Source organism: Spea bombifrons, chromosome 12 (genome assembly GCF_027358695.1).
Source record: "Spea bombifrons isolate aSpeBom1 chromosome 12, aSpeBom1.2.pri, whole genome shotgun sequence".
In the NCBI taxonomy this organism is placed as follows: Eukaryota; Metazoa; Chordata; class Amphibia; order Anura; family Pelobatidae; genus Spea; species Spea bombifrons.
Genome location: NC_071098.1, coordinates 20,402,972 through 20,475,060, shown reverse-complemented (window position 1 = coordinate 20,475,060; position 72,089 = coordinate 20,402,972). Strand labels below are relative to the sequence as shown.

General features: G+C 43.7%; 1 protein-coding gene across 2 annotated transcripts; it reads right to left on the bottom strand.

Moving 5' to 3' along the window:
* Positions 1-18,507: 18,507 nt before the first annotated feature.
* ZNF865 (zinc finger protein 865) lies at positions 18,508-49,905 on the bottom strand. 2 transcript variants are annotated; one of them, XM_053451463.1, is made up of 4 exons: positions 49,828-49,905; positions 49,583-49,646; positions 18,951-23,205; positions 18,508-18,914 (listed from the first exon to the last, which is right to left on the bottom strand). In XM_053451463.1, exon 3 carries the CDS (start codon positions 23,193-23,195, stop codon positions 20,397-20,399), a length of 2,799 nt encoding a protein of 932 aa, XP_053307438.1. In that variant the 5' UTR covers positions 23,196-23,205; positions 49,583-49,646; positions 49,828-49,905; the 3' UTR covers positions 18,508-18,914; positions 18,951-20,396. The 2 variants fall into 2 exon arrangements, with proteins under 2 accessions (XP_053307438.1, XP_053307439.1); XM_053451464.1 differs by lacking the exon at positions 49,583-49,646.
* Between the last annotated feature and the right edge of the window lie 22,184 nt (positions 49,906-72,089).

Genomic DNA, 72,089 nt, shown 5'->3' with positions numbered 1-72,089 from the left:
CATTTACACACAGCACACTAAGGTCTGGGAGATAATCTAATCAAGACAATGTGTATTCCTTATTTTAGTGGTGTCTGTGTCCTTTTGTATTGTTAATCCCTTTACTGTCCCTGTTGTCTCTGGGATACAGATTGTATCCCAGTGTCTTGTTTTATGTTAATGTGTGTTTTGCTGGATATATCCAGCCTCTTGTTGTACCTAAAGACTAGTCTTGCCTGGTTATTTGGGTACTGGATAGCGATATCCCTTTACTTTGCATGGGGATATTGCCTACAGATTGCGGTGGTCTGTCGTCCTAGCAGGAGAAGTCGCTCTTGGCGGAGAGGGACAACTTGAGGTCCCTGGGCAGTCCGTCACAGTGCCACTGTTTGATCCGAGTGGCAGCGGAGCTCAGCTAGTGTGCGGCCATTACCGAGCACTCCATATAGTGCATATATATATATATATATTCTGGCTGTTCTCACATTAGTACAGATATCATATATATATATTTGATTGATCTTTTGCCAGGTCAAAGCCAGAGTGCTGAGATTTGTACTTTTAGATTTGTTGCTTGACACAAACCTATATCTAAACCATCTTGGAAGAATTCTGGAATCAGAGAAGTAGAGCTTGGTGCCTTGAGACCAACAATAGAGGTGGAGAAATATAGCTCAGCTTGAACGACTAGGTTTGGGCAAAAGCTTTTAGAGCCACCGGATAGTCTTTTGGGTTCAGGGAGAAGAAAAATTCTACCTTGGCTCTGGTGGCCATTAGAGCAACTTCTGCAGATTCCCGAGGTCCATGATGGCTAAAAAGACTTCTCGTTGAAAGAGCCATTCTTCAGGAAGTACAATCTGTCTGCTCGGAAAATCTGCTTGTTTCTTGTCTGTGCCATGAATGTGAACAGCCAGAAGGCAGTTTCCCTGTCTGTTTAAATGAACTGCAATGGCTTTGCTGTGAGATTGATCAGATGTGGATCTGCTTTCCTCTTAGCCAGGGAATATTGTGGTAAAAATACTTTCCCCAGGTTGCAATCCAAGATCAAACCGAGGAGGACAGTTCTTCTGAATGGTTGCTAATGGAATTTGTTCCAGTTTATGAGCCAATGTTGATGTTTTGGATGTATTGGCACATGAAAAAAGGCATCTTGTAAGTCTATGGTTCCCATGTAAATCTCCATCTTGAAACCTGACATTTAAAAGAAATGATTGAGGAAGAGCAAGTTGATAACCACCTGTAGTCTTTGGCAAAAGAAAAACTGGGGAATATACATCGGACCCTTGTTCCTCTTTGGGTACTGGAATTATAGCTTTCTTGTGCTTGAGATGGATAAGGTTTGTAGAAGAATGTTTTTCATCTTGCGAGGCAATATTGAGACCAGCAAACGTTGCGTAAGTTTGTTTTTTTAAAAAAACTTTTTATTGAGTTTTCCGTGTTTCGTTTACAACAAAATAAAAATCAACAAATGCAACAAAAACGTGACCCCACAAGTACGTCCCTCTGAGAATACCAAACTACAACATTGCAACAAATCAGGTAGAGACCAGTAAATACAATGGGTGAAGTCACAAAATTATCCCCCCCAACTCCCCCCCCCTGCTTCCACCCACCTGGTCAGCCCAGCAAGACAAATAACCGGAGTGTGAAACAACAAAATACCCCTGACATCAAACCGGCCAAGGTCAAGTATTACGAACAAGGATAATTACCCCGTAGCAGCTGTGCACCAAACAAGGATGTGTCACAGAAAGTCGCTTTGATTTGGCATTTAACAGAGTTCTCCAGAGTACCAATAAAACCGTCCCATTTTTTAAAAAAATGTATGAGTGTCCCTTTCTTTGTGTATCGTCGCATCTAACCAATCCATTCTGGGCAGGTGGAACAATTTATTATGAAATAAAGACAATGAAGGAGGTTCAGCATGTATCCACTGTTGCAAAATGGTTTTCCTGGCCACAGCCAGAACTGTACAAATCAAGGCCTTAGCATGCAGTCCTCGATTATCTAGATGGCCAAAAAGGGCAGCCTCCGGACCTACCTGGAAGTCCCGGATATTTAGGCTCACTAGGAAACTCACGTATTGCCGCTGACTTATTATGGAATAAGTCAGCGGCAATCATACCACATTTGGGGCACGAATCAGTGGAATCAAAAATTGTCTGTGAGGGGACAAGTAGGCTTGATTAAATATTTTCAGCTGCATCTCTTGATATGAGCTAGCCGGAAGTAGTTTACAAAGCAATAGAGTACTGGTGATAAGGTCCTCACAGTTGCAGTGTAGGGAAATGCATTAACCAAAATGTTGTGTAAGTTTTGAAATGATTCTTCACACCCAAGGGTCTATTTTAGTTCTTTCAAAGCTTTTTGAAAATACATAGTACACCCCCTCCCCCCACATAAGTGGGCCCGTTTTTTGTATTGTATAGTCTTTGGAGAAGTTAAGTGATAAGGTGAGCAAGTCTTCCATGATTTCTATTGAATCTCCACTGATAATGGTCTCTGATGTGTCTGTGGTATTTGGACTCAAGACCTCTGTATTGATTTCTAGAGGTTTGCTGAAAAGGATATGTTTGTTTCTTGATTCTGCTTTGCCTCTGTGGAAGCCAGTGCTCATCTCTTGTGGCATGTTCTAGGACGGTCTCTGGAATTATTCCCTGAATAACTGTTTCCTAGTAAAAGGAAGACTTAAAAGTCTGGCTCTGGAGGCATTATTGGCTGACCATAGGGATCCTCTGGCCATAGTAGCAATCACTAGACTTGTGCCAGCAGAGATTTTGTGTTAGTTTTTTGGGGAAAGTTTTCTTCGTATTTGACTAAATTCGTCCGCCTTCGGATCAGATGAAATTCGTCAAACATCCCATTTGTTTGTCCGTCGCCATGAAAACAAGAAATAAATAGGTAGAAGTTGGATAGGGTCAAGAGGGTGAAAATTAGCTTAGAGTTACAGGGATAAGGTTAAGGATAGTAGTGAACTGGTTAAATAATCTTAATTAAATTAATGAATTTAATTAATGGTCTTAATTAAATTAAAACTTAATTAAAAATTAAAACACTGAGAAAATTGACAAGCTGAGGCTCACCAATTCTCACAGAGAAGAATCTCACTGTGCAAAATGCTCCGATGAACCACAGCAGTGTCACATGAAGCAGTCACAGTGAAATGAACGAGTCCCCTGTCTGCTCTGCTCTTATATAGCCTCTCCTCATTAGTAGTCTGCTTTGTTTTTCTTTGAAAGATGCTGTGCAGCAATTGGACAAGCCCTTGGCATGATGTGACAGAAGTGAGCTGATTTAATGTCCACCCTCCTAGTGTAAGCAAAATGGCGAGTGTATGCAAAATTCATCTACCTCTTTATATACCTCCCCTGAACTGGGCTCAAGCTGCACAAATTAATACTTCAATAATGATTACTTGGGGCAGAAATGCCAAAGGGTGACCCACCATTCAGATTAATTAATCAATTAATTCTGTATACCAATTACATTCACAAGTCTCCAATAACACACACCCCACAGTAGTATTCCTGGAAAGCAATAAAAGGTGCATGAGATCAAGCAGCCATAACAGTATGGATTAGATTTTATTGCTTGCTTATTTACTGGTGGGTGACTGGTCAGCCAAGCGTGTGCCACATGCCCAACCACAATCCTAGAGGTATTTATTCATATAACGTTAAAAAAAATAGAAACTCAATGCTGACGTTACATGTACTTGCCACAGAGAATCTGCAGGTAAGGAGAAGATTGTGACTCCAGGTAAGCTGCATAGGGCAGAAGCACAATATTTGCCGATCGCATAGTAAATTAATGGTCTGGGTCCAGTGAGTGACCTGAAATGGACATGCAAGTCACGATCCTCTCGGGTGTTGTTGTAGGCTCACCAGCAGAGAAAGAGGACAGTTGCTGCAACAGGGAAGTCTCAACTGTAACTGGTAAGCTCAAGCAGCCAATTAGTGGAAGAACTTTCAAATCATGAAGGAAGAAGATTTTTAATATGGCTTTAACGTCTGTTGTAGGTGTTTTATTTTTTATTTGGGAAAAATGCATAATAAAGTGCTCACATGGTACTTTAACCCCTTTATGACCAATGACGGGCCAGGCACGTCATGCAAAAATGGTCAGTTAATGACATGGAATTCCACAGGCTTACAAAGTGATCTAAGATCACTTTCTTTGCTTAAATTCTGTTATCAGTGCCCCCCCCAATTGACACGGAGGAGAGAGAGGGGCACCAAGCAGCTGCTCATTAAGTTTTCAGCAACCACTCGGCGCCCCTCACTCGCCTCTGTGAGACCTCTGTCTTGGTCGCGGTGCCGGCATATCATGCTGAGCAATGAAGCAGCCCACACCATGGCAGAGCAGTGAGACAGAGGCCTCGTGCACACACGGCAGGACTTCTGTAAGGTAAGTGAACTACAAAGGGGGAAAGGGTAGATCGTGAGAAAGGGGGAGGGGGGTATATAGTGGGAAGGGGGAGAGGGGGTAGATAGTGAGTAGAGAGGGAGAGGGGTAGCTAGTGAGAAATGGGGAGAGAGGGGCTAGATAGTGAGAAAAGGAGGAGACGGGATACATAGTGAGAAAAGGGAGGCAGGGTAGATAGTAAGAAAGGAGGGTAGTAAAAATATTGAAATAAAGAGTGAGAATAAGTGAGAGAATTAATGAATTAGTGTGTGGATGCATTGTGTGAAAAAATAAGAGAATGAAAGAATAAATGTGGATGAATTGTGTCAATGAGTGAGAGTATGAATTAATGTATGGATGAATTGTGTGAATGTGTGAGAGTATGAATTGATGTGTGGATGAATTGTGTGAATGAGTGAGGGAATTAATGAATTATTGTGTGGATGATTTGTGTGAAAGAGTGGGAAAATGAATTGTGTGAATGAAAGTGTGACTGTAAAAGTGTTTGTGTGTATCATAGATGTATAATTGATTTGTGGAAAGGCAAAGATGGCACAAGCAGGGTGTTTGAGCCTTGAGGACCAAGATGACACAGGAAGGATGTTTATGGGCCAAAGATGGCATAGGACGGGCTGTTTGGGGAGAAAGTTGACTCCGGCTGGGCTGTTCGGGGACAAAGATGTCATGTCCTATGTGTGTAATTTGGGTGCTGGTCAAGTTCTTTGTTGGCAATGCTGGCCTTTGGGTGTGCAACCTGTGAACTATGCCTGTAAGTCAGGGGGTTTATCTATACTTTTAATGCTGGGTTTTTACGTGAATTCCAATTGATCTATACCTGCAATAGAGAGGACCTCACAATGTCACGGTAGGGTCAGAAAGAGGGAAGACTGCACTGACACAGTCTTCCCCTAATCTGCGGTCAGTGTGGCAGATATTATTTTTGGTGTGGTAGCGGAGGGAGTGATTGCATGCTAGGGAGCATGGAGCTGGGCCAAGGAAATGCTTTCCTGGGGTCCAATTTTTTCAATTTAAAATATATTGCAACAGGGTCTAATATTAACATATATTGGCAGCAGGGGCTAATATTAATATATATTGGTAGCAGGGTGTAATTTTTATATTACCAATATTTATAGTACCAATTGCTTGTCTGCTATTTCTTCATGGATGTCACTACCTGAAACTTAATCTTTCTAAAACTGAACTCATTATCTTCCCTCCTTCCATCTCCACTCCACTACCTGAATTCTCTATCACCATTAACAACATGCCTATCTCTCCTACTAACCAGGCCCGATGCCTTGGGGTCATCCTTGACTCAAACCTCTCTTTTATCCCCCACATTCAGTCTCTTGCCAGATCCTGCCGCCTGCACCTAAGAAACATCTCTCGCATCCGCCCATTCCTCACCCAAGAATCCACAAAACCTCTGGTTCATTCACTTATCATTTCCCGTCTTGACTACTGCAACACTCTTCGGGTTGGCATTCCACTGTCTCGACTCTCTCCTCTGCAGCCTGTCCTAAATGCTGCTGTTAGGCTTATCTTCCTTGCACACCGCTCCTCTTCTGTTTCCCTACTCTGTGAAATCCTCCACTGGCTCCCTATTACCTTTAGAATTAAATTTAAAATCCTGGTACATATAAGGCCCTCCATAACACTGCTTCTCCATACATTTCTGCCCTCATAAGCAAATACTCTCCTACTAGATCCTTACGTTCTTCCCATGGGCTAAGGCTCTCCTCCTCACTTATCATCTCTTCCTTTTCCCGTCCACAAGATTTCAGTCGGGCTGCCCCATATCTCTGGAATCGACTTCCACCGAACCTCAGCTCTCATCCCCATTCTTTTTCTACAAAGCTCTCACTAATGCCACTCCCTTCTATCTATCCTCCCTCATCAGCAAATATACTCCATCCAACAATGACCTGTTCCTTGCATTTTCACTTATCACCTCCTCCCATGCCCGCCTACAGGACTTCTCTTGCGCAGCACCAACCCTCTGGAACTCTCTTCCCTTGCTGTCCGACTCTCACCAACTCTACCCTCCTTTAAACGCTTCCTAAAAACATTTCTCTTCAGAGAAGCCTACCACTGACATAAACATCAAAACTTCTCTCTCAACCACTTACAACCCTTACAGTCCTCACCTCCTGTTTCTCACCCCTTATCCACCTAGAATGTAAGTCCCTGCGGGAACAGGGCCTTTCATTCCTCTTGTATCTGTATGTCAATTGCTGTATTGTACCTGTCGTTATCTGTAAAATTTTCATTTTGTACATTGCTGCGGAATCCGTTGGCGCTTTATAAAGTATAATAAAAATAATACTAGGCATTGATCCACGACAAGTTCTCTGTTAACAGAATTAAATACTGTTGCCAGGAAAACTATTTTACATACTTGGATGAGGCCAGAATCTCCCATAATATCATTGTTGAAGGAAAAATTATTTTATTCATTCAGGATGGATTGGACAAACTCAATAACTGAAGAGTTAAAAGTAACATTTTATTAATACCTTGAATACTGAGGTCCATACCCAGATTATTCGCACATTCCAAAACACAGAATGGTATAAATGACATCCCTAATTGCTTTATTTTTGTTATTGATTATAATTGTGCTCTGTGCAGGAAACGTACTTTAGTGGATGCATGACCTCTTTATTACTACATGCTATCTTTTATAATAATGGGCATTACACATGCCTTCAGTATCATCACACCACGGACATTATATGTCACAGACCATGGGTGTTACAGGTAAGGAAATAGCGATGGCTTGTAGTTCTCCTCCTACACACTGATTATTGTTTTGGAAAAAATATCTTAATGGCTTATTTTGTAATGCCTTGTGTGGCGATGAATACAAATTTTTAAACATAAAAGAGTTTGGGAGGGGGCACTGGTCGATCCCTGGGGAGACTTGTTACCTGCCTGTCCACTCCCCTCTTATGTCTAAGTAACCTTGTGCTCATTGGGGGGCACAGGGTGAACGGGAAACCCTATCTGGTCTGCCCTAACCAGACTCCCATGAACATCAGCAGCAATCAATATCTACGGCCGAGCTACACAGTCCGAGTATGGGTCTCCGTCACAATGAATAAGAGGAATGGAACATCCTTATTACGAAGAAAGGGTAGAGAAGTTACATTTGCAATCAAACCCTAAATAGTCCAGGGAACTCTCACTATTGGAGAAACAGGTAGAATTAGGACCTTCTCCATGATACATTAGTTGGGCAAGCATATGGCCCCTACATTACCTGGAATGATAATCATTATTATCCACCAAATTAAAACGCAACCCGGGAAAACAAGAGAAGTAGATACATGTTGCCTGAAAGGATGACAGAGGTGGTAGTATGATTAAAATAAGGATGACAAAGGCATTCCAAAGTGGTGACGTCTGTGCCTGGTTGTAAAACGGGCTGTGAAAGCACCAACATATTTACTAGGAAACAATGTTATACTTATAGCAGACTAGGCTCCACTGTGATGAAAGATGAACGTGCCACTACTACACAAAGCCATAAGGTGCCACAGTTTTTTTATGTACACAAAAGGCTCTGTTGGATGCTCTGTAGTGTGCAGGGAGGGGAGGCTCTGCTGTATAACGTTGTAATTTTATGTAGGATGGGGGTCCCTGCTCTTGTGAATTTAGTCTGTTGAAGGGAAAGAGAAACAGTAGGAGAGGACTTCTTGGATGAGGATGAGTTGGTTGAGTTTGTTGGTTGTTTAGATGGCAGGGTGCTGGTTGAGAGTGTTATGAGGATGGGTTATATGCTTCTCAAAAGAGGTGGCTTTTCAGAGAGTGTTTGAAATTTTCAAATGAGGGAGAAAGTCTGAAAAATAGGGAAGGAAATTCCAAAGAAAAGGTACAGCACAGGTGAAATCCTGGATGCGGGAGCGGTAAGAGGTAATGATGGTAGAAGAGAGACAAAGGTCCATGAGAGGAAAGTAGAGTGTGGTTAGGGGGGTATTTGGATAGGAGGTTAAAGATATAGGGGGTGCAGAGTTGTTAAAAGCTCTGCAGATCAAGGTTGGGAATTTGAATTTGATTCTGAAGGGTATGGTGACAGAGAAAGATTAATCTAGCAGCAGTGCTGAGTATAGATTGGAGTGGTGAAAAGCCAGGAGGGGGGAGGCCAGTTAGTAAGAGCTGCAGTGATTCAGGCGGGATATTACATGGGAGTGGAGTAGTATTTTGGTTGTTTCTTGTGTAAGGAACAAAGGGCAAGAGAGGGCAAAAAACCAAGGCAAAAAAAATAAAAATAGAAGAGAGACAAGAAATAGAGAAGAAGGCAGACAGACAGAAGTGAGAGCATGAGAAGAGAGAAAAATGAAAGAAAAAAAAAAGGAGAGTGAATGCACTTCGATGACATATATGAACTACTTGGCTCACCTAGTTTACTTATTTTCAAGATGTAAAGACTCAGACCTTAATTAGTCTTGTCTTATTTTAGTTTTTAATTTTAATTAGATGACTTTGATACTTATCTCTTACAGTATATTTAAATCCCCTCACAGTATTAGCCTCTACCACTGTGCAACTGTTCCACTCATCTACTACACTATCAATAAAGTAAAACTATCTTATATTAATAAACTTATAGCACTAGTTTTAGATTGTCTTATTATTCGTTTTCGTATGAATGGGTTTTCATGCTCAAATTTACCGTTTCGTCCGAATAATGAACGAATGCAACGTTGGAGGAAAAAAAAGAAAACAAATGTGCGCATATATGAAAATCATCATTCATTTGTTCATCGCCATTTTAACTACACTAAGAGGAGGAGAATCTCAACATTTTAAAGGACAACTGTAGTGGGAGAAAATATTTCTTTAAATTATTTAAACTCATAACATCAATAGCATCGGCGCTACCAGGCCCGGACTGGGACAAAAAATAGGCCTGGGCATTTAAGCCTGAGCAGCCCATATTTATTTATTTATTTATTGTTGAAGCCCACCCTTCATGTACCATCTTTGCATTTAATCATTCACACAAATCATTAACACATTCATTAATGCAGTCTCACAAATCATTCAAGCAATTCATCCACACATGAATTCATTAATTGTCATACGCATTCACACAATTCATCCACACATTTATTCATTCATTCTCATACGCATTCACACTACCCCCTCTCATCATCTTATCTGCCCCTTCTCACTATGTTCCCCCTTTTCACTATGTAACCCCCTTCCCCACTTATCAATATGTACCGCCTCTATCTATCCCCTCTCCCCCTTTCTCACTACCTAACCCCCCTCTGCCCCTTCTCACTGCAGCCCCCTCCCTCACCCTACTTACCTTGTTGCCAGAGCAAGCAGCAACTGCGACCGCGCCTGTGGTAGGGCAGGATTGACTTAGGGGCTGATGGAGCTGCAGCTCCAGGCTAGTACCTTAAAATATGGCCGCATTAAGGCAGATCCCCTTAAGCCCGCCGCAACTGCAACCGGGTCTGCCACTCTAAGGCAGAGCCGGCCTTAGGTGTTCTGGCGCCCTGTGCGGACTACTCCTCTGGTGCCCCCCCATCCCAAAAAAAGAAAGGAATAAAAACTTTCTCACTATCTATCCCCCTGTATCACTATCTACCACCTCTGCCTCTTCTCACTGTTATCATTATATACTGAGGCAGACATTGACGGTGGTACAGCATAATACTTATCACTATATACTGAGGCAGAAATTGACGGTGGTACAGCATAACACCTACCACTATATACTGAGGCAGACAATGACGGTGGTACAGCATAACACCTATCACTATATACTGAGGCACACATTGACAGTGGTACAGCGTAATCCCTATCACTATACATTGAGCCAGACATTGACAATAGTGCAGCATAACACCAATCACTATATACTACGCCAAACATTGATGTGGTGTAGGCCTACCACTTCATTGTCTGGCTTAGTAGTAGGGATGCACCGAAACGAATTCTGGACTGAAACCGAAAATGCAGCATTTACCTGTCCGAAACCGAATATGACCTCCCCACACCATAAAAAAATCTAACACTTTTATTTAAAGTAAGTAACACACCAAAATAGGACAAAACAATTAAAAAACAATATTATATGTATATATATATGATTGTTAACAGCAATCACATTCCTATCATGCCCAGGCATACCCAGATTCCAGGATGTACTCGCAGACTTGGCATGATAGGAGTATGATTGCCCTATCTACCCCTTCTCACTCCCTTCTGCCCCATCTACCCCTTCTCACTCCCTTCTGCCCCATCTACCCCTTCTCACTCCCTTCTCCCCTATCTACCCCTTCTCACTCCCTTCTCCCTATCTACCCTCTTTCCCCCGTCTCACGCCCTTTTCCCTATCTACCCCCTCCTAACTATCTACCCTCTCCCTCTTTGAAGTTCACTTACCTTTCAGGAGTCCTGCGGTGGGGGTGCAAGGCCTCTGCCTCCCAGCTCTGCCACTGTATGGAACAGTATAGAGTGATGGGAGTTATGATGTACTTTTAGAGCATAATTAGATCATGAAAAAGACATTGGAAATGGTACAGCATAACACCCATCACTCTCACACACTTACCAATCCACACGTATACAAATCCACACACATATACCAATCCACACACATATACCAATCCACACACATATACCAATCCACACGAATGCCAATCCACACGTATGCCAATCCACACGTATGCCAATCCACACACATATATACCAATCCACACATATATACCAATCCCCACATATATACCAATCCACACATACACCAATCCACACATATATACCAATCCACACATATATACCAATCCACACATATATACCAATCCACTCTCACTGAATATTTTCCTACCTTTCCTCTTTTCTCCTTACAGCTCCTTTTCCTCCTCTTCGCTCCTCTTCTTCATTTCTTTTCTTCTCTGTCTTCTTCCGGTTCAGAGGGCAACAGCTGCTGTGCGCCGGGGTTTGTTGTCAGATCCCGGCGCACAGCAGCTGTTGCCGTGCAGATCACAAGGGAGCGGTATCGGAGGTCTTTAACAGACCTCCGGCTCCCTTGAGTGATTTTAAGCCGGGTTGAACCCGGCTTAAAATCACTCAAGGGAACCGGAGGTCTGTTAAAGACCTCCGATACCGCTCCCTTGCGAACCTGCTCCTCCAGCGGCGGACATTACTGTCCGTCTCTGGAGGGGTGCCGGGTGCCGCAAGTTGGCACCCCCTGATGAGCGGCACCCGGTGCGGACCGCCCCCCGCCCCCTAGAGTGTGACGCCCTGTGCGGTCGCATACCCCAAAGGCCGGTCCTGCTCTAAGGGGCCGGGAAGCCCCCACCAGGGCCGGCCTTAGGGGTCTGCGGCCGCATAGGATTTAAATTAAAACATCGGGGTTTTTTTTCAACTTTATTTAACATCCTCCATGTTAAATAAAGTTAAAAAAAACTTTATTTAACATGGAGGATGTTAAATAAAGTAAAAAAAAACCCGATGTTTTAATTTATACCCTGTGCGGCCGCAGACCCGTAAGGCCGGCCTTGGTGGGGACTTCCCGGCCCCTTAGAGTGGCGGACCCGGTAGGTAGGTAGGGTAGGGGCCTGGAGCTGCAGCTCCATCAGCCCCTAAGTCAATGCGGCCCTGCCGTGGCCCGGCCCACCGGGCAAATGCCCGGTGTGCCCGATGGCCAGTCCGGGCGCTACTGTAAAACTCATCTGCTCAACTATTCACATGTAACAAAGTAATTTTGAAAAATTACCATAAAGCTGTAGCCAGAGTATATGTTTGTGTATGTTTAACAGAAAACTATTTCTGTACATATTTATAATATTAAATTATTAAGTCCTTTAGGTAAAATATAGGTGCAGTTGCAATTTGAAAAGTGGGTGCAGTGACAGGTATTTTTTTTTTTTCATTGGGAACAAAATGAAGTCTCTCTATTCGGTTGTTACCGATAGAACAATGCCCTCCCCCCAAATGCTATATTTACCCTTGGGATTTGTATTTCCCAACTAGATTATTTTTCATTTATTAACATTAAACTGCAGCTGACACTCTTGCCATTCTTAAATTATTCCTTATTTAGCTTGTCCGACCAGGGATGTGCTCCCTTATTGCAGACCTTTGCATCATCTTCAAAAAGACATATACTGATCCGCCATAACACTGTGACAACTGACATGTGAAGCGAATAACACTGATAATCTTGTTATAATGGCACTTGTCAGTGGGTGGGATATATTAGGCAGCAAGTGAACATTTCGTCCTCAAAGTTGATGTGTTAGAAGCAGGAAAATGGGCAAGCGTAAGGATCTGAGCTACCTTGTCAAATTGTGATGGCTAGACAGCTGGGTCAGAGCATCTCCAAAACTGCAGCACTTGGGGTATTCCTGGTCTGCAGTGGTCAGTATCAAAAGTGGTTCAAGGAAGTAAAAGCGGTGAACCAGCGACAGGGTCAAGGGCGGCCAAGGCTTACTGATGCACGTGGGGGAAGAAGGCTGGCCCGTGTGGTTAAATCCAACAGACAAGCTACTGTAGCTCAAATAGCTGAAAAACATAGTGCTGGTTCTGATATTCTCACATCACAAATCACTCATCATAGTTTGTTGCGTATATGGGGCTGCGTAGCCGCAGACTAGTCAGGGTGGCCATGCTGACCCCTGTCCGCTGCCAAAAGCGCACGTGAGTATTAGAACTGGACCACAGAGCACTGGAAGAAGGTGGACTGTTCTGATGAATCATGTTTTCTTTTACATCATGTGGATGGCTGGGTGCACGTGCATTGCTTACCTGGAGAACACATGGCACAAGGATGCATCCATGGAGGCCCACCCTGGCAACTTATGGGACTTAAAGGATCTGCTGCTGTCTTGGTTCAGTGGAGTCCATGCCTCGACGGATCAGGGCTGTTTTAGCCCGGTTTAGCCAGGTGTTCATGATGTTTAGGCTGATCGGTGTACATTGCCATTAAGAACTTTTTTCTAATATTGGTAATTAAAATATTAAAAATGATGTGTCCCAATATTGATCCCTGAGGTATACCACTAGTAACAAAGCGGAGTCTTCCCTGCTACCTTTTTCTGTCAAGTGGTGCTACAGCTATCAACTTTCAGTCTTCTGGAATTACCCCTGTCAATAGTGACTGGTTAAATAAGTTGAAAAATAGTTTTGCCGAGCCCCCTAAAGCTCTTTTAATAAATTTGGGTGTGTGCAATGGATTTGTCAATGTTTACTTTGTAAATTCAACTTTTTCCTCTGTAAATAAACATGCTTGTTTCGAATCTACAGTTGGTCTGGCCAGGTGGTCTTCCATACATCCGGACACCTCCCTAACCCCCCACAGTATGTTACAAGCATCCACAAGACGTTTTAAAAACTTACAGGCTTCTTGGTTTCAAGACACTCTCATCAAGCTCCTCCACAGGGCATACATCTCCCCTAAACAACTATCCAAACTGTCTCCCCTTAAATTAGTTCAGTGCTGTAAATGCAATTTAGAGTCCGCCGATCTTGAGCATTGCTTACTCACCTGTCCCAAGATTCAGAATTTTTGGAGGGTGGTGGGCCTAACAATAGGTAGTGTAATAGATCACAGCCCTCTTATTATTACCTTTGAGTCTTTGATGGGAGTATATGATGCACTTCACATTAAGGGAAAATGTAAAATCAATTTACTGGATCACTTAATACTAATAGCAATCAAATCTATTCTGGATCATTGGCTAAATGCTAACATTCCTTCCCTCGCATATTGGAAAAACAAAGTCACAAAAACTCTGCTATTGGAATGGACCTTAGTCTTACAAGATAAGGAGAAACAGGGAGAAAAATTCTTTGACATTTGGGAACCCTACATCAACTCACTTTCCCCTAGACTACACCAACAACCTTGGTCTTTACCCATACGGCGTGGTTTTGCTCTAGGGTATTATCAACTTGAGACTCCTTATATTCAACCATGATACTCCCTCTGGTCACTGTTCTCAATAAGATACTTACCGCTGGACGTATTTCTGTTATTCACTTATTTAGGGTACTAAGGAAGAGTCATTTTAGAGCTGGATGATACATGTCTCTCGAATTACCTTTACCTTGGTCACAGTTTGTTTCTTTATTTTTTTGGGGTTTTGTTCTTTGTTTTGTCAAAAAATAAAAAATGGCAAGAAGATGACGCTCGTATTATCGTAACAGTTGGATGTAATAGCGGGGCTATAGCTCCATATGGCTATCGCTGTCCATAACATATTCGGTCCACATTCTGTTAAATTAGTGTGTATATTGATCCACCGCGAATGTACAATTTCTACTATATGTTTCTCTTTCGATACATCTGTACTTTTTGTATATCTGTACTAACGTACTTTTGTAACATGTTGTACGACAATGTTCTCTTCTACAAAGTGCCTTCTTCTTGAATAAACAGTTTAAAAAAAAAAAACATGCTTGTTTCCCTGTTTCTCCTTTTAACTGAGGTCCCTTTGCTTAAATAGATACCTGTGTAAAGTTTTATATATACTTCCAGTCAAACGTTTGGAGTTACTTAGCAGTTTTAATGTAAAATAAGGAAAATGTGCTTAAATAATTGCAAAAGGGTTTTCTAATAATCAATTAAACCTTTTAACCTAAAACTTGGATTAGGTAACACAAAGTGCCATTGGAACACAGGAGTGCCAGTTGCTGATAGGGCCTCTGTATGTCTATGAAGATATTCCAATAAAAATAGGCTGTTTCCATTTATAACATGAACAATGTCTACACTGTATTTCTGATCCATTTGATGTAATTTTAACAGACAAAATGTTTTCTTTTAATAAGAATGTTTCTAAATGACCTAAAACGGTAGTATTTATCCATAAACGCACGCATGCAAACAAACATTTCAGCATCATAGGATGATATGCAAAGACGCAACTTAAAAAGTATTAGTTTTATATACATATAGCAAACAGAAAGCAGTTAGAGTTTCATGCTACAGAAATTAAAATCTTGATGGATATACATTCACATAATTAAGATATTTATATATTAGGGGGCAAAGATACAAGATTGTGTAGCTTTAAAAAAACACAAGCTTGTCTGATATATGAATTACTCTCACAAACCACAGCTAATCTTAATCTCCATGGAAATAGTGTCCCTAGTTCATAAAACCACAAACTATTTTTTAAATAAAATAAACATTGTTAAAGCATTCCAATCACTTTGTCATAGACTACACAGCATGTTGTGGAAGCAATACAAAAGGCGCCGACCATCTGTTTTGCACCTATTCATGTCTACACTGTATATGGCATAAATGCCTCAATCTTCCAAACAACAAGAGTTGGCATTCATAGACCTATGGTATCTATTTCACAGTTTACTAAACAGATTGTAAAAATGGGCAACATCTATTTATGTAAAGCTCACATTATTGTTTGAGTACAATTTCTATGTTTCTGTGTTTCATGTGCTATTTCGGGTATCTTCAATTCAATATCGGCCAATTCAATTTACCCCATCAAACCACATATTTTTGAAAACTAGACACCCCAAGGTATTTCAAATTCTAGTATTTTAACCCTTTCCATGCATGATTCTACCACCAGCCTTTGCCAAAGTTTATGGTAGTAATTTTTTGTATTTTTGTATTGTTTTCACACAAATTGTACTTTGGGTATAAATTTTTAGCTCCAGGTATATGTCACTATCAAACAACACCCCAATATGTGTTCAGCAACATCTCCTGAGTACAGTGATATCACTCATGCATGGTGTGACAGAATGACCTGTCATACAGGGCCCCAAGGTACTCAGAGATGGCTCCAGCCTGGCTGTCAGACAAAGATAGCACGGATAGGAAATAGGATTGCTGCCAGGGGAATTAAAGGTTGGGTTCAATACATGTATCTGTTAATTTATGTTAATGCAGTTCTGTGGATATATGAGTCTATGTTTTACAACATTAAACTGTTCATAGGATACATCTGGGTGATGTCTGGGAGTTACTACAACTCTCTTGGTGAACCCGTTACACATGGGTTTGTCTGGTGTTTGGGGTTAAAAGGCCATATTTGGGAAGTGCGCTTTTTTCACATTTTGGTCAGTCTGTGCCTATGCCAGATCTTTGAGCCTGGCCACTCCAATTTACCCCATCAAACCATATATTTTTGAAAATTAGACACCCCAAGGTATTTCAAATGGTAGTATTTTAACCCTTTCCATGCATGCAATTCTACCACCAGCCTTTTTTTTTGTAATTTTTTCACACAAATTGTACACAAATAAATTTATAGCTCCAGGTATACATCACTATCAAACAACACACCAATGTGTGTTCGGCAACATCTCCTGAGTACAGTGAGACCACCCATGCATGGGTTCGTCTGGTGTTTGGGGTTAAAAGGCCACATTTGGGAAGTGCGCCCCCCCAATTTTGGTCAGTCTGTGTCTATACTCTATCTTTGAGCTTTCACTTTAACTCTTTCCATGTCAAAATTTTTGGGAAGATACAGCGCTAATTTTAGCACTTGCTCATAATAATAAACTTTATAATTTTATTTTATTCTTTTTGGACTTTTTTTTTTTTTTTTTACATTTTGTTGGAACTGGATGGTTCCTCTGATGCATAATAATTTTTAGATGTTTCCATTTTTTAAGCTTTTTTTTCCCATATTTTTTTTCTTTTTTAAATCACATCACATAGTGATTAGAAAGCTGGGCTCCATTGACTTGCATTGTTGAATGCAGAATTCAACCTGCAAGCGGAGCCAGACCCTCTGGAGAACTTTTTCCAACGGAGGCGCCGGAGCGTTCACAGCGTGTCCTGGTGTCATGATTTACTCATATAATGTAATGGATGCATGAAAGGGTAATCTAGAAGAGGTGGTTAATTCCTTTGAGTTAGTATTCAATGGATTAATCTGATGTTCCTTTAAATGTGTTTATTTGTGCTTGCCCTCTGTATCTGTTCTGGCAAGAGGTGTCCTCTTCCCGGGACCCCTGTGGTGATTCATGGCCTAACAGATAAGGATCCTTAGTTATAGGAATTCCATTCCTATTTTAAGTGGAGGGGTTTTCCATCACCTTTACCTCACCATAATTTATTGGCAGATCAAAGATGGGAACCAATTCTTGGAAAATATGTCATGTAATTGGTCATGTGGTCAGAGGGGTGTTTTCTTGAAAAATAATCTGATTTAGGGGCAATGCAGCGGCCTCAAAGCAGAACTCCAAGATATACTCTGATTGGAACAACATCATAAGAAACCATCTGGACTTAAGGAGTTCCCACAGGCCGCCTTATTGAAGAAACTCGTGAGTGAGGGTCCTGGGTTTAAGTCCCATTGTTTTTAAGAACTGTTTGCCTGTGTTATTTTTCTTTTGTATGGCTTTATGTAATTGTGGCACTGTGTAATCTTTGTCTTTTGGTTATTAAAATATTCATAATCCAAGTCTGTCTTTGGGCTCTAGTATTGATATCCACAAAGAGAGGATACTGTTATTGAGTTCTACAGGAGATATATATATATATATATATATATATATATATATATACACACACGTGTGTGTTGTTTGCCCGGGGTGGATTGATATATATATATATAGATAAATGTTCTAATTTGGATTTCTCACAAATCCGGTATCAAAATCGTGAGTGGTGGCAGACTACCTGGGGGGATACAGGCAGGGTTTGGGGGTGAATTTGGTATAACCGATGCCTTGTTAAGGGGTGACGTTAGTAAATCCAGAGGCCTGGCGCTATTAAACCCTTCATGCCCACACCCTCCACACTGTCACGGCTTGGCAAGTAGTCCTGACCGTGACACCTGGGGTGAGTGTTCGGTGTTGCTGACTGCCTTGTGATCGAGGAATTTCAGAAACACCTTTAAAGTTTAGGAGGTGAACGCTGATCGCCTCCTAAACTTTTAAAACGGGCGTCCACCATACACTGTATGGCGGTTGTTGAAACCCACGGGGAGGGGCCAGACATGGCCCATGATGCCGATCTCGGTGTTGCTGAATGCCTCGACATGGAGGCATGGAGGCATTACAGCAACACCGTTTAAGCGAAGTTTAATGAAATGACGTGTCAGGCACACGTGACCGTTTTTCCGTCAACGGAAGTTAAGGGGTTACTTACTCAACGAAAATCCACTGGGAAAACAGGTTTTAACTGCATTTTTATTGTTTTACCTTGAAACTGAATAAAGCCAGTGTATTACAATTTATAAACTTCTTACAAAAAAAAAATGTATGAAGGTATTAGTATCGTATTCTGATGAAAAGCAATTAACATAGCAAAAAACTGCTAATTTATAGCAGGACTGGAGACATTTCAGGAGCCAGGCTGCCATAGCATTTAGATCTGTCTCCAAACTTTGCATCCCATTGGACTTTACCTAATGTATTTGCTGATTTGAGGACACAGCTATTTGTTTTGTTTTTGTCATTAAGCACGATAAAGTTTTAATGGTACCATTGAGTTTGCTTTTGGGCTATATTATTTGCTATGGGTCACATTACCGTCCTCAACATATTCAAAGGGTATGTAACAACAAACTAAAGTTTATCTTAGGGTTTAAATTTGTGCAATTTGAGAAAAAAACTGAACTTGATGGATTTATATATGTTCTCAACTGCATAATAACCATTAGCCAGGCTCACAAATGTCAAATAGATTGACAAAGATTGTTAGGTAACATAAAAACTCTTATTGCATATTGGAACTATCCTCATCTTTAAAAAAAATAGAATAAAATAGTATATATATATATATATATATATAATGATTAATGTTAAATTTATTAAGGGGCACTCTACAAGCGCCTAACTATTCAATATACATTATAAGACAAACGGCATGTGGATAACTCCTTCTAAAGATTGAGTTTTTGCCACCTCCATAGTCAAACACGGACAGTAGTACGGGTCGCACACTCTGAAGTACGTAAATGTTGAAGTAGGTAAAATGTGCCTGTCCTCTGTCGCCAAACTACCTCTGGAAGCTACATTAGCACAAACATTGTGTGTCCAGCGCGTAATGAAATGAGCTTTCATGGCAGAGCAGCTGCACACAGACACCTCCACCGGATAAATCATGATTCACTACCCGGAGGTCTGATGGATAAATCTGGGTTTGGCGCATACCAGGAGAATGCTACCTACTGGAATGCATAGTGCCTACTGTAAAATTTGGTGGACAAGGTATAATGGTCTGATGCTGTTTTAAGGGTTTGTGCTAAGCTGCTAAGTTTAAGTGATGGGTAATGTTAATGCTACAGCGTACAAAGACATACAAGATAATTGCATGCTTCCAACTTTGTGGCACATATTTAGGGAAAGTTGTTTCCCTGTTTCCTGATCCAGCATGACCATAAATGTATGGTTTGACCAGTTTGGTCTGGATAAACTCGAGTGGTATGCACACAGCTCTAACCTTAATCCCACTGAACACCTTTGGGAACCAGATCTTCTCATGCAACATCAGTACCTGGTATCACAAATGCTTTTTTAGCTGAATGCGCACAAATCTTCACAGACACACTCCAAAATCTTGTGGAAAGCCTTCCCTGAAGAGTAGAAGCTGTTATAAGCCACAAAAGAGGGGGTGCTAACTCCAAACTAATGCCCATGCTTTGGGAACAGGATGTCCAACAACCTTATATAGGTGTGATGGTCAGGTGTCATACTTTTAGCCATTTAGTGTATTTTATTTTCATTTAATAACTGTTAAATGGTATCAATAATATGATCAATTAGAATGCATAATACGGATTTTGTGGATTTTTGCTCTACAACATTTTGGCAATAAAAGTGAAAATGCTGAATTCTAGCTTTAAGCACTTTTTATGTGGAAATTATAGCAGCGAATGGATTAACTTATACCAGTCAATAACAATTCATGTTGTCCTGGTAAATCACAGCTGCAGGTTATAAATATACTTTGGATTTTACAGGAAACTTATGACACTAATTAATACGATCTTCTGATTTATTTTCTTTCCCAAAAGGTTGAAAATTGAGATCAATAGAATCCAGGCAAAAATGATGTGTCATTCAGTAAGGGAAGCTGCATAAAGTTTCTCCATTTTATGTGTATGCCGGTGCTTCTTCAGTGCATAGGTATTGCTGAAAGCCTCACCACAAGCACCACATTTGAACGGACGCCCTCCCTGATGGGTTTGTACGTGTTTGCTGAAATACTTTGGGTCCTTGAACAGTTTGAGACAACAAGAACAGCGCAATTCAGGCTTAGTTTCATGGGATCTTTGATGACGCAGAATTGAAGAAATATAGAAAAAACTTTTACCACACTGGTCACATCGGTAAACCTTTTCACCTAAGTGCACACGCTGGTGCTCTAAGAGATTGGAGCGATAACGAAAAGTCTTGCCACAAGTCACGCATTGCTGAGGACGAGCAACAATGTGTAGTCTCTGGTGCTCTGCTAAGCTGGAGGACTGTGCAAAACGCTTACTGCACAAGGCACACTTGTAAGCTCTCTCACCAGTGTGTACAACTTTGTGTTGCCGAAGGTACCATGAATGTAAAAAGCCTCTTCCACAAACTGTACAACGGTAAGGCCTCTCTTCTGTATGGCAACGTTGATGTCTCATCAGAAGAGCTGCTTCCCAGAAGCGTTTCCCACACACAGAACAAGTAAATTGTCGCTTCTGTAAGTGTTTGCGACGATGAAGTAACAGATCATAGGCCCCAGCAAAGTTCTGTCCACAGACGTTACAAGCCAGAGTGCGCCTTACCAAGTGCACGTATTTATGAGTAACTAATCCCAAGAAGTGCTTAAAACTCTGACCACAAACACTGCAAGAGAATCTTTCACCACTAGGTACCATAGGATGCTTCTCAAAAGCGGAAGAAACTCTGGTAGTGGTTGTAGCAGCTGCTACTAGCGTTTCAGTAACCATATTATTAGGAATATTACTATCCACACTATTTAACTGTCGTTTTTGTTCAGTTTCTTGACGTTGTTCTACAGGAAGTAGGCATTCTGGGGCCGTCTGGTGTATCAGTTTATGCCACATCAGGTTTTCAATAAAACCAAAGCATTTGTCACATGTGTCACACACGTAAGGCTTCTCACTCATGTGCAACTCTTTGTGGTTCATAAGCTGAAAAGAGTCTGGAAACCTCTCACCGCAATCTGTGCATCCAAATGTGGGTCTACCAGACGGGAGGACTCCAACAGGTGTCATACAAGGCAGCTGAAGTCTGTGGATCTGCTTGTGGCGGGTCAAACTCTGAGGGTAACCAAAAACCTTTCCACACAATTCACATTTGTATGGTCTTTCTCGTGTGTGGACTACATGATGCTTAGTGAGGTGAAAAGATTCTCTAAAACGCTTGCCACACACTGAACACTGGTGTGGCTTTTCTCCTGTGTGAATACGCTCATGACGTTTTAGTGTTTCTCTTCTACCAAAACCACGACCACATACAGAACAACAAAAGTTTTTGCTAGAAGTGTTTGGGATAGGTGTTCTTATTGACGACAGACTATAAGCAGCACTCATTTTTCCAAGAGTACTAATAACTGCAGGGGCAGCTTGAGTAACATCTGTGGGTAGAACTGATTGTGCTTGAAAAGTAACTGATGTAGTAGAATCTTTAATTGGCTTGTTAATGGACAGCTGTGGCTGCAGAAGACCTTGTTCATGCACCTGTTTATGCCTTAAAAGACTTTGTGGGGCAGCATAGGACTTGCCACACAAATCACATTTATAATCCGGCCGATCACTTGCATGCCTGGCTTGATGCTTTGCCAGATATGTAGCATCACGAAATGATTTTCCACACACCTCACACTGCTCTTTGAGAGAATCAGAGTGGATTTTCACATGACGCTTTAAGCTTTCACGTCTATTGAAGCTTTTTTGGCACACATTGCAACTGAATGGCTTTTCTCCAGTATGTATAATTTGGTGTTGGTGAAGGTGGCTCTGCTTTTTAAATACTTTACAACACAGATTACAGGTAAATGGTCCATCCTGTTGTAGGGTTATACTTTGCTCTATGCCACCTATAGGTGCTTCAATAGGATCAATAGTTGATGCTGTCATTGCCGCCGCCGCCGCCGCCGCGGCCACAACTGCTGCTTCTGCAGTCTCTCTGTCTGGAGTTGCTACTATATTAGTTTCCTCAAGTCCAGTTTCCTCTTTATGGCAGCGCTTATGACGAATAAGACTTGAGATGTGGTTATATGTGCGTCCACATGTATTACACTCGTAGGGCCTCTCACCAGTGTGCACCAGCATGTGCTGTACTAAATGTGATGATTGCTTAAAGGACTTCTGGCAAATTGTACACGGAAAACGGCTGTCAAGGAGATACTTTAGCCTACAAAAATAATTCTTATTGTCTTTTATTTCATCTTCTGACGGTTGCTGTTGAGCCCCTGATAATGTGCGTTTTAGGTTATTGAAAAGATGTTGGTGACTGGAAAGGTCAACTATCCCCCACTGTGGTGTGTTAAATGTTCCTTCAAATAGAGTATGACTATTTGGCACAGATGGCTGGCTGTTATGTTGAGGTGTGTTGACAATTTCAGACTTTTTAGAAGGGGAGAAAGAAATTGAAGTAGGAACTTCGGCTTTAAATTCCTTTAGCTTTGACGTGCTGGTTGTAGCAAACTGAACATGATTTGTCTGGTTTTGATTGCAATAATCATACTGGGGTGGAAAGCCTTGCAGAGTTGCTACTGTTTTGGAATGGTCATGGTGGTTGACCACATCCATTGGCTCAAAGCGCTGATGATTCAAGAACTCCAGGAAATCAAAGGGATAACTTTGAAAGTGAATGCCCTCATCCCCTGCATTAGCTTCCATCGCACACATCCAAAGGACACTGAAAGATGAGATAAAAAAAAAAACAGTAAAAATGCAGTATTATATTGATAAAAACAATATGTTCATACATTTTACTACTATAAGACAGAATGGTCACATATGTCAGAAACAAGAGTATGCGTTTTAAAACAAGAGCATTCACTAATTAAGTGGTTCATAGAATAAAGGCTCAAATCTAGTTGCTGAGAGACATTCTGAATATACAGCACATATGAATCTTACACTCACGATTAAGCAACTCCCAAGACACCAATTAAAAAAACTGTCTATTACTAAATTAACAAGCTAACAATGTGTATCATCTTAATATGGCACACATTGTTCACACTTGTAAACCACCGTACATCCGCAAAATTTCATTTTAGCTAATACTAGGATGGAATGATACCATCACTGACATTGATTTATTAAAAAAACAAACAAAACAAATTACACCTTTTTTTTTTTCGGCGTGATTGTTCAGCATAAGAGAGTGCCTTGGAGTTAAGACTACGATGGCGTGGGAGTGGCTTGACGTGAGTGATAAGGGTGTGTGGATAAATGAGGGAGACAAATCCAGTACGGGACTTGGGAAGGCAGAGCATGATAGCAAGTAGGAAAGCAGAAGATCAGCCACAGAAGAGGGATGGAGGGAGCAGTGCATACTGAGATGGAAAACAGGTTGAGGAGGAGAGGCGGGTGGATGTGGTCTGCCCCAGTACACAAGGTGAAGATGAATGAGAATGATGGTGATTCTTAACATAATGACGATGACCAGCTGAGAGACCATAATAAACAAGGCTATTTGGTTCTAGTCTGAAATAGGAAATGTGTCTGCATCTGAAAAAAGGAAGGCATGGCAACAGAAAGGCTGGTAGTGTGGCTACCGTTAGAGGAACACAGGAGACCATTAAAAGTAAGTTAAGTTAAACTGGAGAGGGGTAATACATGCCAGGCACTTTCCAAAAAGAAAGACTATGTAGAATTTGGTACAATGAAGGGTAAGGTTTATCCCCTTCAATCCCCTATGGACGTACCGGGACGTCCAAAAAACGCCTCTCAAGAATCCCCTATGGACGTACCGGTACGTCCAGCCCTTCTTGCGGCATCAGGGACACATCCCTGCCGCTGCACGGGAGATCAGGCTGTCGTATGACAGCCTGGACTCCCCAGTGACAGCAGAAGCCGGCATCACCAGCTTTCTGCTGTCCGATCTGATGTAACAGCTTCCGGCATGAAAGCCGGAAAGCTGTTATATTTTAAAATGCCCGATCACGTGATCGGGCATTCCCTTCCTGCAGGGGATATCCTGTCCTCCGATGAGGCACAGACGCTGCGATCTCTATGCACGTCTGTGAGGACCTGCATAGAGATCACAGTGTGATCGGTGCAGGGGGATCGTGGGGAGGGGAGTGAGAGACCATGTCTCTCACCTCCCCTCCCGTCCTGAAACAGAAGAGGGGGGGGGAAAGGTTATTCATTTAAAAAATAATAAAAAAAATTCATTAAAATAATATAAATAATAATAAAAAAAACAATAATGTGAGCTAAGTGATGTCATTGTGACATCACTGGCATGTTCAGGAGGTCCCTAAGAGGACCTCTAACCATTTTTGTTTTAAAAAAAAACATATATAAAAAATACAAAAAAATAAAATAAAAAAATAAAAAATATATAAAAAAGATAATCATAAAACATTTAAAAACCTTACATCCCATTGCCCTAGCATAACATCTACCCAGTATAACCCTCCTGCTCCCGTTCACAACCCCCAAACCTGTTAAGCCATAGGCATAAAAATTATACAAAAAATGTACACCTTATAGTATGTTCCCTGGTGCTGGGAAAGTATGGAAAATCTATATAAATTAGGTATTTTGGAAATCAGGACACCTGAATTGATAAACTTGGAGGGGATTTTCCATCACCTAATTTTGTGAGGATTCAGAGGGAAAATGTAAAAAATTTGTTTTTTTTCTAATTTTCACTAAATTTCTCATTCAAAATTTTCAGCTAATCATCCAACTATGGTATCAAAACAAAGCTATATCTCTCCTTGAAAAACCAATATATAGTTTACATGGGTACACTATTCACAGGAAAAGAGAATAATTGGTGAACCAACATAGCGCAAAAATGGCAAAATTGCTCTGGGACTTGAGGTACCAAAAACCCCTGGGATTGAAAGGGTTAAAATACAGACGTTGATGTTTTGGCATTCATGGGTAAAGAGTGTGTTTTCCCATCCAGACTGCTTGAGCACTGTTGGGCTAAATTGTATCAAAATGAGTGTATATGCATTTAACCCCTTGCCTTTGTGTTATAAAGGTATTTGGAATGTTTGGTTAAGGGTTTATTTTATTATTCATTTTAATGATTGCTATACTGTTACACCTACACCATGTAGTAAGGGTTCTTGGTTCCTGTTAGTTGTTCAATAAGTTGTCCAGTTGCCAGGTGCTGGAGGGTGGTGCGTGAACAGTAGTTAATGCTGTCAGTTTTTCCTTTCCTGTTCAATTGCTGGGACTGAGTAGGTTTCTGTGGTAGAGGGGACACAGACTCGTCTGGGAAACCTTCCTCCTTCCTGGCGAAGCAAATCAAACAAACTAGTTGATCCGTGAAACAGAGCAGTCCTCTTAAAATGAATAAGGACACCTCCTAATGTGCAGAAAGTAAAGCTTAGTCCCTTTTTTCATTCCAAGGTTCAGGACAGAAAGTTGCAGTTGGTTCTTAGGAAAAGGAGATAATCTCTTGAGTATAAATTCTGATGACAGACCAAACATCCATGATTTGCAAAAAGTGAGAAAGGTTAAATAAGGCTTGTAATTTATAGATTCTCTGGATAGAGGCAAGGGCCACCAAAAATATAGCATTTCAAGGCCTACCATGGTTCCCACTCACTGGACTGTAACCTATACAGATGCCAGCCTTCAAGGCTCTGGAGCCACACTAGAAGACAGATTCCTGACCAGGTTCGTGGTCAGCACAGGAACCAAGGTACATATAAAATCACCTAGAACTGCTTGCAGTGTGCAGAGTTTTCAAGAGGTGGGGTAACTCCTAAGACGTGTGGTCTGTCCCTGCAAAAGCTTTTTTTTTTATTGTTGCTATCTGTAATAAATATAAGTCAATTATTAATCTCCAAGGACAACAGCTGGCTCCCAACACAATTGGATTCCTGTTGAGTAAACCAGTTACAAGGAATTATACTAGGGGCAAAACCCAAATGTCCAGGAACTCCCAATACATTAAAGGGTTATCTCTCTACCAGGTGGGAACAATAAACAGGAGATACAATCTACAATCTCCTACAACAAAAGGACTGCAGGAGATAGTATCTGGGTTGGAGACAAGCATGTGTTTCTCCTACAACAAAAAAGGATTGCAGGAGACAATATCAACATTCCAGAGACCCACCCTGAATTTGCCCTGAGGACCATCAACTTCACTGTGGGGGCAACCTAACTTCTTGGACAAGAGCGATCTCTACAGGCAGCTGGTGCAGGTACAAGATTGTGCCTTCCTAAGGATGAGTGGACACAAACTCAGAAGATGATTGGCTGGGACTGTTTGGGCATGGTGGCTATAAAGGTGTTGTGTGAGCAACAAAGAGAGAAGAGAAACAGAAAGAAAGAAAGAAAGAAGGATAACATTAAGGTGACAGGGACACCACATCCTTACATGCACACATAGAGTCACTAGCATAGTGTAGTTAGAGTCATAGAGCCTTGTATTTCAGACGCTTCTCGGTATACTCATATAAATGTATGTGTTATTTTAATAAACCCATTGTTTTAAGCCACTGGTGTAAGTGGAGTTTCATACGACGAGGAATTTGTAGTAGTTAAAGGAAAACCAGACAGGTGAAGGTTATATATCCCGGGATTTAAAGGTGCTTTTCTACACTGTCCAAGGACGCAAATAAAGTTATTCTATTTTGATTTTACCTTGCTTACTCCTGTACTCATTTCCGTTCCTCCTGGATGTGCACCTGCTCGTTTGAATTTGCGGAACTTTCATATATCGGACTTTAAGTGAGTCCTGAAATGTTGTGGCACCTGGAGGATTTGTAACGATTGGATGAGGAGGACCCCGGATGGCGGAGTGAGCCAGGCAAACAGGAACCAGGAGTAGCCAGGAGAGCTGGAACCGAGAATCAGGTCTGGTAACCGGTAAAGCAGGAAGCCGAATCAAATCCAGAAGAGTAGTCAAACAAGCCGAGTCAATACCAACAATCAGAGAACAGGAGCCAAATCAGAAAACAGGGGCAAAGTCAGCAAGCCGGGTCAAACAAAGAAATAGTCACAGCAAGTCGCACAGGAAAACCACAGAATACACCAACCAAGGGTGACCCAGAAGAGGAAGTCCAGGTTTAAACAGGGATAGGTGTGTCCTGCATTAAGGAGGTCACCCGAGGTTATAAGAACACGTTACAGATGTAACGTGTAATATTATGTTTTGCTACCTGTTTGCCACGTGGTTGGCCACGCGGTGAAGACGCCGACCGGGTAGCGGTGGTACTCGCTGCCCGGGAAGCCGGCCGAGGAGGAAGTGTCGCAGGACTGGCCACGGCGCAGGACTGGAGAGGCAGGTAAGTCCTTACAGTACCCCCCCCTCGAGAACCGCCCGAAGGGCGACCAGGGCCCCTGCCAGGCCTCCTGGGGTATTTGGAATGGAAGAGGCGAACCAGCCGAGGCGCACGGACTTCGGAGGCGGGCACCCAAGATCTTTCTTCAGGGCCATAACCCTTCCAGTGAACCAGATATTGCAGAGCACCCCGGAAGATGCGGGAATCGAGGATGGAACGGATCTCGTAGTTCTCCGAGGTGACAGAAACGGGACCAGGGCTGGCCAGAGGACGGGTGAAACGGGAAAACAACACTGGCTTCAGGAGGGAGACGTGAAACGTGCGAGGAATACGAAGGTTACGTGGCAGGTTCATGTGACAGGGTTAATACGGCGGAGGATGGAGTATGGTCCAATATAGCACGGTGCCAGTTTTTGCGAAGGAGAGCGAAGGCGTATGCGACAGGTAGAGAGCCACACCTTGTCTCCAGGCATATAGGAAGGAGCAGGTAACCTTTTACGGTCATAATACCTCTTTTGTGTCTGAGAAGCCGACAGAGGACCAAACAGAAGACAGGTGTTTTAGGTGTGGGTCCAAAGCAGGTACCCCTACTTCTGGGGTGTCGGTAGGCAAAACAACCAGGTGTAAACCGTAGACACAATAAAAATGGGTGTGTTGGGTGGAGCCTTGCACGGAGTTATTGAGGGCGAACTCCGCAAGTGGGAGGAGGTCAGCCCAGTCATTCTGGTTGTCATTAACAAAAGCACGTAGATATTGTTCAAGGCGCTGATTAGAGCGTTCCGCTGCCCCGTTGGTTTGGGGGTGATAAGCCGTGGAAAAGGACAGGGTGATACCAATGGGTTTACAGAAGGACCTCCAGAACCGGGAGATGAACTGGACTCCACGGTCAGATACGATGTCCTGGGGAATTCCGTGGAGTCTAACAACTTCTCTCATGAAGATGTCCGCGAGTTCTCTGGCCATGGGAAGTTTAACTAGCGGAACAAAATGAACCATCCTGGAGAAACGGTCCACGATGGTGAGTATGGTGGTGTAGCGACTGGATAGAGGAAGTTCTACTATGAAGTCCATGGCAATATGGGTCCAGGGACGACAAGGCACCGGAAGGGGCTGTAGGCGACCAGCTGGAGGAGTCCTGGGGGTCTTGGTAGTGGCACATATGCGGCAGGATCTGAGGTAATCAGCCACCAGGGCCACCAAAAACAGCGGCTTAGGGCCTGGCTGGTGCGTCGAAGACCAAGGTGGCCTGAAAACTTTGTGGAATGGTGTACCTGAAGTATCCTTTCACCGTACACAGGAGGCACAAACTGTTTGTCAGGTGGGGTATGGGCTGGAGCAGACGCTTGGCTGGCTTGAATGCGTTGCAGGAGGGGAGAAGCAACAACTAGAGATACAGCGGAGACAATACGGTTAGCAGGGACAATGGGTTCCGGGTCTGGTTCCTCCTCTGTGGGTGTGCAGAACATACGGGGTAAAGCATCGGCCTTGGTATTTTTAGACCCCGGACGATAGGAAATAACATAATTAAAACGGGATAAGAAGAGAGTCCATCGTGCTTGTCTGGGGGTTAAACGTTTGGCATCGGCAATATACTGGAGGTTCTTGTGGTCTGTGAGAATAGTAACAGGTATGCGGGAACCCTCTAGGAGATGACGCCACTCAGTAAGGGCGAGGATGACTGCCAGTAGTTCCCGGTTGCCGATGTCATAGTTCCTCTCCGCAGGAGAAAAGCATTTTGAAAAGAACCCACAAGGATGTAGCGGTCCTTCGTATGTTTTCCGTTGAGATAAGACCGCTCCAGCGCAGATTTCTGAAGCGTCCACTTCAATAATAAGAGGTTGAGAGACATCAGGGTGAACGAGGGCCAGAGCAGAGACAAACAGATTCTTCAATTTCTCGAAGGCCTAAACAGCAGAGGCAGGCCAATTATGACAGTCAGACCCCTTTTTAGTGAGCGCGGTCATGGGAGCCACAACCTTAGAAAAGTCTCGGATAAATCGTCGATAGTAGTTAGCAAAGCCGAGGAACCTCTCGGGGGGCTTTCAGTCCTTGTGGTTGAGGCCATTGCAGAATGGCATGCAGCTTGTCGGGATCCATCTCAAACCCTGTACCGCTAATGACATAACCAAGGAAGGGTACCCGGGAAACTTCAAATACGCATTTCTCCAGTTTAGCGTATAAACTGTTTTCACAAAGGCATGCCAGGACCTTTTAAACGTGTATCCGATGTGAAATCGGGTCCGGCGAGTGGATAAGTATGTCATCAAGGTAGATGACAACGAATTGGTGAAGATAGTCCCGGAAACAGTCGTTAACGAATTCCTGAAATACTGCTGGGGCGTTACAGAGCCCAAATGGCATTACTGTGTACTCGTAATGGCCAGAGCGGGTATTAAAAGCTGTCTTCTACTCATCGTTCTGATGGATACGAATGAGGTTGTAGGCGCCCCGTAAGTCCAATTTAGTGAACACCTTCGATCCCTTCAGGCGGTCGAACAACTCGGTAATGAGTGGCAAGGGGTATGTGTTTTTAATGGTGATTCGATTGAGGCCCCGATAGTCTATACACGGACGTAGACCGCCATCTTTTTTAGACACAAAAAAGAAGCCTGCACCGGCGGGAGAAGCGGAGCGGCGGATAAAGCCCTTTTGGAGGTTTTCTCTGACATAGGCCTCCATGGCCTCAGTCTTGGCCGGGGATAACGGATACACTCTGCCCCGTGGGGGTACGGTGCCAGGAAGCAGGTCAATAGGGCAATATGGACAGTGAGGAGGCAAGGAGTCAGCCTCCTTCTAATCAAACACGTCAGCATATTCCTGGTATTGCGGAGGTAGGGTGGTGGTATCCAAGGAGGCGATTTTCACTATGCATGGTTGAGGGAACATGCAGGAGGAGCACCACCAGGAAGCGATCTCACAGGTAGACCAATCGATGTCAGGGTTATGCAGCTGCAGCCAAGGGTAGCCCAAGACAATGGGGACAGCCGGAGAAGTTATCACGTTATAGTCTCTGTATAGAGAACCCCTACTCTGAGACGAAGCGGAGTAGTTTCGTGGGTCCCCGCTGCAGGTTGAATAGGTCGACCGTCGATGCCCTCCAAGAAGATCGGGGAGGTTTTCTCCTGCAAGGGTATATTGTGGAGCCTGCAGAAGTCATGGTCAATAAAGTTTCCTGCAGCTCCAGAGTCTATAAGGGCTGGAGCCAGAATGGTGCTCTCCTGAACAGTGAGAGATGTAGGCACGAACATACGAGGCGCCCGGTCATGGAGAAAGGCAGCAGAAAAGCCTAGAGGAGGTACCCCAACCCTCCTTAGGCCTTGTAGTTTCCCGGCTTCACAGGGCAATAACGCACATAATGTCCTCATTTGCCACAGTACATACAGAGGTCCGGTTGGCGCCAGAGGGATCTCTCCTCCTCGGAGAGATGTGTGGAGCCGATCCGCATGGGCTCCTCAGGCGGAAGAGAAGCAGAGTCAGAAGAAGCCGGACGTGGCGCAAAACGCACTGGAGCCCTCCTTTGGCAATCTCGGTGTACCTGGCGTTCCTGGAGGCGCAGATCAATGTGGCCAATGTAGGCGATGAGTTCTTCCAAGTCCGTGGGCAGGTCCCGGGCAGCCACCTCATCTTTTAGGCGGTCAGATTAGTGAAGGCAGCAACCAAGGCGTCGTTGTTCCATGCCACTTCTGCAGCCAGAGTACGAAATTCAATGGCATAGTCAGATAAGCTGCGTGTACCGACGCAGCGAGAAGAGACTTGACGAGGCAATATGGCCGCGACCTGGCCTGTCAAATACTTGACGGAAAGTGGTTACAAAGTCAGTATAATCGTTGACCACTGGAGAATTGCGTTCCCAAAGAGGTGTTGCCCAGGCCACAGCCCTGTCAGTGAGTAGGAAGATGATGTGACGGAAGCCTCGATCACTGGGACCACTGGAGAGGCCTGACTGCCAGCCTCCTCCCTATTGACTATGGGCCCTGGGTTTGTAAAGGCTTCTGTGGCTACCCCCAGCAGTATCATCTCATCACTGTCTGAGGGGATTATCTCCAGCAGGCAGCCAGGATCTGCCACCAGGGAGTGACCACCATTCTTTGTTTAATGTTGTATAAATCAGTCTCCCCCCACCTATTGTATTGTTAATCCCGTTACTGCCCCTGTTGTCTCTGGGAGGCAGATTAAGGGGGCGGTTTGTGTCCCAATATCTTGTTTTATGTAAATGTGTGTTTTGCTGGATATATCCAGCTCTGTGTGTCTAAAATAAATCAGTCTTCGATTGGTTTTACCCTACACTGAGTCTCGGCTAGTGACTGGGGAACCGGGGAAAGTCTGTTGTCCCAGGCTAAGGGAGCACAAGACAGCGGAGGCAGTCGGTCGGACGAGCCAGCTCCGTGACAGATGACATACCCCACACGGGCTCTATCGGAAGGAAACAAGTAGGGAGACATCTCGAAGTGAATGGAGCACTGATTGAGGAATCCACGACAGGTAGCAGTATCTCCTCCATATCTTGGAGGAGGCGGTAAACGGAGGGTATGAAGACCTGGGTCAGCAGGCGGTGGAACAGCAACAGGTGCAGCAGCAGGCACAGGAGGAGGACCACGTGCTGGATCAGTCCTCGCCAGGAGTGTTTCCAAAGCCTGAGCAAAAATGGTCCATGCGAAGATCCAGACTTTCAATACGGGCTTCACAGGTAGACATCTTCTGGCCAATCTCTGCGGGGTCCATGGTGACCCTTGGTACTGTAACGATTGGATGAGGAGGACCCCGGATGGCGGAGTGAGCCAGGTAAACAGGAACCAGGAGTAGCTAGGAGAGCTGGAACCGAGAATCAGGTCTGGTAACCGGTAAAGCAGGAAGCCGAATCAAATCCAGAAGAGTAGTCAAACAAGCCGAGTCAATACCAACAATCAGAGAACAGGAGCCAAATCAGAAAACAGGAGCAAAGTCAGCAAGCCGGGTCAAACAAAGAAATAGTCACAGCAAGTCGCACAGGAAAACCACAGAATACACCAACCAAGGGTGACCCAGAAGAGGAAGTCCAGGTTTAAATAGGGACAGGTGGAGGTGTGTCCTGCATTAAGGACGTCATCCGAGGTTATAAGAACACGTTACAGATGTAACGTGTAATATTATGTTTTGACTACACGGTGGCGCTGTGCTGTTTGCCACGCGGTCGGCCACGCGGTGAAGATGCCGACCGGGTAGCGGTGGTACTCGCTGCCCGGGAAGCCGGCCGAGGAGGAAGCGTCGCGGGACTGGCCACGGCGCGGGACCGGAGAGGCAGGAAAGTCCTTACAGGAATGTTATATAGATGTTTGGGGCGTCTAGAGCGTGGCCATTATCAGTCATTAATGCACCTCCTAAGACACCAAGCTGTCCGCATCTTGTCAGTGATGCAGACAGCTTGGTGGTTGCTTTAATCAGGTTTTGTACCTGTGGTGTGAAAGGAGGAGGAGCCCAATACGAAGGGGTGACTGGAAATCCAATAATCAAAGTAAATAGGTAAACCAAGGTCAAAATTCAGGCAGCAATCAACAAGCACAGAACTGAAGATACTCTGTAGTGCACAGAACATCTCAGAATATCTGAGCACCGACATGATGGTGTTCAGGCGTTTTATAGGGATCTCAGGCGTGACGCAGATCCGCCCATTGTACAACCCCTCCTAAGGTTAGGTGAGGGAGCCGGTGCTGGAAGCACCGCCCCTCCTGTATAAAATGCCTTTGTTCCACCCACTCTGTCTCTTTCCCCACGGTCTGCTGAGGTGGGTGGCATAAGAGCAGCATTCTGCAGCGCCGCCCCCCACCTCAGCGTTCCCGCTACCACGGTGCCCACAAACCTCGCTCCCCGCGAGGACACAAGGAGGGGAGCTCCGGAGGACGAAGGACGCAGCTGGGAAAAGGACGGACACCCCCGCCGTCCGCTGCGCCTTCCCCCGTCGGAAGCGGGCAATGGGAGCAGGCTGCTGCCGGCAGGTACGCGCCTGAAAAGCGGCTACATTTTGGCTAAAACAGATATAGCTTTTAGAACTGCTGAGATTGACGATATACTCTGCACCTCCAACTTCAAAGGGATCTCCTACTACAAGGCTCCATCTGGCCTTTTATAATTCATAGAGTAAAGAACTTGATTGCCCCTATATAATGTATACTTTAGCAACATTAGGACATAATGGTATAAAAGGAATATGTAGTTTAGCGTTTAGGAGGCGATAGTTGATCGCCTCCTAAACGCTTTTAAAACGGGCATCCCGGGGAGGGGCCAGACATGGCCCCTAGTGCCGATCGTGGTGTTGCTGAATGCCTCGAGGTCGAGGCATTACAGCAACACCGTTTGGGTGTAGAAAGCAAACGTAGATCGCTTTCTGCACCCGTTTAATGTCATGACGGTCCTGGTACGTCAATTGTCGTTAACCGTTTGTTTTCCGGTGACGTGCCCGGACCATCAATTGTCATCAAGGGGTTAAGGAAAACATTTAACTGTATCTTTACTGCTGAAGCTGCTTCCCTTCAATTCTGCCACAGAAACTGTATTCTTCTTGGAACTTTTCTTGTCAAAATAAGACATTTCTAACATTGAAGAAATACCTTTCTAATATGGTTTCTGCTAGAGTGTTCATTGAACATCTATTGAGAAGGATGAATTCTGAGCACAAATACAGGTCATTTCCACTGCAGAATCATAAAGATAGTTAATTTCCAGCGAATTTTCGGAGGGGTACAAACGCTGTATAGTAATCCGACGGCAACAGTGGCTCTGATGGGTTGCGAATCTTCGACTCTGGATATCAAAAACGGCACTCGCCAGGGTTGCCTGCTTTCCCCACTCCTGTTTGCGGTTTGTCTCGAACCCCTTGCGGCAGCTATCAGGGCACATCCTGACATCCAGGGGATCACAATTCATCATGTTCAATACAAATTAGGTCTGTTTGCGGACGCTATACTGCTTTGGCACATTGAGTGATTTCTCTCAGATCTCTGGATACAAGATTAACGACATCAAACGTGAGCCACTAGACATCAATTTGGAGATGGCAGTTCAACAAACCATTGTTGCTAATTTTAAGTTTCTTTGGCAACCATCTTCTATTAAGTATCTGGGTATACATATAACCAGAGATTTTGCCCCACTTTATCAGGCGAATTACCGTCCGCTTCTTGCAACCCTGCGTAAAGAGCTGAGACAATGGGCCCGCTTCTCTATCTGGTGGATGGGACGCATATATCCCGTAAAGATGAACACTCTACCCCGACTACTGTATTTATTCAGAGCATTGCCAACACCAATTAGGAGGAGATTGCTTCTTTTTAAACTTGTATCTTTGCATACGCGTGGGGCGCCAGACAAGCTCGAATAAACAAAACGACAACGTATAAGTCCAGCAGTCCCAAACTTGTATCTGTATTATGTGGCGGCCAGGATATCCCAGTTAGAAGCCAGGTCTTTTCCAGCCGATACTCTACCCTGGGTGGATATAGAACGAAGCTACATACCGCACCGACAGCTGCGCTTGGTCCTATGGGTAGATACTCCGGCGCTGCCTGGTTCCCCCTGTCAACTATGTCCACAGCTTTTGCACTGTGGCGCGCTTGGCGACACAAACTTCTTCTCATAGGCAAAAGTTTCTCAATTGACACCCTTGCTCTATAATCCCAACTTTCCAGAAGGCGAGAACATGTCGAAGTTCCACTGGTGGATCGAAGCCGGCCTGCTTAGCCTGGGAGCATTGGTGCGGGGCGGAAAGATGCTATCATTCTCAACGCTAAGGGAATCCAAAAATATTCCCCTCAACGAAACTTTCCGTTACCTGCAGGTTAGACATTTTGTACACTCCCTACTGAGTAGAGGCGAGATAACAGCCTTAACGGTATTCGAACGACGGTTTTTAACAAGCAGGAGAGTTAAAGGCTCCATCTCAACACACTACACTCACTGTATTGCGGTTACCTCCACCCGACCACCAGTATACAGATCTTTGTGGCACGAGGAACTGTACACAACTTACACGGACGATGTATGGGATACAGCAGCGACAATTTTACATAAGATTACCATCAACACAATGATCAAAGAAAGAGCCTATAAAAGTAGTCACTCACTGGTACACATCACCTGTGAGATTATCGCACATGATCCAAGGATGTAGTGACAGATGTTTTAGAGGCTGTGGGGAGCGGGGCTCCTACCTCCATGCATGGTGGACTTGTAGCCTTATTCAGTCCATCTGGTCCTCCTACTCCAGCTTGCTATCACAGGCTCTGGGCACCAGGATACACCTTTCTCCTGAAATTGCACTAATTATGGATGCGCCTGACCACAACCTATCCCTTCCTAACCAGCAGCTTATCCATCAGATTTGCGCAGCCATCAAACAAGCTATAGCTTGGAGGTGGAAGGGGGCACCGCCCACGAGCGGAGATATACAGTCTAATATTTGGAACCTCATCACCATGGAAAAGATTACAATCAAACTCCAAGATGAAATGCAAAAATTTTAAACCATTTGGGATCCGTGGATTTTTACCTTCACCGGGACCAGAACGATCCTCCCTCTGTTGCACCTCTGAGTTGTTGCCGGAGTCACCCGCTCCTCCTATTTTTTTTTCCCCTCACTTCTTTTTCCCACCTTTCTTTCCCTATCCCTCCTCTATTCCTTATGATCATTTGGCCGTTACGGGTTTATGTTCCATGCAATATTATATACTGTCTTTGACTACCGCTAATGTATCTTAACATTGGACCCTTGGTTCATTTTCTGGAGCTCTTTGTTGCATTATATGACTTACATTTGTATATATGTACTGAACATTGTTATGTTCTTGTGCCCTTGACACGGCTTCTATTTCTATACTATGACTAAATAAACAGATTTAAACAAAATATATATATATATATATATATATATATATATATATATATATATATATATATAAAAAAAGACATACAAAGTGCAAAACAGTTCTCCCCTCCCCACTCTTGTTTTTCTCTATACCATTTCTGAATATGGAGGCCTATCGCAAACAACCCACAGGCCCTGGAATTGATGTGCCAAGAAAGGGATTTACAAACTTTTGGCAAAAGCAAGGAACACCTTATTGCTGACCTTATGGAGACTGACAGGCACACTGTCCAGCCAGAGATGGACACCGAAAGGGTTACAGAGCTCCCTACTACTGCAGGAGCGCCTTGTGGTTGTACCCCTCAAAGTGCTATTGACATTTGCACAATGGATTTATTTCGGCAACTGGTGGCTTCAAATCCTCGGGATGCAATGCAGGTGATGATTCAACGGCAGGCTGCAGAACAAGAAAGGTTGGCAGCTAGAGAAGCTGCAGAAAGAGAAACAGAGAGACAAGAAAGGCTGGCAGAAAGAGAAGTTGGCAGAAAGAAAGGCACAAAGGGAGACATGAGCTGGAAATGGCCAAGCTACAGTCCACTGTTCGGGCCTCACCGAACAGTAATGCATCAGATCCCAGCACACGTAGGCTCCGCAAGGATGATTTTCCCTCCTTGGAAGAAGGGACTGATTCAGATGTATTCCTGAAAAGTGTGCAGGCAGCACCAACTACCCTCAGACCACTGGGGGAGATATTTAAGCCCACAACTGAAATGAAAAGCCTTGGATGCGTTTGTTCCCCTTCCCTCAGAGACTGATAACGATCTTGAGGCAATCAAATCTGCCTTGCAAAAAAACTTTTAACCTTACTCCTTGTCACGGGGTCAGGTAGCGAAGGAGGATCCAACTATGCAGATATGCACTGATAGAGAAGTCCAGCAAACAGTCCGTGATCAAGGGCAACGGCAGGCAGCGAGTTCAAACGTATCCGAGGTCAAGGCAGGCAGATCAGAAGCATAAACGGTTAAACAGGTCCAGGGTCGTAGGCACGCAGATCAGAAGCATAAACTGTTAAACAGGTCCGAGGTCAAGGCAGGCAGATCAGAATCGTGGTCAAATAACAGGCAAAGGTCGGTACACAAGACAATAGAGAAATGGCAGGGAACAGCACACCCAAAAAGCATAACACTTTGAATGGGTAAAGACTGAGGAAACAAATGGGGCTTAAATAGGAGATGGTACTTACATACAGGCCACGGCGTTGCGTGCGTGGCGTGCGTTGCGTCTGTCACGTGACGTTGTCGCGGCCGACGCGGACGTACGAGGCGTCATACACGCGGTCCCGTCGGACGTGCAGGTGCAATCCCGGCCGAGGGTGTGGAGGCAGGACCGCCCTGCCGACGTCGGATCGCGGCGGAGGTGGAGGTGCCGGGAACCGGCGAGCCGCCACGAGCGCCAAAGGTACGTGCCGTGGCAGCACGCGTGACACTCCTGAGGCTTACAGGATAAAGTTTAGGAGCATGCAGCAGAGTGCATCATCCAGCTGCATTCTATATGTTGCAGAATTGGAAACGGCACGCAAGCAACAGGTTACTGCAGTACAAGTTACCACCTATGAAGGCGTTAATGACTTAATGGCCCTGGAACATCCGGAGCCCTGATATACGAGAATGGATTTCATAAAAAAAAGCCGAAAACAGCTAGGGATGCCGCACAGCTGGCAGATGACTACGCCAACGTTTATGCATCCAGGCCTGGAGATGGGCTACAGTTCCATCACCATCCGCAAGGACTTCACCACCAACTGCCAATGGGGTAGGGGCTATGTCTGGAGAGTCACATGCCTGCCGTTTTCGACGCAACCAGATTGGGCATCTAAGATTTGCCCCACTAGAAATCAACTCCAACTTGCTCGTGGAGGTGGGAGCTCCTCTGGAGGGGCATCATCAGTTTTGCTTGTGGGTGGGCCTGTGGGGGAAAAGGGAGGATAACCTGCAGAGTGTAACTGTGGGTGACCAGGTGACCATGGGACTGAGAGATTCTGGAGCTTCATTAACCTTGGTGCACCATGAAGTGGTGAATACAGAGGACATAATCCCTGGAAGAACCATGTCCAGCCATGGCATGAACTCTGCTGTGCCCCTGGCACGAGTGTACCTGGATTGCGGGAAAAAGGTTTGCGGGAAGTGGGTGTTTCTGAGGATATCCCTGTTAATGTTCTGTTGGGGAATGATTTGGGCCAGATGCTCCGTCACTATGCTCCACAGGACACTGCTTGCGAGCCGGAAGGGCTGACTGACAGCCCTGCTCTACCTAAGGTACTGTGTGAAACTTTGGGGGACATTGTGAAATGCGATCACTGGGAGGGAGAGCCGGAGATGGATAAATTCCTACCTATAACTGAACCAGTGATGCCTTGAACAGGTGAGATGGGGTATGTTGTAATGAATTCAACCTTGTGGAGAAGAGGGTTTTGTGTGCAACTGGAAACAAATATGGATGAGGGTGATGTGCCTGTGTCAAAATCCTGTGAGACTGGGATGTCTGAGAGTAAGGGGGGAGGAGGAATGCGAGAGCCAGGGATGTGTACCACTAGTAGCAATGTTAACAAGTCAGCAGAGTGTCAGGGCTGCAGCTATAGCAAATGAGGAGGATGGTGACAGAAGGGTTGAGCTGTCTGACTTGCGGGCAGAGGGAGGCTTGGACCCCATCCCACCCCTTGAGGCTCTGCCTATCATGCCCAGGCAACCAGTGCATGCTAGAACCTGGGCATGATAGGAGTGTGATTTCAATAACGTTAGCAGCAATCACACTCCTATCATGCAAAGTCAGCCAGTACATGCTGGAATCTAGGTATCCCTGGGCATGATAGGAGTGTGATTGACGTTAACAATCGATATATATATATATATATATATATATATATATATATATGTTATTGCATTTTTTTTTTATCCAATCAATAACAATTATATATATATATATATATATATATATATATATATATATATATATATATATATATATATATAACGGCAAACACACTCCTATTATGCCCAGGTAGCCTGCACATGCTAGAACCTGGGCATGATAGGAGTGCGATTACAGGCTCCCTATGCCATGCCACCCCCCCCCCACACACTCATATACTCATTCATTTACAGATACTCATTCATTCCCTTAATCACACATAATTGCTCATACAACTTGCCCTCCTTATACAACCTACTGCAGGGGCCCTGCTGCTTCCTCTCGAACAACTTCTCTGGCCACGCCGCCAGGGGAAGAAGGAACGGAGCAGTCACTTGATGTACATTAACGTGAATCTGCTGGGTTCCTGCTATTCCTGGCCAAGGTGCTGCTCGCAACCAACGCACAAGAAAGCAGCCCAGCCCCTGCCTGTTTCGGCTGATTTTTTTTAAATTCGGCATTTTGCCGATAATGCCCTTTTCGGACACTGATATATTGGTGCATCCCAAGAAAAAAACTCTCATCTTATAATCGATAAAATCAATTCAACTAATCGATAATGAAATTTGTTGGCATTAGTTGCAGCCCTAGTATATACCTTTTGCAGATCTAGACTTTTGTTTTTTTTTGATCTGATTTCAAGTTACAAACAAAAATATAGCCTGAATCTGATTTTTTATTTATATTTTTGAATAACAAAAGACTTTTTATATTTTATTGATATGGATTGCATGCTGCCAAGCCATTCAGTCTGACTTTATGTAATGGTAGCGTTCATTGATTATAAGAAAAACATAAGTTATTTGGGAAAGATAACAATACTTTCCGTGTTGAGTATCTCTTAATTTACGTAAGCCATGGGTCTCTTAACAATTTATCAAACACCCTCAAGAGCTAAAACACAAAGCCACTCCAGCAATACAGGTCACAATAAATGTACACAAACATCTTCACATATCACCACTACATACCATCAATAAATGGTGTTCCTCTCTTTTGCTTTTCACTTACACAGTGTGTTAAAGAGACCAAAGTGAATACTGTTGGTGTGAATATACACCAGATGTCACTGTGGACAGAGGTCTGAGGCCAAAAACATGGCATGCCAGGGAAAGGTTAATGGAACCTATGGTCGGAGCAGTGTTGGTGACACAAGTACCTTAGAGTGATGCTAGCAGTGGAGGCTCCTCCAAAGGAGCACATGCGCACGTGAACCCCCAAGCGCAAAAGGAAAAAAATGCATTAGATTAAAAAATGGAGTTTTGATGAATTTTGCAATTTATTTTCCCTTTTGCGCTTGGGGTCCACATGCAATTAAAGCCTCCAGTCCCTTGATGTAGCGTGTCTATGCCTATCGCACGTGCGATAGGAAGAAAGATCCTATATGGTATAATTAATATTTGGGCTGCTGAAAGTTAGGGGAGGTGGGGGTTAATTTAGGGGCAGTTATGGTTGATGGGGTCTTTAGGGTTAATTTAGGGAAATGTATTTTAACCTGTACATTACGTCGTAAATGTACATTTCATTTTCTAAATGTATATATTGTGAACCCCATTGGAATTACCCACTAGGCACTGGATGTTAGTGAAAGCAAATGGTTGCACTGATGTCAAGCCTGTGAGGGTATTGGAAGGTTAAGGATATGGCTGAAGGAGTTTAAATTATTGGTGAAATATGATAACTATGATTTATGATGTTGCTATATTTTGCCTCACGGTATGCTAAATGTTTAAATATCTGTGGTTGTCTGGTCACTTGTGTATCAGTGAAAACGTACAATCTTTCAAAGCACACATAATAAAAAGCTACACTTTTTATTTGAGAGGGCTCATTTTTTTTTATTTGAGTCAACCGCCCTCTAGGTGGGGACTGTATGAAATGAAGGGTGCTTTAAAATGTAATATTACATTTAATGCATAAACATATGCTTTTGGGAAGATTTGAGTGTCTGTAAGGCAAGCTATCTAGTTTTACGATGTAAGGTCATTTGCATAATAATGCACTACAAAAGGGTTTAAGATCCCCCACTGGGGGACACTGACCGGCTGCAGAACACAGACACAATCCACTTGGCAATGGATCTCCTCGAAATGCTCACTCCCCTGTTAGGACCAGATGAAGCCACAAAGAGGCAAAAAGACTTCCTGAGGGGGAGAGTCCGTTCTAGACAGATGGAGAGGCATCTCTTAAGGTCCAGAGAGCGAAGGGCCTATTCCTTAGACAATTGAGGAGACAGAAAAAAGGTTGGTAATACTATCTACTGGTTCTAGCAGAAGGCGGACTAAACCTTTCAGGTAAATTCAGGCGGCAGAGAAAGCACTACCTTATCCGAAATAAAAAAAAATGGTTCCTTCATCGATAGAGCCTGAAGTTCGCCAATGCATCTAGCGGCGGTAATGGCCATGAAAAATTGCCGCAACAAATGTAGGGAAACTGACTGAAGAGGCTCAAATGATGGGAGTGGGAGTCTCCGAAGGACCAGATTAAGGTCCTTCAGGAACCATCTTGGTGACAAGATGAAGCCTTAGCAAAACAGCAGGTAAGGAGGAGAGAGTTCAAATACCAGCAAGGCACCTATGGCTGAAATCTGGACCTTGATAGAGGAATGCTGAAGGCCAAAGTCAAAACCTTCCTGCAAAAAGTCCAAAATCAATCTGGGGTAGAAAACCTCTTGAATCGCACCATGAACAAAACTTCTTCCAGATCTTAATTATCTGTGGAAAGTAACCCTTTTCCTACTGCAAAGTAGAGTCTCAGCCACGGGAACAGAGAAACCGCTAGCTCTCAGAATAGTCTATTAAACATCCAGGCCCTCAACTGGAATATCTCGGGGTTTGGATGGAAAGAATGGCCCTGACGAAGAAGGTCTCTCCGTGCAGGCAGTCCAGGGAGTCCTGGAGCGGGAGTTGATCAAGTCCATATACTACATGCACTTTGGCCAGTTTCGAGCCATCAGAATCACTGATGCACAGGCTTTCTTGACATTATCCAGAACTTTGGAGATCAGAGGAAAAGGTGGGAAGACATAGGCCAGCTAGAAATTCCAGGTCTGAGCAAAAGTGTCCATTGCCAAAGAACGGTCCTTTGGATCGAGGTAAAATAATGTGTGGGCCTGAGCACTGCGTCTGGAAGCCATCAGGCCAATGTCAGGCATTCCCCATTCTCAGAGACTGACCCTGAAGGCTGCAGGATTCAGTGACCACTCGCTTCCCAGGACAGATGCTTTGCACAAGAAATCTGTTCAATGATCCCTTGACGTGAACTGGGGCCAGGGTAAGAGAACAGGCTTACGCCCAGAAGGAGATTCTGAGATACGTTCATAGGGGACTCGTGGGATGCGTATTTTTGACGTACCGGTACGTTCATAGGGGACTGAAGGGGTTAAGGGGACAATACACAGTATTAAGAACCAAGGGTATGCACACTTGTGAACAGGGGTCATTTTATTTTTTTCTTTGTTGCCATGTTTTGTATAATGATTGTGCCATTCCGTTATAACCTAGAGTTGAATATGAATCCCATAAGCAACAAAAGAAACGTGTTTTGCCTGCTCACTAGTAATGTTTTCTTTACAAATGGTAAAATTATTAACAATTCTCCAATACCAAGGGTATGTAAACCTCTCAGCACAACTATATACATGGATGAGGTTTATGTTGACCATACTATTACATACTAGGTGTTTTTTCTAGGTAGCTTTTTGTTACCAAGCAAATATATCTTTTAAATCTGAATAGTAAAAGCACATTATTAGATGTTAGGTGCTGTAACACATAACTATTCCAGAAGTCTTCATACACTCACATTTAGCACATTTAAAACCAGTCTCTATAGACAACATAAAAGCAAGATCAGAGGAGTATTGCACACGTCCATATAAATGGACCTTTAACTATGCGAGAAGTCCCATTGTGTAATGATTTTGTGTTTTGTACATTCCTCAAAAATATGATTTCTTTTTTCCTTTTACATATAATACTTAATATTGACTGAGTTGACATTTCATATTTGAGGAAGAATGTATTATATTAGTTCATTATTTCATTTATAAGCCTTTAGAAGGATATAAGTAATATAACATTGTAGAACAGAACATTTTAACCCCTTAATGACAATTGCCGGTCCTGGCACGGCACGGAAAAGCATGTGCTTTACGACAATTGACGTGCCAGGACCGGCACGTCTTTAAACGGGTGCAGAAAGCGATCTACTATCGCTTTCTGCACCCAAAAAGCGTTGCTGAATGCCTCGACCTCGAGGCATTCAGCAACGCCGCGATCGGCACGAAGGGGCCATCTCTGGCCCCTCCACGGGGCGTCAACATCCGCCATACTTTGTATGGCGGCGGACGCCCGTTTTAAAAGCGTTTAGGAGGCGATCGACGATCGCCTCCTAAACTTAAATGGTGTCGCTGGAATGCCTCGATCAGGAGGCATCCAGCGACACCAAACACTAACCTTTTGATGGGCTGTGACCGCTCCGGAGAGCGGTCACAGCCGCAGCTACCGGCAATCTTCGCCATCAAGGAAGATGGCCGCCGTCCTGTAACAGGAACCAACAAATTTTAAAATTTAGCTAGATGGTCCAGACCATCTAGAGAACTTTGGCTCCACTTGCAGGTTGAATACAGGTACTGCATTCACCATGCAAGTCAATGGAGCCCAGCTTTCTAATCACAGTGTGATTAGTAAAAATAAATTAAAAAATAAAATAAAATTAATAATAATTAGAAAAAAATAGTAAAAAAAACAGTAAAATGTAAAAATCATTTCCCACTGATGTCACTATCAGGGGAACCTCCAAGTTGAAAAAAAATGTTAAAATTTAAAAAAAAAAAAAAAAAAAATATATATATATAAAAAATATATTTTTGTGAGCAAGTCCTAAAGTTAGCATATTAGCTTAAAACAATTCTCGCATGGAAAGAGTTAAAATACTGGCATATTAAATGCCCGTGGGGTGTCTACTTTTAAAAAATGTATGATTTGATGGGGTAAATTGAATGGGCCAGGTTCAACAACGTCCCAATTAACACGGGGGGAAGGATGGCCACACATCTAATTTCCAATTAGAAAAATGCACACGTACCAAATGTGGCCTTTTAGTTCCCCCAAAAAATGACACACCCATGCATGTGGGGTATCACTGCACTCAGGAGATGTTGCTGAACACATTATGGGGTGTCGTGTGACAGCGGCATATACCAGGAGCTGTAAATTCATACATAAAGTAGGTGTGTGGGGGAAAAATACATACAAAAATACTACTGCAAACTTTGAAAAAATGCTGGTGGTAAAATGTGTGCATGCAAAGAGTTAAAATACCAGCATTTAAAATACCCTGTGGTGTCTAGTTTTGAAAAATATATGGTTTTGTTGGGCACACTGAAATGGCCCGGCTCAAAGATGTACCAAATAGGGCATGGGCAGTGGATCCAAATGCCAAAGTTCAACATTGAAAAAAGCGCATGCCCCAAATGTGGCCCTTTTGCCCCAAAACAGCCAGGCAAAATCATTCATGTGGGGTATCGCTGTACTCAGGAGATGTTGCTGAACACATATTGGGGTGTTTTGTGATAGTGACATAAACGAGAACATTTTAATTCATACCTGAATTAAAATGTGTGTGGAAAACCAAATGCAAACAAATGACTACCACAAAGTTTGACAAAGACTGGTGGTAGATATGGTGCATGGAAAGAGTTAAAATACTAGCATTTGAAATACCCTGGGGTGTCTAGTTTTCAAAAATATATGGGTTTATTGGGCACACTGAAATGGCCCGGCTCAAAGATGTACCAAATAGGGCATGGGCAGTGGATCCCCAAATGCCAAAGTTCAACATTGAAAAATGCGCATGCCCCAAATGTGGCCCTTTTGCCCCCAAACAGCCAGGCAAAATCATTCATGTGGGGTATCGCTGTGCTCAGGAGATGTTGCTGAACACATATTGGGGTGTTTTGTGATAGTGACATAAACGAGAACATTTTAATTCATACCTGAAGTAAAATGTGTATGACAAAACAAATGCAAAAAAATGACTACCATAAAGTTTGACAAAGACTGGTGGTAGATATGGTGCATGGAAAGAGTTAAAATACTAGCATTTGGAATACCCTGGGCTGTCTAGTTTTCAAAAATATATGACTTGATGGGGTAAATTGCATTGGCCGGGTTCAAAGATACCCGAAATGGCACAAGGGGGGAAGAATTACCAGAATTGGAAAAAATGGCTTTGAAATAGCAAAACGCTACCTGTACTTATTGCCCCATAATGGGTAGAAAAAAGCAAAAAAACATAAAAACATTGGGTATTTCTAAACTCAGGACAAATAGTAGAATCTATTTAGCAGGTTTTTTCATTACCTTTTATAGATGAGTAAAAGATTTTTCAACGAAAAGTTAGAAACAGTCATTTTTTTCTAAATTTTTCACCATATTTTATAATTTTTTTAATAGTAAATAATATGATACAATCAAAACAATGTCATCTAAAGAAAGCCCTTCTTGTCCTGAAAAAAACAATATCTAATGTGTGTGGGTTCAGTAAACGGGAAAGAAGAAAATTACAGCTAAACACAAGCAGCGCAGAAATGTTAAAAAGGCCATTGTCACAAAGGGTACAAAAAGTAAAATCAGCCTTTGTCTCGAAGGGGTTAAAGACTGTCATATGTTACTCTGTTTATTATTATTTTCAAGTATTTAATACTTTCTATACCCTATATCTGACTATTTGTTAATTGTGCTCAGAATTATATGAATTGAATATGAGAGCTACCTGTAGAATACTGTAGAGTAGAAGAATGTATAAAGAAATGTGGGACAAAAATACAAGCTGTTTAAATTATTTCCACAAATGTTCCTTTAAATTGGATCAATGTACAGTATCTCACAAAAGTGAGTACTCACATTTTTGTAAATATTGTATTATATCTTTTCATGTTATAACACTGAAGAAACTACACTCATTGTCAGGGCACATGGTGCCGGATCAGGTAGGAGTCTCAATGCAGGTTCAGAACATGGCTGTAGGCAGGCTGATGTGTCCAGTTCAGGGCTGTGCTCTATGTTAGCTTAAGATTTTCTCTTGGGTGCCATCTTTAGGTGTTCAGAAAGAGCAGGATAAAAACAGGCAGGAAACTGGAAGCCCACTGTCAGGGCAGGCGGCTAGGAAGCCCACTGGCAGGGCAGGCGGCTAGGAAGTCCACTGGCAGGGCAGACCGCTAGGAAGCAGCCGGACAGGTAGGTACGTCTGGGACACGCTGGGGTCTGCTACATAAATCGGGATCGTTGAAGTAGCCAAGAGTCATACACGGAAAACAGATCAGATGCAGAAACGTAGTAGGTCAGTATACAGGGCCAGGAACACAATGCTCTAGCAACGAGGCTAGGCTGATGGCCGATTTATATTAAGCCTTAACTGACCAAACAAGGGGCAGGTGTTCCAAGAGCATTAGGGAACATAATGATCCAAGCAGAGGCAGAAGGACACTGCATCCAAGATCCACCCGGTGGAGTAGTGGATGGGTGATTTACCTAGATTCCACAGGGTTGTGAGTTCGAATCCCTGTGGTGCCTGACACTCATGCTATAATGTAAAGTAGTGTATAACAGTGTATATTTGCTGTCCCCTCAAAAGAACTCAACACACAACCGTTAATGTATAAACCTTGTCAATCAAAGTGAGTACACCCCTAAGTGGAAATGTCCAAAGTGTCAATATTTTGTGTGGCCCCCATTATTTTTCAGCACTGCCTTTACCCTCTTGGGCATGGAGTTCACCAGAGTTTTATAGGCTGCCACTGGAGTCCTCTTCCATTCCTCCATGACGACATCAAGTTGCTGGAAGATGTTAGAGAGCTTGCGCTACCCCACCTTCCGTTTGAGGATGCCCCACAGATGCTCAATAGGGTTTCGGTCTGGAAACATGCTTGGCCAGTACATCACCTTTACCCTCAGCTTCTTTAGCAAGGCAGTGGTCGTCTTGGAGGTGTGTTTGGGGTCGTTATGTTGGAATACTGCCCTGCGGCCCAGTCTACGAGGGGAGGGGATCATGCTCTGCTTCAGTATGTCACAGTACATGTTGGCATTCATGGTTCCCTCAATGAACTGCAGCTCCCTAGTGGCAGAAGCACTCATGCAGGCCCAAACCATGTCACTTGTCTTTGTACTCCTCACCTGGTTGCTGCCACAAACGCTTGACACCATCTGAACCAAATAAGTTTATCTCGGTCTTATCGGACCACAGAACATGGTTCCAGTAATCCATGTCATTAGTCTGCTTGTCTTCAGTAAACTGTTTGCGGGCTTTCTTGTGTATCATCTTTAGAAGAGGCTTCCTTCTGGGACTACAGCCATGCAGGCTGACAGGCTGACCCCCACCCCTTGAACCTCTGCAGCATTGCTGGCAGCACTCATACATCTATTTCCCAAAGACAACCTCTGGATATGATGCTGAACACATGCACTCAACTTCTTAGGTTGACCATGTTCTGAGTGGAACCTGTCCTGTGAAACTGCTGTATGGTCTTGCCCACCATGCTGCAGCTCAGTTTCAGGGTCTTGGCAATCTTTTTGTAGTGCAACAATTCTTATTTTTCAGATCCTCAGAGAATTCTTTGCTATGAGGTGCCATGTTGAACTTCCAGTGACCAGTATGAGAGAGTGTGAGAACGTTAACAGCAAATTTAACACACCTGCTCCCCATTCACACCTGAGACCTTGTAACACTTAACAAGTCACATGACACCAGGAAGAGGAAATGGCTAATTGGGCCCAATGTGGACATTTCCACTTAGGGGTGTACTCGCTTTTGTTGCCAAGGTTTAGACATTAATGGCTGTGTGTTGAGTTATTTTGAGGGGGACAACAAATTTATACTGTTATACAGGCTGTACACTCACTACTTTACATTGTAGCAGAGTGTCATTTCTGCAGTGTGGTCACATGAAAAGATAAAATACAATATTTACAAAAATGTGAGGGGTGTACTCACTTTTGTGAGATACTGTATGTCATAGCTTTTAAAAATAACTAATAAATTGTGGTCTGTTTGATGTGTAATTGTTGTAAAGTTGTTGTGAGTGGGACCCAGTTAGGTATTATTAAAACACATTCTTTATTGGCGGAATTAAATGCCCCAAAACCTGGAACTTTTTGTATTTTTATGATATGTTTGTTGAACCATGATTCCCGCTAGAGAGTAGTAGTGTTATTAAACACTGATCTACAAACACCAGACAACCCAGAAGGCTTGTTTTCCCCTCAGAAACCTTGTGGTGATGCCGCAAACACAATGGATTCTGGGCAGGTGTGTGCAAATAAGGTTAACAATGGTCACCTTTTGTGTTTTATATTTGGTCCTCCTCATCCTACTAAAAGAATGTAAGCTCGAAGGAACAAAGCCCTTATCTTCTGTGCCAATATGTTTTAACGTGTGTAAATGTTATTGTGCGTTAAATTGTGTCATTATCCCCTACTGTAAAGGCACCATGGATTCTGCTGACACTATGTTGTGTAACCTCTCTTACTCATCTTATTATTTAAGATGTGCAGCAGTATGTCTTAGGTATATACACCAATGAACCAAGGGGGGTGGTCTTGCCACCCTACTAACCATTATATAAATTTCTACCATCTTGAACATTCCACTTATACTTAACTGGAGGATCAGCCACTGAAAATATTATATTACTAGAATGTTCATTATAGGTTAAAGATGGTGGTCAAGTGGGAAGTCAGCATTAGAACTAATTGTAAATCAACTTATTATTTTCAACGTGTGAGTGCAAACCTCACAAATACATGTAAAACATTTCACATTTCCATGTTATGATAATAGTAGCAGCATTAAATATTTCCAGGTCCCAGTATCAAATTATCAACATGGCACAGCAGGTCCCACTTTACATATCTGCAACTTGGTCACTAAATATTTTATGCATGTTCAGACATTACAGCAAACATAAATTCTGCATCTCATAAAATCATCATAAAAAAACTCACCCTTTCACGCGAATCCAACCCTCCAGCAGAACGATGCGGTTATTAGATAAAATGTATTACGCTACTAAAAAAATAAAGCCACAATCAGTTCAGTATTACAGTCCATTAAAACGAGGAGAAAAGTCCGTCTATAATACTTCACTAATTACGTTGTATTTTTTAAATGTTGATTTTAAGCGCAAAACGTATGAGGAAACTAAATCATGGTAAATTAATTAGCTACTCGGTCGTGCACATCAAATTACCCCAGTATTCCGACGTGTAAATACAGTAATCCGGAGACTCGATATTACACCAATAATGATAAAAAGAAGTTGCAACCCATTCTGAACGAAGGAAAAATAGGAAGTGACGTATATTCTTCACCCGGAACAAGAAGAGCTATCCTATCGCTTGTGAAGTAGGGCAGAAAGCTGGAAATGTACGGTCCCTTAAGTAAGGGTAGTGTGAAAGTATTTTGAGTCGTAGTTTTATCTTCCTCGTTTGTAAACAGGTACCTTCACTAAACTATATAAATATATACTGGATAACCTAATGTATGTATAAAGCCGATACCAGATTACCTAAGAAAAAAAGTTATGTTTTCACCCTTTTAGGGCCAGGGGTTTTGTGAATTTTACCATATACGATTCCCCTTTTCCATATTAATGTATCCACACAAAGTATACATTGTTTTGTTCAGAACCTGCAATCATAATAAATATTAAATTAATAAAACCTCTAAAAAAAAATAATCTATTTTTTTGCTTAGTATTTATTCTACACAATAGGTTGCTCTGCTGAACAATAAGACGATTTATGTTCGGCAACATTCTCTGGTTTACAGTAATGCCCCAAATACATAGTTTTTTTTTTTTATTTCTTTATGTTCAAGAGGACCACATGCATCATTTACATATTATGAATTATTTTTTTAACATATTATTGGGGTTCATGGTAGTGATTTTTCATTTGATAATTTTTCACTTGTAGTGGTAAGGTTAAGGATGTTGGAGCACTTTTTTTCTTTTGTTTTTGCAATTTTCCCACTGCAATGTGAATAGAGTCCTTGGTAACCTTCCTATAATATTTTTGTACATTTATATTTCATTTTAATAATTACATTTTAAAATAGTATAATTTATTGAAACAATACAATTTACTTAACCCCTTCAATCCCAGGGGATTTTGGTACCTCAAGTCCCAGAGCAATTTTGCCATTTTTGTGCTGTCGGTTCAGCGAATATTCTCTTTTCCTGTGAATAGTGTACTCATGTAAACTATATATTGTTTTTTTCCAAGGAGAGATAGAGCTTTCTTTTGATACCATAGTTGGATGATTAGCTGAAAATTTAGAATGAGAAATTTAGTAAAAACTAGCAAAAATTTGAAAAAAAACATTTTACATTTTCCCTCTGAATCCTCACAAAATTAAAAAGTGATGGAAAATCCCCTCTAAGTTTATCAATTCAGGTGTCCTGATTTCAGAAATACCTATTTATATAGATTTTCCATACTTTCCCAGCACCAGGGAACATACTATAAGGTGTACATTTTTTATGTATTTTGTTTTATATTATATATATATATATATACCGTATTTGCTCGATTATAAGACGAGGTTTTTTTCAGAGCAAATGCTCTGAAAAATACCCCTCGTCTTATAATCGGGGTCGTCTTCTAATCAGACCTCAAATAGAGGTCTGATTAGGAGACTAAGATCCAGATCCCCCGCACCGCTGCAGGGGACCTGGATCCTCCTATCGTCGCCCCCCCCGCACGCACGCACGCACGCACTTACCGGTGCTTCCGGAGGTGAAGTTGGCAGCGGGGGTTTGTATGCGTCCGTCGCAAATACCTTCCCCGACTGTCAGAGATCAGAGTTCCAGAGTTCCTGATCGCTGACAGCCGGGGAAGGTATTTGCGACGGACGCATACAAACCCCCGCTGCCAACTCCACCTCCTCCCGGCTGCCGCGGAATGAGACGTCAACCCGCTGCCCCGGCAATACACCAGGAAATTGGAAGCACCGGTAAGTAAGTAAGTAAGTGTGTGTGTGTGTGTGTGTGTGTGTGTGTGTAGGGCATTTCTGGAATGCCTTACACCCCTATATGCCACTCTGGCACTTAGGGGGTTAAAAGGCATATTATGGGGCAGAGTGGCATATAGGGAGGTATAAGGCATTTCAGGAGGCAGAGTGGCGTTAAGGGGGCATTTAATAGAGCACTCTGCCTCCTGAAATGCCTTATACCTCCCTATATGCCACTCTGCCCCATAATATGCCTTTTAACCCCCTAAATGCCAGAGTGGCATATAGGGGTATAAGGCATTTCTGGAGGCAGAGTGCTCTATATAATGCCTTTTAACTCCCTTAATGCCACTCTGCCTCCTGGAATGCCTTATACCTCCCTATATGCCACTCTGCCCCATAATATGCATTTTAACCCCCTAAATGCCAGAATGGGATATAGGGGTATAAGGCATTTCTGGAGGCAGAGTGGCACATAGGGGGTCAAAAGGCATACCATGGGGCACAGTGGCATATAGAGGGTTAAAAGGCATATCATGGGCCACAGTGCCATATTGGTGTGGCAAGCCTGGGGGCAGATGTGCGTAACTGGGGGCAGGTTGGAAAATACAAGGAAATAAAAACAAAAAAAATATTTTTCTCAATCATAGCTTTTATTAAAAAAAATAGTTTACATGAATTAACATTTACTGGTAAAACTTTTTTCCTTTAGGGTCGTCTTATATTCAGGCTTTTTCTTTTTTTCCTAAGTTAATATTCAGATTTTGGGGGGTCGTCTTATAATCAGGGTCGTCTTATAATCGAGCAAATACGGTAATAATTAATGTGAGCTAAGTGATGTCACAATGACATCACTTAGCTCACATTAATTATTACCGTATTTGCTCGATTATAAGACGACCCTGATTATAAGACGACCCCCCAAAATCTGAATATTAACTTAGGAAAAAAAGAAAAAGCCTGAATATAAGACGACCCTAAAGGAAAAAAGTTTTACCAGTAAATGTTAATTCATGTAAACTATTTTTTTTAATAAAAGCTATGATTGAGAAAAATATTTTTTTTTTGTTTTTATTTCTTGTATTTTCCAACCTGTCCCCCAGTTACGCACATCTGCCCCCAGGCTTGCCACACCAATATGGCACTGTGGCCCATGATATGCCTTTTAACCCTCTATATGCCACTGTGCCCCATGGTATGCCTTTTGACCCCCTATGTGCCACTCTGCCTCCAGAAATGCCTTATACCCCTATATCCCATTCTGGCATTTAGGGGGTTAAAATGCATATTATGGGGCAGAGTGGCATATAGGGAGGTATAAGGCATTCCAGGAGGCAGAGTGGCATTAAGGGAGTTAAAAGGCATTATATAGAGCACTCTGCCTCCAGAAATGCCTTATACCCCTATATGCCACTCTGGCATTTAGGGGGTTAAAAGGCATATTATGGGGCAGAGTGGCATATAGGGAGGTATAAGGCATTTCAGGAGGCAGAGTGCTCTATTAAATGCCCCCTTAACGCCACTCTGCCTCCTGAAATGCCTTATACCTCCCTATATGCCACTCTGCCCCATAATATGCCTTTTAACCCCCTAAGTGCCAGAGTGGCATATAGGGGTGTAAGGCATTCCAGAAATGCCCTACACACACACACACACACACACACACTTACCGGTGCTTCCAATTTCCTGCTGTATTGCCGGGGCAGCGGGTTGACGTCTCATTCCGCGGCAGCCGGAAGGAGGTGGAGTTGGCAGCGGGGGTTTGTATGCGTCCGTCGCAAATACCTTCCCCGGCTGTCAGAGATCAGGAACTCTGGAACTCTCATCTCTGACAGTCGGGGAAGGTATTTGCGACGGACGCATACAAACCCCCGCTGCCAACTTCACCTCCGGAAGCACCGGTAAGTGTGTGTGTGTGTGGGGGGGGCGACGACAGGAGGATCCAGGTCCCCTGCAGCGGTGCGGGGGATCTGGATCTTAGTCTCCTAATCAGACCTCTATTTGAGGTCTGATTAGAAGACGACCCCGATTATAAGACGAGGGGTATTTTTCAGAGCATTTGCTCTGAAAAAAACCTCGTCTTATAATCGAGCAAATACGGTATTTTTTAAATGAATAACCGTTTTTTTTTTTTCTCCTTCTCTATTTCAGGACGGGAGGGGGGTGAGAGACATGGTTTCTCACTCCCCTCCCCGCGATCCCCCTGCACCGATCACACTGTGATCTCAATGCAGGTCCTCACAGACGTGCATAGAGATCGCAGCGTCTGTGCCTCATCGGTACCTGCATGAACTTCCGGAAGGAATTTAAATAGTGATGGGAAGTTCGGATCATTAAAGTGAATCGGATCATTTCGACTCCACCAATGTAACGGGTTCACCAAGAGAGCTTTAGTAACTCCCAGAGATCACCCACATGTATCCTCCTGTTGTCCCCAGAATCACTTCCAGCACCAGCCAGCATGCGCACCTTGGAACCGCGCTATGTGTACCCAATAAGTAGACACAACTACCTTGAACTGAGTACAGCAGGAATGAACAGTTTATTGTTGTAAAACATAGACTGACATAGCCACATAACTTCATTAACATAAATTAACATTGATAAACAGGTAGACAACCCAACCTTTAATCCCCTTTAGCTACTGAATATTCCCCTGGTAGCCATCCTGTTAATGGGATTAGTTTAACAATGGAGTTCCTGCCTGTGTGGCAGCCAGGCTGGAGCCATCTCTGACTACCTTGGGCCCCTGTATGACAGGTCATTCTGTCACAGACTCGTTCACTGAAATGTTCCGATTCATGATCTCAATCTTCGGATCACTCAGTGTGACACGCAGGAGTTACTGTTTCCCCTCTGATTGGCCCCGCCCCTTTCATTATAGTCAATGAACCCTTCTGCCTGCCTACTCTAGTGATGTCACTGAAGGCAGAGAGTCGTTCAAAGATCCGAATCTTACAGGGATCTGAATCTTACAGGGATTATCACCATACTTTTATAAATACCGTATTTGCTTGATTATAAGACGACCCCCCAAATCTTAATATTAATTTAGGAAAAAAAGAAAAAGCCTGAATATAAGACGACCCTATAGGAAAAAAGTTTTACCAGTAAATGTTAATTCATTTAAACACTTTTTTTTAATAAAAGGTATGCTTGAGAAAAATATTTTGGTTTTATTTCCTTCTATTTTCCAACCTGCCCCCCAGTTATGCAACCTGCCCCCCAGTTATCTGCCCCAGAAGTGCCTTATACCCCCTATATGCCACTGTGCCCCATGATATGCCTTTTAACCCTCTAAATGCCACAGTGCCCCATGATATGCCTTTTAACCCTATATGCCACTGTGCCCCATGATATGCCTTTTAACCCTATATGCCACTCTGGCACTTAGAGGGTTAAAAGGCATATTATGGGGAAGAGTGGCATATAGGGAGGTTTAAGGCATTTCAGGAGGCAGAGTGGCATTAAAGGGGTTAAAAGGCATTTCACAGAGCACTCTGCCTCCAGAAATGCCTTACACCCCCCATTTAACACTCCCCCTCCCTCCTCCAAACTTACCGGTGCTTCTGAGTTGGGGGGGCGCATAACACAGGAGGGTCCAGGTCCCCTGCATCTGAGCCCCAGGTGCTTAGTCCGGGCAGCATGTAGAGCTCCACACGAATCACGTAGAGCTCTACACGCTGCCCGGACTAAGCACCGGGGACTCAGAAGCACCGGTAAGTTGGAGGGGGCATAACACAAGAGGATGCAGGTCCCCTGCATCCTCCTGTGTTATGCCCCCCCCCTCCAGCTTACCAGTGCTTCTGAGTCCCCAGTGCTTAGTCCGGGCAGCGTGTAGAGCTCTACGCGATTGTATCGTGTAGAGCTCTAAGCGATTGTATCGTGTAGAGCTCTACGCGATTGTATCGCGTATAGCTCTACACGCAGCCCGGACTAAGCACCGGGGACTCAGATGCACCGGTAAGTTGGGTCGGGGTTAACACAGGAGGATCCAGGTCCCCTGCATCTGGGTCCCCAGTGCTTAGTCCGGGAAGCGTGTAGAGCTCTACGCGATTGTATCGCGTAGAGCTCTACACGCAGCCCGGACTAAGCACCGGGGACTCAGAAGCACCGGTAAGTTGGGGGGGGGGGTTAACACAGGAGGATCCAGGCCCTCTGCATCGCTGCGGGGGATCTGGATCTCAGTCTCATAATCAGACCTATTTGAGGTCTAATTATAAGACGACACTGATTATAAGACGAGGGGTATTTTTCAGAGCATTTGCTCTGGAAAAAACCTCGTCTTATAATCGAGCAAATACGGTAAATACATTAATCATCACTACCCTCAGGATTCAGATTCCCCCTTCACCTCTAACTACACCTTAAATTAACTTTATTAAATTAACCCTCAGTCCTCAGCATTAAATTAGCCCTTAATACCCCATCAACCATAACTGCCCCTTACTTAACCCTAAAGACCCCATCAACCATAACTGCCCCTAACTTAACCCTAAAGACCCCATCAACCATAACTGCCCCTAACTTAACCCTAAAGACCCCATCAACCATAACTGCCCCTAAATTAACCCTAAACACCCCATTAACCATACCAATTTATTAGGTAATTTATCTGGAGTACATGCAATTAATTTAGGGGCAGTTATGGTCTAAAAATTAATCAAATCTATTAAAGTTTTTTTTAGCATGTCAGCAATCTGACCTTACAACAGATAGCATGCTGACCCTTTTACATTTTTTAGTACTATTAGTTATCATGATAGCAAGCTGTCATATAGGCTGCTTACTCCATGGACCTAGCAGCTGACCTAAGATAGTGATGAGATTTTATAATCTCATCAATCAGCAATAAGAAGGTTTTGGTACTCCTCGGTTGAAGTTTCACTTTTAAGAGTAAATGCAAAGTATCTGCTATACAGGAAGTCTCCTGTAACATTTTCATGTGAGGGTTAGGGAAGGTTAGGGAAGCTTCCCATCAATTTAGTAGCTGATGGGCATCCCCACCACACTACACAAAAGTACTTTTAGCAATCACAAAAGTACTACCCCCTTAATCTTAAGGGAAGGGATTTTTTTTACATCATCTTTACCTCACCACCAGTTATGTTGCCTGTGCTTCCAGAACTATAGGTATAATAGATGGAATGACAAGTGGGTGACAGTGTAGTATAAATGCCATTGGATCATAATGGAACCCTTTAGCCTGTTTTTAATCCAGGTGCATCACTTAATTTGTACAGTAACCAATTTTGCGTGTAAATTCACTAATTTCTAATTAAATCACATTATTTTAATTTGCAATTATTTTAGGTTGGCATGATTTGTTCTTAATAAACCTGTGTTGATAATACTGGAGTAAATATTGGCTCGAATATAGGCCGCACCCTAAAAGTTTGGTGCTATTTTAAAGAAAAATACACATAAGTGGAATGGTAAAACAGTATTTTACCTAATACACAGGAATACATGTATTCTTAACATTTTTGGTATCTATTATGCAGTTAGTTAGCATATGTATATAAACAGACATTTGGAAAGTCAATAGCCATTTTAAGGTCCCCCCTTAATTGATAATGCACCTTACTTCTACCCCTCTTCTCCACTGATATGCCACTCTGCCCCCCAGATACGTCACCCCACGACTTAGCAATGCACCCCAGACTCCCTGGTGTCTAGCGGGGCCGGTCGGTGGACATCTGCACGATGCGCCCAGACAACCTGCGCTACCAGCACATCCGCCGGGGCTTATTTGCCACTCTGTCCCATGATATGCCTTTTAACCCCTATATGCCAGAGTAGCATAAAGGAGTATAAGGCATTTCTGGAGGCAGAGTGGCATATAGGGGTTAAAAGGCATTTCTGGAGGCAGGGTGGCATAAAGGGGGTATAAGGCATTTCTGGAGGCAGAGTGGCATATAGGGGGGTATAAGGCATATCAGGGAGGCAGAGTGGCATATAGGGGGTATAAGGCATATCAGGGAGGCAGAGTGGCATATAGGGGTTATAGGCATAGGGAGGCAGAGTGGCATATAGGGGGTATAAGGCATATCAGGGAGGCAGAGTGGCAAGCCTGGGGGAAGATGTGCATAACTGGGGGGCAGGTTGGCAAATAAAAGCAAAACAAATATTTTTCTCAATCATAGCTTATTAAATATGAAAAAATAGTTTACATGAATTAATACTTATTAGCAAAACTTTTTTCCTATAGGGTTGTTTTTCTTTTCCTAAATTAATATTCAGATTTTGGGGGGGGTTGTCTTACAATCAGGGTCGTCTTATAATGGAGCAAATACGGTGCTGAAAATCTTGTTACCATGGCACCTGTCAGTGGGTGGAATTTATTAGACAGCAAGTGAACGTTTTTGACAAGGGCCAAATTTGATGGCTAGATGACTGGGTCAGAGCATCTTGAAAACTGCAGCTCTTGTCGGGTGTTCCGGGTCTGCAGTGGTCAGTATCAAAAGTGGTCCAAGGAAGGAAAGGCAGTGAACCGGCAACAGGCATTATGGGTGGCCAAGGCTCATTAATGCACGTGGGAACAAAGGCTGTCCCATGTGGTCAAACCCAACTGTAGCTCAAACCGCTGAAAAGGTAATGTTGGGTCTGATAAAAACATGTCAGAACACATAGTACACAGTTTGTTACGAATGAAGCTGCGTAGTCAGGGCGCCCATGCTGATCAGAACCAGATGCGGACCTCTGTCTCCCATTCTTTGCCCCCCCCCCTCCCAGCAAGACTACACTACACTCAATCAATTTACAGCTTTTGTTACTCAGAAAAGGGTATTGGAAGCTGAAGGAGAGCACTTTAGCCCAGGTTCTATTGAAGAGTATGTAACAAAATATTTTCAACAAAGCACAGCTCCTTTGGTGTCCCTGGAGACCTTATATAACAGTGGCGTCCAACGTGCAAGCCGGCCGCCTAATAAAATTAAAGCGACCGGCATGCACACGCATGAGCACCAGGTGGGCCGGTCCGTGGTGTGGTGACATAAGTATTGTGGTCAATGTTTTTGCCAGTTGAACTCTTCCTGTATTACATGTCTTTTGATATGTTAACGAGGGCACACCTACAGTGATTCAATATGCCTGTTGAATGCAAAATCTTAGTTCAGTTTCTCTCTGCCCACCATCCTGCCTGGATGGGGTAATCGGTGGTGTGCTGGGTTATGTTGGACCTTTAGGTTGCGGGTTAGTCTTGGAAAGTGTTGCATTGTATGTTGGGCTGTCACTCATTTATTGTATGTTACTGTGTTTTTGTCTCTTATTAAATATCTGTTAAAGTAGACGAACCTTTGTGAGATATATTTTTATATTTGGTTTAAACACCACACGTGGGCCCGCAGACCAGCATTCACGTGGTGCGGCCACGAGGTGAGGTGGTAAGACCGCCATGTGTGCACGCCGGCCGCTTTAGTTTTATTAGGCGAGCGGTTTGCAAACACACTGCTGCTCAGTGGCACTGCCTCTGTGAGGCTATTCATCCCGCACCTTTCAAGATGTGACGCTCAAGGGGACAGGCTCACAGAAGAGTTCCTCCTGACAGGGAGAGGCTCATCACATCGGAGGAGAGCAGGGAAATAAAGAAAAAGCGAAAATAGGGAAAGTGGACCTGTATTTAAGGGAGGTGGGGGGGATTCCCTTGGGACATCATTAAAACTTAAATAATACAAAAGGGGGATGGCTGGGTTTTGAAATTACAAAATCAATATAAAGAGGGGTGTGTTGCTGGGGGTAATACACATGGCAGTGGAGGCATCAATAGACGATAGGGTGGTTGGGCATCACAAATTAATACTAAAGCATCACATTGACCACTATAAAAAGGGTGGGTGCATCAATATGTGCTGGGGGCAGCACATAAATCAATACACATGGGTGTGGTGGCATAAATGCACAAAGGGGTGTAATACACAAGGTTGTGGGGCGGAACACATCAATACTAAAGGGGGCCTGGCTGGGGCATTAATACACAAGGATCAAAATGTAAAAGGGGGGTTAATGACAAAGTACTGTCATTTTTTACGCTTCGTAGTGGCTTAGTCTGTCCTGGTGTGTGTGTGTTTGGGTGTCAGTGTGGCAGAGCCTGTCCGTGTGTGTGTGTGTGTTTGGGTGCCGGTGTGGCATAGCCTGTCCTGGTATGTATTTGGTTGTCTGGTTACTTACTGTAGGAATAGAACTATTTAATTTTACTTATCTAGAGATGAAACATCCTCCTGGATTTGTAGTCACTTCAGAGGACTGGGCCAAGAAAAAAACTTTCTTGGCCCAGAAATCAGTGAGAGGAAAAATAAAGGTTTTGTGTTATTTAGTCTATTTCAATCTGCATATTTTTTTGAAAAGGATTAGTGGCAGTAAATTGTGGCTTCAGGTGTCCTGTGTATGATGACTTTTTTAGTGTACTGATTACTCCCAATCCAATCACATAAGGTTCTATCTTGTATTATCTGCAGAGCGCTGATGTCATCTTTATCCATTGTGTTAGGGGCAAACTAATAGGATTAGTGGAACAGAGAACCAAAGACCAAGAGAGGGTCCATTCGGTCTGAGGTGTGCCATGACCGACGTACCAGGTAGGCCTATAGAGGGCCACCCCGTAAATAGAAAATGAAAGAAAGGATAGAGGAGAAAAGAGGAAATAAAAGGAAGGAAATTAATAGGGGGGGGGCCAGGGAGGGCAACATTAGGCGCTGTAACATAGCTGTGGAAGGAAGAGGCGTTGGTTAGATAACCATAGCCCCTCCCACAACTACCGGCTAATATACATCAGCCTTCACATTTGTGTTAGGGGCAAACGAATAGGATTAGTGGAACGGAGAACCAAAGACCAAGAGAGGGTCCATTCGGTCTAAGATGTGCCATGACCGACTTACCAGGTAGGCCTATAGAGGGCAAAAAGAAGAAGACACAAAGTTAGTTGTACCATAACACGATAATATGAATGACCAAGCTTATAGAGGCATTACACATTCTGAGATTGGTTGTGAGATATAAAGAGGGAAACAGGAGGAGTTCCATCTGCCAATCCTGGTACGTAATAACATCTGATAAACATGACTGACGACAACGGCTCCCTGGGGAAGAGCAAAAGAAGACTGGCTTTCGGTTTCCCAGTCAAAAAACCAACAAGGCTCCCAGGACTGCAACCGGGCGCCAAACGAAATCGGTAGGAAAGAACGTAATTCGCGTACTTGGCCGGACTGATTCGTTTTCCTATGACCGAGAGACAGAACGAAATAATCAGCAACAGGACACAAGTCCGAGACTTTCAGAAGGCTGGCTTACCGTACCAGTAAAATAAGGATCCCAGGACTGCAACTGGGCACCAGGGGGCATTGGTAGGAAGAAACAGTGTACTCTGACCGGATTGATATGTTTCGTATGACCGAGTGACAGCTCGTAATGATCAGAAACGTGACACAAGTCGGAAATTTGAAGAACCGAAGCTGAATTAAGTACAGTAGCCAGCTCACCAAGCTGCCTGCATCCGAAAAAGTTACATGGAAGCTTAAGGACTATACACGTACCAAGACTAAACGGGATGTCCATTTAACATTAGCAAAGCTCTCACTCGCCATCAATTGGTAAATGACTGGGGGACTTCACTGGCTTGATCTTGCAGACCTCTAATACAGTATTTCGGGGTGAAAAGAAACCAGAGAGGGTTCTTTGAAGAACTATAATATTTGATCTTCTTTTAGGAAAAGCTTCATCGCTAAATGAAAAGGCTTAACTGTGATCACCGTGAATTAATAGCGGATAAGATCAGCTTGTTAGCTGAGGGACAGTTTGCGTATAATCGTCAATGTGTTAGAAGATGAGTGTCACGACCAAGGTACGGGCTGTGGATCTGGGCTGCAGAAAAGGCGCCTCCTAGTGGAATGAGGACGCTCAACCACCAGAGCAATGGAGATGCGGGCCGTTCACCACAGAGAGCAACGTAGAAGGTGCAATAATTCAGGAACATAAAATAAAAAATATAATAATAGTATCCTAGGGGTCAGGCAATAGAGTAGTCGGGGTCACAAGCAAAGGTCAGGGCAGGCAGCAAAACAACATAGGTCAGGATCAAGCAGGAGTCAATACCGGAAAGATAGAGCAGGTTACAAACGCTAGTGAAGGCAAAAAGGCACTATCACAGGCAAGGGTGTAGTGCCAAATGAAGGTTTAAATATCCCTCCAAGAATACTGATCCTCCTACCCTCCTAATTAGGGGGAGGAGGAAACTTTAAGGACTGACATGAATATTCATTAGTTCCCTTGATCTCGGCGGGGACGTGCGTCTCGAAGGAGGACGGACCCGGTGGCAGCTCACCGCAACGGAACTAGCAGGGAGCCGAACGCGGCGTCCCTGCTCGTGGCGACGCAACGGAGGAGGTAACAATGAGTAAATGATGACAGTCGCTGAGTGAGACCAGAAGGCTCACACTCAATCCTCCTCTAAACATCCCACTCACCGGATCTAGAGCCTGAGAAGCAGACATGTAACGGACTCACGGACATGGAGAAGCAGGCATGTAAACAGACTCACGGACATGGAGAAGCAGACATGTAACAGACTCACAGACATGGAGAAGCAGACATGTAACAGACTCACGGACATGGAGCCTGAGAAGCAGACAAGTAACAGACTCACGGACATGGAGCCTGAGAAGCAGACATGTAACAGACTCACAGACTTTGAGCGACAACCATGAGCTTGCCCCCCCCCCGACTCCGGCCTGAATACTGTACCCACGGAGGCGCATTTAAAGGAAACTCATCAGCCGGAATGAGGGAATCGATGTTGAAGCTCGTATGGGAATAAGGGGCTGACAATTCAAAATCGGCCTGTTCGATTTGAGAATTTGCTTACAGCAATAGCAATCAGGCTACCCTTCCAGGTCGGAAAAGGAGGGGAATCAAAGGGCCGATAATAAAACCCTGTTTTTGTAACAAGAGAAGATCCTCCGCATCTGGGTCTACTTAACCCCTTAAGGACAATAGGGGTTATTACTCGTAGTATATTGCGGGACAATGGCTCTTAACGTTTTTCAGCGTTACGGTTTAGCTGTGATTTTCTTCTCTCATTTTGTGCTCCCACACATATTATATATTGTTTTTTTCAGGACAAACAGATACCATCTTTTATCATATCATCTAATTTACTATAAAAAAAAAAAAAAAGATAAAATATGGGAATTTTTTTTATTAAAAAATTACTTTCTCACTTTTTAAACAAAAAACTTTTACTTTTACTTTAGAAATACCCAATGTTTTTATGTTTTTTTTGCTTTTTTTCTGCACATTATTAGGCAATAAGTACAGGTAGCGTTTTGCTATTTCAAAACCTTTTTTTCCAAATCTGGTAATTCTTCCCCACATGTGCCATTTCGGGTATCTTTGAAGCCGGCCAATGCAATTTACCCCAATCAAGTCATATATATTTTTAAAAACAAGACACCCCAAGGTATTTGAAATGCTGGTATTTTAACCCTTTCCATGCACTAATTTTACCACCAGCCTTTGTGAAACTTTATGGTAGTGCATTTTTTTTGTATTTTTTTCACACGTTGTACTTCAGGTATAAATTTATCGCTCCTGGTATATGTCCGTGTCAAACAACACCCCAATATGTGTTCAGTAACATCTCCTGAGCGCAGTGATACCCCCCATGCATGGGTTTGTTGGGTTATTTGGGAGGTAAAAGGCCGCCTTTGTGAGGTGTGTATTTTTATGCCATTTAGACATTTGATCCTACTGCCCCCAATGTCCCATATTTGGTACATCTTTGAACCCGGCCAATTCAATTTACCCCATCCACTCATGCATTTTCTAATACGAGACACCCTATGGGCATTTGTAATGCCAATATTTTAACTCTTTCCATGCTGGAATTTTTGTAAAGAAAGAATTTTAGGACTTGCTTATGATTTATTTTTTTTTTTTGGTGACAGTGGGGCTTTTTACATGTTACCATATTTTTTTTTTAAACATTTTTGAACAATATTTTTTTTTCTTTTCTACTCAGTGAGCTGGGCTCCATTGACCTTGCATGGTTGGATGCAGTACCTACATTCAACCTGCAGGAGCTCGAGAGTTCTCAAGAGGGTCTGGATAGACCCTCTGTGAACTAATTTTCTATTGTTAATGCCATCCTGTGAATGACAGCAACGTCATTTACAGGATGGCACTTGTGGTTGCTTCACGGAGCAATCACAAGGCTATCGGGGTAGGGGGGGTAGTGTTGCTGACATGCCTCGATATCGAATATCTGAATATCGAAACTGAATATCTAACCGAGCTCCACGATGGAGCGGGACGAAAACGTAAAGGGGAGGCCTAATTAACTAATAGTGAGGCACGAATACTAGCTCGTGGAGCGTAACCTCCAAACGAGGAGGGGCGTAACCTCCAAACACGGAGGGGAGATTGCCTCGGGGGGGGGGGCAACTCCCTAGTTCAAGGAGGCCATCTAAGCGGGGACGTAACGAGGTCTAGAGAACATTGCCTCCTATCTGACTCACTAAACCTGACACTCTAAGGTTAGCAACCCCACGGAACATCTGTTTCTTCCAATTATTGGAAGAGGGGCCCAGTTGTAATGACAGGAACCGACCTGCCGGTAATCTAATTATAGCAATGGGAAACCAGACAGTGAGATAAAACAGTACCTCAATAATCATGTGACCTGGACACGTATCTTAAATAACACGTAGCACAGTGAAAACATAATAAAAAAAAAAACTACACGGCCAAGCTGTAATTGTGTAGAGCAACACGAAGTAATTTTTTTTTTTTTTTTTTTTTTTTTGAGCGGGACGGTTGATATGTGGAACCGCCTCCCAGCAGAAGCCAACCATGAATACCTGAATTATCAACAAGAGGCAAATAGCAGTACCTAACTGCTTAAGAGGCGACTAGGTAGAGAAGACCTATAGCAGAAAGTACTGGAAGACCAAAAGCAACAAACCACGTGACCTGGACACGTATCCTAAATAACACACAGCACAGTGAAAACATAGAAACCTACACGACCTATCACACGGCCAAGCTGTAATCGTGAAGAGTAACGTGAGGAAAAAATCCAAGCGGGACGGTTGATACGTGGAACCGCCTCCCAGCAGAAGCGGTAGAGGCCAACAATGAGTACCTGAATTAGCAACAAAAGGAAATAACCATACCTGAGGTGGCGGTCCGCTTGGTAACTGACTAGACGACTAGTTAAGAAGACCTGCAACAGAAAGTACTTGAAGACCAAAAGCGACAAATGTACATAAACAGACCACATGACCTGGGCACTTGTCCTAAATAACAAGCACCAATAATGATTAAAAGAGGGGGGCCAGCGAGAGTTCAGGGGCCAACGAGATTGCCTACTACCAGAAATACACAACAAATGTAACCTGCACATACAAGAACCAGCATAGAGAACACATAAGAACATACACGACTTATCACATGACCAAGCTGAATAGTGTAGAGTAACGTTAAGAAAATTCGAGAGGACCGGTTGATACGTGGAACAGCCTGCCAACAGAAGCGGCCGAGGGCAACATACAGTTCCTCAATTAGCAATAACAGCGACAGAGGGAATAACAGGTGGCTGTGCCGTCGTTAACTGCTTTGGAGGCGACTAGATAAAGGAGACCTATAGCCGAAAGTACTTGCAGACCAAAGCAACAAAATATATATATATATGCAAATCATGTGACCTGGGCACTTGTCCTAAATAACAAGCACTAACATCGAACAAAGGGTTAACGAAGGGAAAAAAGTGAACTGGCAACTCTATCTGACTCTAGCAACAGAAATTCTCGAGCAGGGCCAGTTAATACGTGGAACAGCCTCCCAGCAGAAGACCAACAGAGTAAACTAGTGAATGTAGCTTGTATGCTGATTGTTATCCACAAATGGTGTGTACATGAATTAATTGGAGTTAAGTATAATTTGAAAGGTATCCAACAGGTATCGGTTGTAAAAGGGTTGAACAGGCTTAGTAACGTTTGAGTATGAGAAGTGCACCTCTGTGGCCATGCATACATAAAAACAATCTGAATCAACAAAAGTACCCAGTATAGCTCCAGTGAACTGTTACCTTTAACACAGATTTTGTAATTAGGCACGGTTAGTAAAAGAAACATATAGAGATTACGAAAAAAGTGAAAACAGGTTTGGGATGCTTTATGTTTGATTAACAGCACCTGCGCAGCGGCCTGCATACACAAAGCAGTCTGTACCAACAACAAAACCCCACGTAGATTCCGTAAATTAGATAATAAACGACCAAGCAAGCAACGAGAAAATAAAGTATAACCGGAAGGGGGGGGCGCCCCATCTCGAATAACCCCCAAAAAATCTGATTTGCAGGAGTCATTTGGCTCCTGAAACACAGACATGCTGCACTGCCAATACTACCCGAGAACCACAATCTTCCTTCCTTCCTTCCTTCCTTCCTTCCTTCCTTCCTTCCTTCCTTCCTTCCTTCCTTCCTTCCTTCCTTCCTTCCTTCCTTCCTTCCTTCCTTCCTTCCTTCCTTCCTTCCTTCCTTCCTTCCTTCCTTCCTTCCTTCCTTCCTTCCTTCCTTCCTTCCTTCCTTCCTTCCTTCCTTCCTTCCTTCCTTCCTTCCTTCCTTCCTTCCTTCCTTCCTGTGACATCACTTCCTGTATAGCATCAGCCAACGTTAGGCGCTGTAACGTAGCTGTGGAAGGGAGAGGCGTTGGTTAAATAACCATAGCCTCTCCCACAACTACAGGCTAATATACATCAGCCTTCACATGTATACATCGATACCGATGAGTTAAGATTCTGTTTATTTATTTCCATAAAATGGCCACCAAAATCCTCAGCACCAGGCCCATGATGCTCTTCATCCGGCCCTGATCAACTCAGTGTGCGTCAGCCAGCTTAAATCCAGCTTCTACCCACAGTGTGCTCCAGCCTTGTGCAGTTTTATTTGGCTAAACTTGTTTCAAATGGTTTGTGGACTGACTTTGTTTTACTGTTTAAGTAATTTAGTATTGATAGAATGACATATAAAAGTTGATCAAAAAAATGTTTGTCCACTGCTTTTTTCATCATCGGAAAATTAACCCTGTATTAATATGCATTATAAAGCTAAAAGGCCATATTTTCTCTCTGTGAAAAATGAGTGCGGGCCATACACACATACATTTCTGATGAAGTGGCCCACTGCAGAAAAAACTTGGACACCCCTGTTATAGAAGAAGGTGGTGAGGGGGAAATCATCCGGTTGGCATCGAGGCTGAAGAAGGAGGGAGAGCACAAATGCCTAGTACATTTACTGCGCTTACAAGCATTTGAGATGGAGAACAAGCAACAACTTTCAACAGGTTCAATGTTATTACAGCAGCAATCTTTGATAAAAAAGACAATATCATCTCCTAGATCTATAAAGAGCAGAATTGGTGCCCGAATAATTATAATTTTAATAAAGACAGGAGGCGAGTATTTTGCATGTCTTCCTTTACTCTCACCAACAGCAGCAAAGAAAGAGTTAAAAACAACCAATAGAAACAGTACATAGGTGGTATATAAACCCCTAAGCAATCCTCCTCTTCCTCTTCAGCTGTGAACCAGAACTGAATAACAACAACAACCGTCTGGCAATGCAGAATCGAACCAAAAACTCCAAACAGAGACTTGAACCGGAACCAGAGTCCTCAGCAGCAGGGCGACGCAAAACACCTCAACCAGCAACAGAAACCACTATGGCACGGAGATGGCATCACGCTGGAACAAAGAGAAAAAAACATAACAGGACCACATTCCTTTGTGCAGCAAAAAACTAGCTCAGCGACACAGATCACGAATAGCATAGGCAAAGCCATAGCACACCACCATACAATGCAAAAAAATTGACATACTCACCCAACTATAGGGAGGGAAAATACACGCTTCTTGTCTATTAAAATTATAATTATTCAGGCACCAATGCTAGAATAATTTCCAATTTTAAGGCAAGACAAGAGGCTTCCTATTTTGCATTTTTACCACTTGAGTTTTTATTGAATTTTTCAACAATTAAAATAAAAACAACAGAAATACATGCGATTAGATAAAAGAATACAAAGCCGTAGCATCAGTGTCATATAGTAGCATCGCATACACTTGAATACAAACGTAAGGCCGAATCTAATGTGCAAAAGGACAGGAAGTACGCAGAAATAGCCAGAGGTGACATATCCAATGACAACATCAAGTGACAGAGTAGAACATATCTAGCACATTAGATAAATGGGTAGCAGCATCCACGATAGCAACAATGGAACACATAGCTTGCTCAGTGTAAAAGAAAAACAGTAGGTATACTGCCAAGGAAGGAGGGGGAGGGGGAGAAGGGGGGGAAAAAGAGGGGGGGGGAATTTGACAAACACATCAGGACGTACGAACGGCTCTCAGACCCCAAGGAGTACGCATATTGGGAAGCAAGAAGCCAGAGGGGAGACCCCGAAAGGCTGCAAGGTAGAACTGATCCCATCTGTCCCAGATCGATTGAAAAATATGCGAGGTGCCCACCGCCGAGTGCGCCATACATTCATATGTACGAGTAGTAGCTAAAGAGTAAAGGACCTCCTGTAAAGAAGGAGGTGTCGGGTTTTTCCATTTCCTAGCGATGCAGCTTTTAGCTGCTAATAAAACATGGATCAAAAGTTTACGACTAGGAGCGTCCAAGTCGGGAGGGAGCATGTCTAGGAGGGCGACCGAAACGGACCTATCAATCGGGATCGAAAGTGAAGTATTGATAAGGGAGAAAACGTCCGACCAAAAATTTAATAACTGGGGACACTCCCACCATATATGTGCCATCGTGCCAATTTGACCACAGAGCCTCCAACACAGCGGGGAAGCGGACGGGAAAATCTTCGATAATTTGGAAGGGACATAGTACCAGCGAAAAAGGACTTTACGGTCCGTCTCAAAATGAGTGGCGTTCTTTGATGCACCTCTGATGGCTTCAAGGGCAGAGTACCATTCCTGAACTTCAAAGGAGCAATCAAGCTCCCGTTCCCACGCCAGCATGAATGAAAGCTTAAGATCTGTTTTACAATCTAACAGAGCCAGGTAACAAGTGGAGATGGCTTGAGGTATCACAGGGGCGGCGACGCATAATTTAACAATCCGGGGCACAGGAGCGGAAGGAGGGGCTGGTTTCCAATGTTTCTGAATAGCGCTGCGAAGTTGCAAGAACTTAAAAAAGTCTTTGTTTGATAGAGAGTACTCATCCTTTAGGTGTTGAAAGGAATGGACATGGTCTGTAGAGACAAGATGGTGAATAGAGCGAAGTCCAGCCTCTCTCCAGGAGTCAAAAGAAACATGGGGCAGGAGGGAACGCAGAGCCGTGATAGGAGCACATGAAGGCAGCGTAGACGGGAAACCAAGTATTGAGCGGTGTCTATCCCACAATGTCAAGGATAGTTTTGTAGTGGGTAGGAGATTTGGAAGTGATGGGCGAACGGATTTCGGGATCCAGAGTAAGTCTCTCACCTCCCATGGAGAAACAAAAACATTTTCAAGATCTACCCAGGCCACTTGAGCCGAGTCCGAGAATAACAGGAGACTCTGAGCAAGAGCAGCAGCAAGGTAGTATTTTGTAACATCCGGAACCCCGAGGCCCCCTAACATCCTAGGGCGCTGCAGAAGTCGAATGGATAACCTCGCCTTTTTACCTGCCCAAATATAGGACGACAACTTTGATTGGATGTCTCGTAAGAAAGCGGGTGAAGCAGCCACCGGTAATGTGCGGAACAAATAGAGCAGTTTCGGCAGAGAGTTCATTTTAAACGAAACAATCCTGCCCGTCCATGACAGCTCCAGCTTGGACCAGCGCACGAGATCCCCTTTAATTGATCGCCAGACGTGTTGATAGTTTGTTGTAGCTAAAGTATGGATAGATTTCGTGAGTCGAATACCTAGATATACAATGTAATCAGACCTCCATTCATACGGGAACACAGACGACAGGCGCTCAATCGTATCCGCAGGGAAACCTATATTCAGCGCTTGGGACTTACTCCAATTGATCTTGTAGAAAGAGACGTTGCCAAAAACTTCAAGGACAGAATGTAGGGACGGCAGAGATATTGCGGGGTCCGTGACAGTAAGCAGAACATCATCGGCGTACAACACAATTTTCGTATCAGTAGAACGACAGACAAAACCTTTGATATCTGCATTCGAGCGAATCGCTATCGCCAGGGGTTCCATCGCCAATGCGAACAGCAGCGGAGAAAGAGGACAGCCCTGCCGTGTGCCGTTAGATATCCGAAAAGGTCTAGAAAGGAATCCAGCAACTCGAACTTTAGCATGCGGGTGCACATAGAGGCGGGCGACCGCTCTGATGAAAGCGTCTGGAAGGTTAAATGCACGCAGAGTAGCCAATAAGAAGCCCCAGTGAAGCCGATCGAAAGCCTTCTCGGCATCCAATGAAAGGAGGAGGCAGGGCTGCTGCTGAATGGAGGACAGATGAATGATGTTAACAATGCGCCAAGTGTTGTCGGAAGGCTGGCGACCTCTGATGAAACCAACTTGATCATTCCGAATTAAGGTTGGTAAAAAACGATTCAAGCGTTCAGCCAGAATTTTAGCATAGAGTTTCGTGTCGGTGTTTAGAAGCGAAATAGGCCGATAATTAGCGCAGTCAGTCGGGGTCTTCCCAGGCTTTGGTATGGTAGTGATATGTGCCTCAGCCATCTCTGTAGGAAGAGCAGTACAGTCCATAAAGTGAGTAAAAAGGTCACAGAGGTGCGGGGCCAGGATATGATGAAATTTCTGGTAATATGAGTTAGGAAAACCATCCGGTCCCGGAGCTTTGTGTCGCTTGAGAGCTGAAATAGCCTATTTTGCATTTTTAACGCCCGAAACCAATGCCACCACCGCCGAAGATATCGGGCGAAAGTAGAAGGCAAGAAAGGTGGAGGCCCAAGACCAATCTGCCGCCCGCAGAATGTCCTATAAAGCCCCACCAGCCCGAAGGGCACAGGAAGCTGCAGCCCCCCTAACTGAATGGGCACCAAAAGAGGAGTCCACCCCCGGCTAAAGAGAGAAGCCACCGAACCCACCGGGCTAACGTGACAGAAGAAACCGCCTTAAACGGTTTCACATAGGAAATGAGGAGTTGAGAAACAGATACAGGACGGACCAGTGCCATGCGCGAAAGATAAAAATAAATAAAGGCTCCAGGCACTCAAGGGTTCCAGCTCAGGCAGATTTATTAAAGGAAGACAGCAACAACGTTTCGACCTCACAATGAGGTCTTTATCAAGTTGCGCGAAAGATAAGTCTGGACACATCTAGCGATAAATAACTTAGGATCTTCTCCTCCGGGGAGAAGGACACTGCCTGAGTGTCTGACACCCTGCGAAAGGATAAGAGACACAGCAGCAGGGTGAGTTTCGCCGATAATTGTCGGAGAGAAAGAGAATTGTTGTCCGGCCATGCCCGAAGGAAATTTAGAATGACTGCTACGTCCCACAGGGAATCGTAACGAGGTGCCGGAGGATGGGACAAACGCATACCGTGCAAGAGACGGCAGACCAAGGGAGCTCTACCCACCAGTTCACCGGAGAAGCCATCGTGACTGCCCGAAATGGCGAACCGGAAAACATTCACCGTCCGGTAGGAGGAAAACAGTTTAGCTAAAAAATTTAGAACACAATCTAGAGGGGCTGAATGGGGATCCACTTGCCGTCCCAAACACCAAGTAGCCCAGCTTCGCCAAGCTGCCCGGTACAACTTTCAAGTACCTGGAGCCCAAGATTCTTGGTGCAAGGATTGAGCAGCCTCCGATAGGCACGACCCTGGTCGGGGTCTCCCGAAATCGTCCATGCCACCAGGAGAAGACGTCCTTCCGCAATGAGCGCATGTACCTGGCCTTCCGGGCTCATAAGGAGAGATGGCAGGGACGGGATTGCCAAAGGATCCCGGACAGATAACAGCAGGGCTGGAAACCACGAGCGTGCCAAAGGGAGGTCACCAGAACCCTCTAAATGAGGGTGAAAGGAGGAAAAGCGTAAGCACCCGACTTCGGCCACACCTGGGTGAAGGCGTCCGTCGCCAGAGCCTCCGGGTCCGGGAACCAACTGAAGAAGTGCTCCGTCTGGTGATTCGTCCTGGACGCAAACAGGTCCAAGTGCAAGGGGCCCATCCGGTGATGGAGGTCCCGCAAAACTAGACTGTGAAGTCTCCAGCCGCTCGTGTCTGGAGAATCAGTCTGCAAGGAGATTCTCGACGCCCGGGAGATATTCCGCCTGCAGGGTGATATTGCGTGCAAGACAGAATTCGAAGATGTCCTTCGTCACCTTCGTGAGGTTTTTGGATCGCGTCCCCCCCAACCGGTTGATGTAGCGAACCGCCAATATATTGTCCATTCGAAGAAGGAGGCAACAATCTGCGCGATCCTTGGCCAAGCTCTTGATTGCAAACGAGCCCACAATCAGCTCCAAACAATTTATGTGGAGAGAGCGTTCCTCCAGGGTCGCTTCCGAGTTGGAGGCT

Bases quoted from the DNA above. Each gene is read 5' to 3' on its own strand.
- ZNF865 (XM_053451463.1), bottom strand. From the start codon at position 23,195: ATGTGTGCGATGGAAGCTAATGCAGGGGATGAGGGCATTCACTTTCAA.